The 70672-nt window shown below is 49.3% G+C and overlaps 2 protein-coding genes across 3 annotated transcripts in view; both read right to left on the minus strand.

Annotated features, from left to right (window-relative positions):
- Positions 1 to 10961, minus strand: part of Lrrc32 (leucine rich repeat containing 32) — an 11074-nt gene extending 113 nt beyond the window's left edge. The window contains exons 1-3 of one of the 2 annotated variants that reach the window (XM_090348461.1): positions 10835 to 10961; positions 6235 to 6325; positions 1 to 1802 (exon numbers count right to left, since the gene is read on the minus strand). The exon at positions 1 to 1802 is cut by the window's left edge and continues 113 nt beyond it. In XM_090348461.1, the coding sequence (XP_090204587.1) occupies positions 1 to 1802; positions 6235 to 6321 (1889 nt within the window). In that variant the 5' untranslated portion in view covers positions 6322 to 6325; positions 10835 to 10961. Of the gene's footprint in view, positions 1803 to 6234; positions 6326 to 10305; positions 10523 to 10834 lie in introns of those variants that run through there. The other variant, XM_090348462.1, reaches the window with a different exon arrangement.
- Positions 10962 to 19580: 8619 nt separating this feature from the next.
- LOC150053521 (guanylate cyclase D-like) lies at positions 19581 to 50965 on the minus strand. Its single transcript, XM_090349300.1, has 21 exons — positions 50959 to 50965; positions 49080 to 49838; positions 46290 to 46567; positions 44901 to 45255; positions 42543 to 42627; positions 41786 to 41882; positions 41550 to 41678; positions 40347 to 40427; positions 38772 to 38948; positions 38396 to 38552; positions 38017 to 38166; positions 36128 to 36276; positions 32601 to 32764; positions 31755 to 31947; positions 28164 to 28338; positions 26861 to 26959; positions 25975 to 26069; positions 25438 to 25523; positions 22623 to 22712; positions 20406 to 20518; positions 19581 to 19621 (listed from the first exon to the last, which is right to left on the minus strand). The coding sequence occupies exons 1-21, from the start codon at positions 50963 to 50965 to the stop codon at positions 19581 to 19583; spliced, it is 3480 nt and encodes a 1159-aa protein (XP_090205426.1).
- Between the last annotated feature and the right edge of the window lie 19707 nt (positions 50966 to 70672).

A 70672-nucleotide genomic window follows, 5' to 3' on the forward strand; every position in this document is an offset into this window, starting at 1 on the left:
AGGTTGATGCTCTTGAGTCCCCCCTGGTCACAGTCCTCAGGACGTACTCGGCTAAGGGCCACCTGGGCCTGGGAGCCGAAACGGCAGATCAAATCCTGGGTGGCATCCACATCCACACGGCCCTGGTGCAGCTGGGCCGCCAGCCAGCCATTGCCACAGCAGCTGAGCGGGTTTCCCTGCAGATAGAGACGGCGAAGGCTGGTCTCTAGACCGCCCATGGCACTGCCTGGCAGGAGGCTGAAGCTGTTGTTTCGCAGGTCCAGCACCTCTAGGGACACAGCCTGCGTCCAGGCAGGCAGTTGGCTAAGGCGGTTCTCAGCCAGATTGAGCCTCTTGAGGCAGCGGAAGCAGGGCAGGTCCACATGCAGGACAGTCAGCCCATTGCCCTGAAGCTCCAGCACCTCCAAGGAGGCCTCCAGGCCTGCCAAGGCACCAGCAGACACATGGAGGCCAGGATTGGCAGAGAGGTCCAGCTCTGTAAGTGGGGTATGGAGGAAGGCACCTGGGGGGAGAGTCTCTATCTCATTACCTGCCATGTTCAGAATACAGAGGGTGGGGATGCCAGAGAAGGTCACACAGCGGCGAGGGGGACTGGGCTCAGAGGGCCCCCCACAGGGGATGAGCTGGTTTCCCTGCAGGTTGAGCCTCTGCAGGCTGGCCAGGCTGGTAAAGGTATGTGGCATCAGGTCCCGCAAAGCATTGTCCTGTAGGAGCAGTGTCCGCAAAGACCCCAAGACTCTGGTGCCCAGCTCTAGTGCCACTAGGGCATTGTGACTTAAGTCCAGAAGTAGCAGGCAAGGCAGGGTGCCAGCACGCCGAGCCGCAAAAGCCTGCAGGCAGTTTCTACTAAGGTTTAGGAATCGTAAGGAGGTCAGATGCTCCAGAAAGCTGTCAGGAATGAGCTCGATCTCATTGTAGCTCAAATCCAGGTTCAAGAGTTGGGAGAGGGGAAGAGTGCTGGCGTTCCAGATGGGGTTGGAGAGGGGCATGGCTGCCCAGCCCTCAGAGGGTGCATGGAGACCCTCCTCGCCCTGGGGCTGCCCGGCCTGGAGCCGAATGAGGTTGTTGGACACGTTCAGGTAGACGAGTTTAGGGAGCGCGGTCAGATCAGGGAAGTGGAGCAATTTGTTCTCGCGCAAGTCAAGCCAGGTGAGCTGGAGCTCAGCCTGGGGCTGGGAGGCTGTCTGAAAGGCCTCGATGCTGTTCCGGCTAAGGTCCAGCACCCGCAGCTGCTGGAGGCTGAAGTCTGAGACACAGGTGAGGGAGTTCCTGGAGAGATTGAGGTGGGCCAGGTGGGGCAGGGCCTCGAAGGTGCCATCCTCGATGTCCATCAGCACGTTGCTGTGAAGGTCTAGCCGCTCCAGGCCAGGCATGCCCCGGAAGGTGTGGCGGGTGAGGCGGGTCAGGCTGTTTTCTGCCAAGGACAGTGTGTGCAGGCGAGGGGCCTCACCCAGCAGCTGCTCCACCAGGCCATTGTATAGGCTGTTGCCAGATAGGTCCAGGGAGACCATGTGTGGCAGGTAGCCCAGGCCAGCTGCACTGAGCGCGGTGCCCACTGCCAGGCGGTTGTGAGCCAGGTTGAGGTGCTCCAGATGAGGCAGAGCCTGCAAGACTTCGGGTTGGAAGAGGCTGATCTCGTTGGCACTCAGGTCTAGGCGACGCAGAGAGACATAGAAGCCCAGTGGGAAAGTCGGGATAGTCTGCAACTGGTTTCCCGATAGGTCGAGGGTCTTGATGTCCAAGGGTAGCGTTGAGGGGACCTGGAGCAGACCAAGGCCCTGGCACAAGGCCTCCTTATCCACCTGGGTGGAGGGCAAGAGAACGAACCGCATGAAGGAGGGCAACACTTCTTGAGAAAAGACTCCTAGCCTTCCACCAGGCTTAGGCAGACTCTTTTGTGGCATTCCAGTATATCTGACTTTTCCCCACCCCGTCTACTGCCTGACAAGCCCATCCTGCTTCCTGTGCCTGGCATCTAGTTAGTGCAGTGGTGGGTAGGATGTTGATGGGTGAATGGACAGAAGGATAAATGAAGTCAGAAAATCTCTGCCCTGATTCCCATTTTATAGGAAACTATGCCATGTTCTCCTCAGAATAATCCAATATAGTGAGTCCTTTCTAGGGCCTGTTGAATTAAATTCTAGCATTGACTGAGAGCCACATAAAGCAAAGATGTCCCCACAAAGGAAATGGGCAGTTTGTCCTCCTGTCACTAGTTTTTAGTTTGGTTTCCCACTCATGGGTCTTGCTCAACTCATAGCAGAGTAAGCTCTGGTATGAGTTCCCAGATTGACCTCCTTTCTGCAGTGGCTACTCAACCCGCACCCCCCACCCTGTCCCCACTTCCATCAGTGGCCTCCTTTCCCATGCTCTGGTCCAACACTGGACTCTGAGAGTAGGGATAGGAAAGAAAACAAGGTAAGGGACAGCCAGGGTCTCCAGTAACAACAGTCTTTGATGACATTTGCTGTGTGACCTCCGTCAAGTTTTCTTCCCACTCTGCGCGTTTATGTGAACTCATCATTCTCCAGCTCCCACTTGACATTTCACATTTTACTTAGTACTTTTAGGCTAATCCCAACTGGGATTCCATAAGACTGCATAGAAGTTTGGCTCAGAGAATATAAGGGAGGCTTCAGATCACCCAGCTGGTATGAAGGGAATGAAGATTTGAACTGAGGTCTTTGAACAACCAAAGACCCCATTATCAAGCCAATTCTTTGGTATCCAAGCTCTCAGAACCCCAGCATTTCCCACAAAGGTTCTGATTTCCCCCAGGTACCTGGCCCAGGGCCACTCCTGTCCCCAGCCTCTGTCCCCATTGAGTCTTCCTCATCCACCCACTGGCAATTGCTCCAAACTCTTTCTAGGCTGCCCTGGTTAGACCCAGGGTGGAATCTAGGACCCTGAACAAAGTATTCAAGTCTCTTGCCACCTGTCTCCTTGCCTCCTACCCAAACCTACACAGACACACATGCAGTGACACCAAATGGCCATTACACCTTCCCACTTATACCTCTGGCTCTCCTCTTTGGGTTGGTTATGCCAGTCTTGAGCCCCAATGTTGCCTCCACCAAGGAGCCTACCCTGACTATTTCTTCTCATAGCTTTGTGCCCATGAACTGTGACTATGTGTGTGGACCTGCAAGAGTGAGCTCAGAGCTGGATGCTGTGCCTCACACCTGTATCTTAACTACCTAGAAGCCAGAGATCTAAGGATCACAGCTTAAAGCTAGCCAAGGCATGCAGTCTGTAAGACTCTTCTCTAATGAACCAGTAAAAAACCAAAAGTGGAGTTGTGGCTCAAATGATAGAGCACTAGCCCTCGGTGAAAAACCAAAGCAAAATGTGAGGCCCTGAGTTTAAGCCCCAGTACTAAGAAAGAAAGAAAGAAAGAAAGAAAGAAAGAAAGAAAGAAAGAAAGAAAGAAAGAAAGAAAGAGGGGGGAGAAAGGGAGGCAGGGATGGAGGGCTGAGAGCAAGGAAAGACTGGGTTGATTGATGTGGATATCTTGGGCCTGGCCCACAGAAAGTAGTGATGAAAGCTGCAGACCCTGTGTTTATAAAGGACTGAAACTTTAAGCCAATCACCTTCTTAGGGGAGAGAAATGAGACTCTTGATATATATTCCGATTGGAGTCAGAGCCCTTTAGGACAACAGAAAGTGAACTCATGTCCCAGATCGGGAGACAGGACCTGCTGAGGCTGGCTATAATTTACATGGGTGGCAGAGAGCCTGTGGCTGAGCAGCAGGAGGCATAAAACCCTGGTGTCCACCTAGGCTATGCTTTCGTTTTCCCCCAGGACCCCTAGATGAGCCATTAAGTGAGGGGCGTCCAGTCGCCAGCATCTTGTATTCAATAAACAGGACAGCAGCAGTGCTGGCCTGTACTTCTGGAGAAACAGCTCACTGAGGCCCCAGCAGACCCAGGGAGTCCCCCACTGTTGGCTACCATGGGAAGCCTGCCATGGCGACTTGCCAGTCTTCACTACCTCTTGGCCTGCTGGGGCCCCAGGACAGCGTGTCTCCAGGAGCCTCAGCAATCTGGACCAGTCTGATTTCAGAAGAAATGGCAAGATGACCACAATGCACTGCCCAAAGTCAGTGTGAGAAGCTCAACATGTCAGGTTTCTTCTCTTTCTGGTGCAAGCCAAGCCCGACCTTACAGTCCTTGGTTGATTAGGCCATCAAGATGGTTCCACTAAATGGCAGGTGCCACTAACCAGGCATTTGCTGCATGAGACTCTGTGCTGTGCATTGTGTATCACCCCATATGCCAACTCATACCCAGGTCTCTCTGGATGGGCAAAGGCTCTCTGGGGAAAGGTACCCAAGAGGAACTAGGACACAATGCTAGCTTAGCCCAGAGCCTGAGACTTGTTGTCCTCCTAGCTGCCAGGCACCTGCTCTACAGGTCTGGAAACAGCTGCCTTGGGGTGCCCACTTCTCCTTCCCAGGCCAGAAAGGAGCCTGAAGACCACCATGGCTCCAAGAATTGCTCTGCTAACTGTACTTCACCCTCAGCTTCAAGCTCCCAGCACTAAGTGACTCTCCAGGGACATCCTAGAGGAAGGATTGTGGAGAACAGGATCCGGTCAGGTTTGGACCCTTCTTTATGCTGTCTGTAATGCCAGCCACTTCCATGTTTCTTCTTAGGAGAAGAAATTCCATTCACTACCTGGACATGGACTACAATAAGGATGAGAGGAGACACAAACAATGGACAGCATAGAAGAGCTGGGTTCAAAGCCTGCCTCTGTCATTTCAGCTTGTGGGGATCTAGGAGAGGGCACTTATCTTCTCTTTTGTTTTTCATGTTGGTTCAGAAAGAACTTTTTTCTTTTTTTTTTTCTTTTCTCTCTCTCTCCTTTTTTTTTTGGCATTGGTTATGGGGCTTGGACTCTGGGCCTGGGTGATGCCCCTAGGCTCTTCAGCTCAAGGCTACTGCCTTACCCCAGGGCCTGGACACTGTCCCTGAGCTCTGTAGCTCAAGGCTACTGCTCTATCCCTTGAGCCACAGTGCCACTTCTGGTCTTCTAGTGGTTAATTGGTGGTAAGAGTCTCACAGTCTTTAATGCCTAGGCTGGCTTTGAACCATGATCCTCAGATCTCAGACTCCTGAGTAACAAGGATTACAGGTGTGAGCCACCACACCTGGCCAGAAAGAGATTTTCTATCTGTTGTTTTCCCAAAGTCCAAATGGCTTCTCCTTGGCATGCTAGAGGCCAAAATCTTTCACTTCTGAGCCTCAGCCCGCAGGGGGGATCATGGGTATTCGGTGATGTCTGAGGCCTTCTCTGCCTATTATTTGAGTTCTCTGAATCTCAGGATTCTGAGGGGCAAGAATAGTGGTGGCAATGACAGGACAGACACAGTATGCCCTGGACTGGGCTATTGGAAAGTAGCAACTTATACTTCTGGTCTCCTGAAACAGCTACATGTTCTGTGTCCCAGGGAGGCTTCTAGTAAGCCAGTCCCTCCTCCAATCCAGTCCTGGCCTTGACCTCAGCTACTGCCCAGCCTTACAAGTGCACCAAGGTTGTCTTTTCGCTGTGGATCCCAGATATCATCTTCCTGGTATGGAGCAGGCAGGAAAAGGGAGCAAAAAAATAAAACTTAGCCCCTGCACTCAAGCACTTTTGGCCTGGCAGCTAAGATGGATGCAGCCCCAGCACCAAGCACCCCAGACACTCAGCACATTCAGTATGAAATGGAGGGAAGCCTGGAACTGGCGGGAGCTGGGAAGGAACCATTGGAGGTCAGCCTAGGAAGATCAAGAAAGGCCTCTCAGAGGAAGTGGCCTGTGAGCTGACAGAAGCAAGGGAAGGGCATTCCAGGACTGAGTCAAGAGCCCATCCAGGGAAACAAATTTGTCCACCAAAAGAACCAGTGCAGAGAAGCCCCTCCCAGGTGGCCCTTCCCACTCTCCCAACACAGACACATACACATTCTAGATCCCCCAGCTGGGCCAACTGCCCCATAGGGACAGCTTAGGGGACTGGAAGCCAACACTCAGAGCACAATGCTATTGGTCAGTTTACCTAGCTGCTCTGAGCCGAAGGTTCCTCCTCAGGGAAATGGGAATCCTGGCCTTTACCAGGTCTTTAAACAGTCTAGTAGCCGAGATGAATGCAAGACCAATCCCTTTCCTATCCCGATGGTTCTAACCTCTGGTGTGGGGTTGGACAAGGCGCAGGGTGGCCCTCTCCCTGCCTGGGCAGAGCAGCAGCTTACCATCTTACAGGGCCCTTTGTCTTGGAGCTGGGAGGTGGTCAGGCCTAGGGTCAGCGCGGCCAGGAGCAGCAGGATCCGGCGGCTCATGGCTCTGTGTAGGGTGGAGAGGAGAGGGGACAGTGTGAGGCCACAGTGACAGCCCTGCCTCTCCTGCCAGTCTGTGCTGCCCTTTCTCTGAGACCCAAGACCACAGCTGAGCTGGAATCAAGGTACAGTGAACATGGAGGCACAGGACGGGGCATGGGTCCAGAGCATGGCCTAGTGGTAGAATGTTTACCTAGCATACAGGAGGGGGCCATGGGGCTGTGCCAAGGGCATCTAAGAGCTGGGCGGGAGGCACATGCCTGCAGTCCCAGCACTTGGGAGGCTGAGATAGGAGGATCACAAGTTTGAAGCCTGTCATAGCCTAGGGGAAGCAAGAGTTTTAAAGCAATAGGAGACAGCCTAGAAGAGGAGAGGAACCCTTAAGCAAGAGGCGCGAACTCTACAGGCTGAAAGCAGAGAAAGAGGTGCCCCCGACTCCATTTCCACCAAGACTACAAGCAGGTCCCTCAACTCTAGCTCCTTAGGCCCCATACAGAATTCCTCATTTTCATCTGTAGTGGCTCACCCCTGTAATCCTAGCTACTGAGGAGGCAGAGACTGAAATGACTTGTGGTTCAAGACCAGCCAAGGCAAAGTTTAAAACACCCTATCTCAACCTGTAAGCTCAGTATGGTAGTATACATCTGTCATCTCAGCTACAGGGGAAGTATAAATAGGAGGAACACAGTACAGGTTGGCCAGGACAGAAATACAGAACACTATTTGAAATATAACAAAGGTAAAAAGGGATAGGGCATGGCTCAGGTGGTAGAGCACCAACCTAGCAAGAGCTAGACCATTCAAATCTCACTTTTGCCGAAATTGAAGAAAACAGGGAAAGAGAGGAAAGGGGGGAGGACTAAAATTCTTCATCTCTGCCTCTTTATTTTGGCCTTTTTCTTTGGATTCTGATTCTTAGTCTTTCCCATTGTTCAAGAACAGCCCAGGCCTCAACAGGAAGCCCGGCTGGGGCCAGATCTCCCCCGTGCTGCTAAGCAGGCTGCCAGTCCTGCCCTTCCACCTTGAGAGCCTGCTGGGGCCCCAGGGGTAACATACCGGCCCCAGAGTGGTGAGTAGAGGGGACCCCAAAGGCCTCAGCAGTGTGAGATGCCAGTGATCTCCCTGAGGGCCTGAGCCAAGCACTGGGGACACACAAACCAATCTTCATTAGTTCACTCAATACCCTTTTTACCAAACACCCCCACAATCTGGCTCTGTGCTAGGATGCAGAGCTATGCACAGAAATTGTCTCAGCCTGGGCAGATCAGGCTCTCCAAAAACACATCTGACAGCTGCTCCCCATGACCTTGGGCAAGTCATTTCTCCTCTCTAAGCTTGTTTCCCTTTCTGGGGTTAATGATAACCATGCAAATGTTGTTGCGGATGAGTGAGATAGAGTCCATGAAAATACCACTTATTCTACCCCAGTACTCTTCTCAGTACTTCCCAATGATTAACTCAGCCCTCACAATAACTCACGGACTCAGCTTCATTATGGGCATTCTCATTCTTAGACAAAAGAAAAAACTAAGGCTCAGAGAGGTTGAGCAATTCACTCAAAGCCACACGGTTAAGTGGCAAATTCAAGCAAGTGTGGCTCCCGGGTCTTAAGCTCTAGACTTAAAGGTGGGGTTCTCAGTAACTGACGGCTGAACTGTAACTGTCAAATAGGCTCTGGGAGAAAAAGCATCTGAGGGTTCTGGTTGTTAGATACATTGGTGATGGAGTTCAAAGGCAGTTAGATGGCTGCTCTGAAGTCCGTTCTTGCCAGAATGCACAGGGCCAGTGTGGACCTCCCAGCCCCGCTGCTTAGTCCCTTGGGCCTGGTTCTGGCCCTCAGCTCTCACCTGCACTGCGGGCTGGGCTTTCACAGGAAATTTTGCCCTGCTGTTTAAAAGGCAGATGGGCTACCACCAGTTCAACATTAGCATACAGAAAATATTAGCATACTAGTAAAAACCCCTGGGCTGTCCTCGGCCCTCCCCAGCCAGCTCTCACCCTCTCCTTTCCTGCACTAAGTCCTGACACTTCGGTTTCCTTCAGCTCTCTGAATAACTTCTACTGCTGAGCCTTCACTCCCTCCCCTACCCTCTGCTGCTGCTCTGAGGGCTATGCCAGAGCCATCACCTCCTCCAGGAAGCCTGCTCTGGTTCCCCAAGGCTGAGCTCTGTCTTCCAGTCCTCCAGGGCCTCACAGCCTCTGAGCTGCAAAAAGTCCAGCTCCACGCACTCTGTGCTTTGCTCCATATCCATTACAAGGGATGTTCCCCAAGAGCAGAGGGAACCCCTCTCCTCACCTCACCTCAGGGAACAGGACAAGCCAGAGGGACAAAGAGAATGTGAACTAGAAGTCTCTGTGGGACTGCACAAAAGGGACAGGAATCCCAGGGCATGGAGGCCAGGCTCCACCCAACCTCTGCTCAACCGACCCTGCTCTGTGGCCAAGCTCTCCCACCTCTCTGCCTCATGCAGGTGAGGGCAGGTCCCTGACTCTCTATCCTCCTCTGCCATTTTGCTTTGACAGCAACTAGCTGTGACTGCTCTCCCTGGAAAACAGACCCCAGGCCTGCGTCCTCCCTCCTTTGTCACCCCCACACCCAGGTGCCACCATGACCCTGGGCCTTAATTGTTACAACAGCCAACTCACTTATTGGTTTCCTTTTTTTTGCCCAACCCAGATACCCTGTCTTACTCATGGCAGCAATAGTAATAATTTCAGATCACCCATCAGCTCATGATTGTTTACTTGGAAAACCTCCCAAAGAACCAGGTTTACACAGTCTTCCCTCCATCTCCATCTTCCATCGCCCTTCACTTCCTCACCAAACTCCAGCTTGCCTGGACTCTTCACTCATGGTGAGTTCATTCCTGCCCCAGGGCCTTGCTCCTGCCTACAGGAGCATGAGGAATGCTCTTCTACCAGCTGCTCACAGGAGTATCTGTCCATTCCTGGTCAATGATTGCTTCTTCTGTGGAAAGGGTCTGTGAGGTACTTACTAAAGATCTCATGAACAGGGCTCACAATGGACTGAATGATGAGAGCCAGGAGAGGGAAGAAAGGGCCCAGCCTTAGTTCTGAGCCTGAAGACAGAGAAGCCTAAAGCCCTGTTTCCCCCTCTTCTGCCCCCAAGCGTCAGCACACCCAGAAGGGACAGTCCCCCATAGCCCAGGAGAACTCTTACAAGAAGGGATCCCTCAGCTGTGACACTCCTCCGCAAGGCCTAAGACTCAGTGTGTGGCGTGCCAGGGATGTTCTCGCACACAGGACAAGAAAACAGGGCATGAAGCCCAGGCTCCATCCATCTACTCACCAGCCCTGCTCGAAGGCCAAGCTCTCTTAAGTCTCTGCCTCAGTGCCCCACCTCCAGGGCAAGCAGCTGGGTTCCCATTCTTCTACCAGACATCTCAGCCTTAGTTCAGGTGGAGAATGGCCATGGAGGTGCCTGGGACACTTCTGTGTCCTTCTCACTTGCTGCTAAGACCCACAGAACTGAACATCCCAGGTGGAGTGTGCAGAGGTGGGAGGCCTCAGGCCTGCATGCAGATGAATGATGGTGGAAATACAACAGGACTCTGAGTGAGAAGAGAGGTATGGAAGTGTGTGTGTGTGGGGGGGGAACAGACAGAGACAGACAGACAAGACAGAAAGGGAGAAAGAAGGAGGAGGAAGGAAAAGAAGAACAAGAGAGAAGGGGTGGGAGAGGAGAGAAGGAAGAGGTTGGATAGGGGAGGACACTATATTCATAACAAGCCCACCCCTACTGTGTAAGGATGTTGGACAGTCTTCTAAGCACTTGATCTATATCATCTGATCATTCTCAATCAGCCAGCTAGACAATTACTATGATTCCCATTTTACAGAAGAGAAAGCAGAGGCTCAGACAAGTGAGGTAGAGATTTACTCCGGGGCTAGCCACTTCCCGAGGAGTCTGGGACTGACCCAGGACGACATCCCATGAGGAAAAGGAGACTCAGAAAGATGACTTACCCAAAGTCACCCAGGCAGTCCAGGGCACAGTCAAGATCAGAATCCGGTCCTTCTGCCACCGTTCCCACCAACACCGGGCCCAGACCTCCCGCCTAAGCCACCGTCCGGGCCCAGGGTGCTCCCGAGGCCCTCGGGGTCCTGGGAGAGCTGCGGACTTTCGCAGCGAGCAGTGAATCACTAAGGGCAAGACCCGACGTCGGTGCATCCCACGAGGGAATTAGACCTTAACCCAAAGGAATGTGGCTGGGATGGCGGAATTTCAGGCAGCTCGGGTGGGGGTGGGGGTCCCCTAAAGAAGGCCGGCCTCATGAGGCAGGGGGGTGAGCGTGGGTCCCCTCAGGTCGGGTAGGGTCCAGAGTTCAGATCCCCAGCTACCCTCGACCAGCCGCGCTTTCCTGCGCGCGCCCCGACCCCCTCTGGACTCTGCTCTCCCAGCTGTCAAATGGGCGCGCCCCTCTCAGCCCTTCTTGGGTGGGTGTGGGGGGGGCGTAGGCTTCCGCCGCCAGCCTCTCCCACCGACCGTGCCTACCTGGCTCAACGCGGCCGCCGCTCCTCTCCGGGGCAGCCGCGGTACATTTTGCGCAGACCTGGCCGGCGTTCGCCCGCGCCCGCGCCCACGCCCGCGCGCCGGGGTCACCGGCCGCCCCCGGCCGCCGTGCCGCCCCGCCAGCCGGCCGCGAGGGGGCGGCGCCGCGGTTTAAATACCTCTCCCGCCGTGCGCTGGCCACGCCCCTCCGCCGCGCTCCGGCCACGCCCCCTCCCCGCGCTGTCCTAGCGCCCGCCTTCTCCGCCCCCCCCCCCCCCCCCCCCGTCCGGGCCGGGGCCGGGCTGACGGGAACGCGAGCCCGCGGGGCCGGGATGGAGGTGACATCTTCCCGATGCGGAAATCGTGGTTGGCACAGTGCGAGGGGCGAAGGGGCTGACCGAGAGAGAGGGTCGGGACGGGGGGTGCGGCCGGGACAGCGGCACGTGCCGCCCGCCGCCTGCCCGCGAGGTCCGCGGAGGAAATCCTGGCGCCGCCGCACTCGGTGCCCAGGAGGGGGCTGGCCCGGGAGGTGACTGACGGCCTCCGCACGGGAAGGAAATGACCCTTCTTTGGCCCTGGGACGGCCGCGGGGGCCTGGGGAGCAGCAGGCCCACCCCTCCTCCAGGCTGTCAAAACCCCAGTTATCAGATGAAGAAGCTAAGGTTAGGAACAGTGATAAAAACCAGTTCGTCTAGCCTAATCAGGTGTCCCCGTATATGGGGAACCTGAGGTTTCAAAAGACTGGAAGGTATATTCGGAGGGGTATGGCTTAGAAAAACAAGCAAACGTCCCAGGCCTGTTGTAAGCCTAGCTACTCAGGAAGCTGAGGTCGGAGAATGGGAGTTCAAGGCCCGCCCTATAAGAAAGCCCGGGAGACTCTTATCTCCAATTAACCACCAGAAAATCAGAAGTGGAGCTGTGGCTCAAAGTGATAAAGCACAGACTGATCTGGGCACTATCACATGGGAACTTTTTAAAACTGTCCAAAAGGAAGGTGTCTTTTACTTAGGGGGTTGGAGCAGATCTTCCCAGACCTACCCCCTTTTCTGGATACCAGGCCCAACCAAATTGGTTGTTTCCTTTCCTACGGAGTATGACTTGGAAAATGGGGGTTTCTGGACCAGGGACCCTCCAGTCCTTTGTTTCAAGGGTAGGTTCCTCTTTGGCAGCATTCTGAGTGACCATCAGTAACCATGAGAGAGGAGACAGGTGTTCTATTTTACAAAGAGACAAGTGAGCATGGTGGAGGTGGGAGGGGGGGGGCTGTGGCAAACTGGGGTGGAGCCAGACTGGAAGCTGGGTTCCCTGATAAAGATTAGCAGTGGTCCTTTCTTTGTCCTATCCAGTCACTGTGAAAATATCAAACCAGAGACACATCTTGACACATCTTGACTGTAAGTGGTCCATGGATCTTGACCTCCTTTGGCCCGTTCTTCCAACAGGGAAGATTTCCTGAAGGAGAAGCTCCGAGCTGTCATGAGGAGATGGAAGGAGGTGGCAGATGAGACCTGGAAAAGAGATCAAGCTTTCCCTTCATCCCACCCCTGTGGATCTGTGTCCTCAAGGTTCTAGCTGACCCGTCTCAGCCTGTCTTAAGACTCTAGTGCTCTCTTCTGGTCAAGTTTCCTTCTTTGTAAAATGGGGGAAATAGTTGTGACTTCCTGTGGTTCCAGGCTGGGGCCTATGCCCAATGGTGTTAGTGGTAGTTTGATGATCTTTGGACACTTCTGCCATACCCCAAGAGCTTCCTTCACCAAACCTTTCTCTAAGAGCCAAATGTCTAAAAACATGTATCACAGCTGCCTTGTAGTGGGAGTAGAACATGAATAAATCAGATGCAGACAGCCCAGGTTCCCCTGCCTGACCAGTTCCAGTGTTGCCTTACCCTTCCCAGACCTGCAGCCAAGCAGAAACCACTGGCCTGTCACAGTGATGGAACAGCTGGCCACCCCCCCCCACCTCAGGCTGTGGTTATGGTTAGTTGGCTCATGGGGTTCCACCTTACTCAATGGCCAGATAGGGCTCCCCAGGAGTTGAAGACATACGGGCAGCCAAGCATGCCCACCCGCTACAGAGGCCTCTAGGGACTCAGGGCTAAAAGCTGGGAACTCCTCAGACCTCCTTCTTCATCTCCTTCCTTCTTCAGCAGTCACGCTGAGTGACTTCACGAAAGTGGCTTGATCTTTCTGACCTTCCTTCGCTTGTTGTTCTGCAGAGCGAGACTAATAGTTTCACTGACGCCCTGGCTTGCCAGGGTGATCACATGTAATGCTGTGTGTCAAGTACCTATTAAGGGACCTGGACAGTGTTATTGCTCAGTAAGCATGACACCTTTACCTAGTAGGTCCCCAGGAGATCTAACATCTACTCTTCTGGAACATTCAGAGCATACCACGAGGCTGCCAAGAATACAGAGGATGACTGATCCCGAGCCATTGAAGGCTGAGTCCACCAGCCTGAGCTTGAATCTGCAGGAGGAGGAGTGATGGGTTAAAACAGGGTTGAATTTACTTGGTAAAATCCACATGGAAGGAACCATCTTACCATTTCATTCCACTTGGGACAGCCTTCAGGTAGCAGCTTAGACTTCAGTGTTGGTATTTTTTTGTGGAGATTCTTCCATTTCCTTGTGCATCTATTAGTGAAGACAGAGGATACTTTTGTTGTTGTCAATCATGGGGCTTGAACTCTGGGCCTGGGCACTCTCCCTAAGCGCTTCAGCTCAAAGCTAGCACTCCACCATTTTGAGCCACAGTGCCCTTCTGGTTTTGAATTGGAGATAAGAGTCTCACAGATTTTAGCGCCCTGGCTGTCTTTTAACAGTGATCCTCAGATCTCAGCCTCCTAAATAGCTAGGATTACAGGCATGAGTCACTGGTGCCCAGCTACATTTTTTTTTTAAAGCTGGGTCCTCAGGATTCCTATCCTGGGACAATACTTCTCGGGAATGGAGTCAGGCTCAAAGCTCCCTAGGGAGATTCACTCCAGCAGATTAAAATCTCAGGGAGACTGTGTAGGTGCCAGTGACCCAGCGGGGCAATGGTTAATATATCTTGTGTGATCTTGGATAGGTTGTTAAACCTCACTGAGCCTTGCTGTCCACTGTAGAGCTAGAGTAAAAAGGACCATGGTGTCCTAAACTCTCAATGAAGGAGCTACTGCTTTTCACTGAATGCTTTCTGTGGCCCGCTCCTTCCTCCCATGCAGAATCAGAATCAAGACAAGCTATAGCCAGCCTTTCACTTTGATGTTTCTCTTCTCAATCTGATTGGGGAACAAAGACTCAAAGGCATTAAGTAACCAGCCCAGGTCGTATAGCTTTGGAGCCAGTCTCTTGCTTCCCCAGATAGATTGCGCAGTGCACAGATGTGGCTGCCCTCGCTCTTTGTGGGTCCCACTTAGGTTCTGGGAGTAGAAGAGTTCCCTATCAACCTGTATTGGCATCCTGCTTTGGGGGCAAAACCTTGGGTTCTTCAATTCTTTCCCTGCCTTCCCTTTCTTGACCCCTAGGGCAACCTGGTAAAGATTAAAGACCATGCCAGCTTAGAACCACCTCCTGACCGAGCCAGAGGACAGAGCTATCATTGTCATGAGGTGTTCAGCTATAGGGAGCTTGTAAGCCAGAGCCAACACTGAGGACCAGGAATGCAAACACAGAGCTTGAGGACTCTTGCTCTGAGAAGTGGCTGGTCCTCTCAGCCATTATGACAAAGGCTTATAGGACATCCTGCTCACAGCTGCCCAATGAGACAAGACATTGTTTTGCCTTTTATGGAGAAGGGACTGAGGTTTAGAGCTGTGTTACTGGAACACACCGTGGACAGGACAGGGAAGGTGCCATCAGAATCCTCAGGCTTCGAGGTCTTTGTATGCACCCTGTTTTCTTTACTCAGTGGGACGTGAGTCACCCTCTCCTTGTGGCAATCAGAGTCACAAGGCAGGGGTTGCAGGTGCTAGTTAGTCCCGGTTGCCTCAGAGGCTCCTGGCTCAGAGTCCTAGCAGTGAACACTGTGGCTGAGGGCTCTGGAGGCCCCTGGGGAATGTGGAGAGGCTAAGTGAGAAAATTCAAGACCCAGTGAAGCAGGCAAGACAGGATCAGAAGCGTCTGCACAGCTCGAGAATGTGCTGCGCCACAGAGCATGAAACCACAGCTTCTGCACCCAGAGGATGCTGGGAACTGAGGCTTTGTCCCATTTTAACCATTTGAATATCAAACCTGATAGGCTAGTTTCTTGATGGTGCCCATGGCGCCTTTGCTTTTTGTCCCTGAGGCTGCAAAGCACCACCTCCAAGAGCTGCAGTGTCTAGGGCCAGGTGGATGGCAGCATACAAGCCCCAAGGCCAGTAGTGATGGGACAGGATGCAACACAGGATTCCAGGCTGCCCTGCCAGCCCCTTGGGCACAGTTCTTCTGCAGCCTCTGCCTCCCCATTTGTAAGATGGACCCATTATTCTTTTCACTACAGGGACAGCCTGGAAAGAGTCAGTGTTGGGAAAAGCAGGATGGTTTAGGGTGGTGTGGATCAAGTTAGTGATGCCATCTTCTTTGTGCGAAAGCGTTTGTTCTGTGTGTGGCAGGTGCAGAGGGAGTACCAACGAGGGAGATCAAGCCAGTGAATCCCAGGAGGCCTGGCTTTGGGGGTCCTACATCAAGGACTCCCTGTAGGCTCATGGCACCCAAGGTGGGATGATTGATTTGAGGGCACTGTGGACTAGTGGAACTCCATGGTACCAGTTCCTCCCTGAGCTGGACTCCCAGCTCACTGGAGGCAGCCTGCCCTCTTCTTCAGAGTGTCAAGCCACAGGACCTGACAGAGCATCTAGAATCTGGCTCCTTTGGACCCAAGTAATCCCTATAGATAATAGTGATGTCTCAGAGAGTCCTGCCTTCTTCTGCTGCTTCCAGTCCAACAAGGAAGGTAGATCCCCTGCCCAGAGAGGATGAGCATGTTGTCTGAGGTCACATGGTAGCTGAGGGGCTGATCCTCTCTCCCAGTCTACTTTCTTTGTAGGCCTCTCATTTGGGACTCAAGTTCACAGAGCAATCTGTAGGAGGTGGAACGCAGGCCTTCACAAACTAGGAAGGGGCTGCTTTAAATGGGTTGGTTTATTTTTCGAGGGAAGCTAGAAGGTTGTGCTGGTCCTGGGGCTTAAACACAGGGCCTGAGTGCTATCCCTGAGCTTTTTTATTCAAGGCAAGTACTCTACCACCTGAGCCACAGCTCCACTTCTGGTATTTTTCAGTGGTTCATTAGATGTAAGAGTCTCAGGGACTTTCCTACTATGATCACCAGAGCTCAGCTTCTTCAGTTGCTAGGATTATAGGAATGAGCTACCAGTATCCCTTGGGCTCTCCTTTAGGGGGTCTGATTCGGTAGACTGGAAGTGACATCCAGCTTGTCCCAGAAGCACCTGGCTATGGCAGGGCCAGGGCAGGGGGCTCTGCAGGATTTGAAGTCATGCAGCACCAAGTCTAATTCACAACTGTATCACATGCAGAATACACAACAAACACACACTGAGCACACACAATGTACACATAACACACAGGTATGCAAATCATGTTCAGACATCAAAGATTTGGAATGCCCAGCCTCTTCAAACCCACTCTGCACACACCAGAACTGTGCCTGTTTGCGTGGACGTGCACGGAGGTGCATGCATGTAGTCAGGTGGGTTGTATGTGCATGTTCTCGTGGGAACTGGGTTGCTGTACCTCCATTGTGCATGACCCTGACATTCTCAGAGCAGACCACACATGAGTCAAGTCATTTTCCCTAGGGCTGAGTTCCTGGAATATAAAATGGAAAGCAGAAAAGGACATGGTTTGACCTAATGAGTCCAACAGTCTGGCAGAGCCCCCGGGGAACCCTCAACTAACTTGGCTGGTCTGCTTGGTTGAGCCCAGGCTCTGGATCTCATGTTCTCCCAGCAGGACACGGGATGAAAAAGCCAGTCTATCTGGCAGGTCTAGAAGTCTGGAAATGGTTCTTGTTTATGGCTTTTAGGACTGTGGCTTTCTGGCCTCAGTCAGCCTGTGTGGCTTCTGACTGCCTGTCTGTCCTCTCCCCTGATAATGAGCTGGTGACCCCTCTTGGATGGACTTTGTGCTCTCCTGGAAGCAGCTGGTCCAGGAACCCTCAAGGCAGCCCCTCCTCCTGCAGACTCTCCCAGCATCCAGAGGCCTGGGCCTCCAGGCCTCCAGGCTCCAATCTAGCCAGGCCTGTGCAGGAGCAGTCTAATTTTGCTGCCTCCTTTCTCTTCACTGCTGTCTCCAGTTGCCTCATTCCACCAAGCTCATTCATAACCCCCATAGCCAGCAACTCCCCATCCCTGGCTCCCAGGGCTGCTGGTCTATATACTTCCTAGCTGCCCACTGTGTCCTTCTGTAATGTGCCTATTTACTTTATAGCTGGTGCCAGCTCCCCTGGTGCTCTCCTGGCACTCTCCTCAGCAGTTTCCTGTTAGGTATGACCCCCACACATACTATTATCCATATGGCAGCCAGGTGAGTCTCTCTGAAACACAGACTAACCAGGTGGTTCTTCTGTTTCACAGCCTTTGATAGCCCTGGGGGTGGCGGGGGGGGGTAAGTGGCAGGACACATCATACTTTCCATGTTCTTGTCTCTCTCACTACTCAAGGGCCAATTCCATATCATGCACCACACACATCCTCTACCACCTCTCTCCCAACCTCCCCACCCTGTACCACTATCTCTACCAAAGGTCCCTCGTGCCTCTCCCCCTCCTTCCCTCCCTCCTTGCCAGACCAGGCCTTGAGGCTGTACCACTTTGAACCATAGCACCACAGCACCATTTCTGGCCTTGAGGCAATTAATTGGAGATAAGAATCTCACTGATTTTCCTGCCTGAGCTGGCTTTGTACCTCAATCTTCAGATCTCAGCCTCCTGAGTAGCTAGGATTACAGGCATGAGACCCAACACCCTACCCTCTTTCTTCTCTTTGTCTTCCTCTTCTTCCTTACCAGTACTCTCCCTCTTACTGGATTCAGTGAGAGCTGGGAGAGATAATGCTGGTTTTTCAGGCCAACCACACAAAACTCACACTTGCTCTGTACACAGCAAACTCTGGCATGCACCAGTGTCTGTAATCTGCCATTAAGACATCTCACTGTTGGTCTCAACTTTGCCTATATACTTAGGGTCCAGAGCTCATCTATATTCATGGCTGGTCCCCATTCTGTAGGGGTGATTGTGTGTCACCTTTTCCCTAGTGTATGACTGTGGCCTTTGGGGTGGCAGGAGGGTGGGCAGGTAGATAATTGGGAGGCTTGGGAAGCTGAAATCCAGTTCTGCCACTCACTAGCTTGCTAGGCTACCTTGGCCAGAGTCTTAATAGCTTCTTCGTCTAAAAAATAAGACATATACTACTTACCTAATGTGACTGTAGTCGGAATTAAATGACAAATCTAGCATCATATTCACTCTGTGTGTGTGCGCGTGCACGCACGCACGTGCGTGTACACATGCATGTGTTGGTACTGAGGCTTAAACTCAGGGCCTAGGCACTGTCCCTTAGTTTTTTCACTCAACGCTGACACTTTACCATGTGAACCACAGCTCCACTTCCAGATTTTTTCTGGCTAATTGGATATGAGAGTCTTATGGACTTTTCTGCCCAGGCTGGCTACAAATAGTGACCCTCAGATCTCTGCCTCCTGAGTAGCTGGGATTACAGGCATGAGCCACTGGTGCTTAACCAGTGAAATGAAGGCCCTCCAGTGACTGCCCACAGAGAGCCTTAAAGACAGCATGCCCGGTGCCCAGGGCCTGCAGCTGCCCTCTATTGCTCCCTGGGCACCATCTACCCTGCAGTGGCTTTTTAGGTAACCACCAAGGAAGCAGGATGGTGGGGCTGAGTGCTGGGATTGGGAACAGAGGGGCTGGACCACAAGAGGATAGTGCAAAGAGGGGATGGGGAAAGGAGGGGCAGCTGCCAGGGAGGGGGCTCTGGGTGGGAACACTACGGCTTAGAGGAGAGGTTGCATGTGGGCTCCTTCTTGGGCCCCAAGGCAAACTTCAGTAACTCCTCACTTTTCACTGGTGCTCTGGGAAGTCAGATCTGATTTCAGTGATGATGTAGGGGTAGACAGATGGGTCGAGCAGACACCTACCCACCCATCCCATCTCCACTGCCACCAGCTTCCCCAGAGCTGTGTGCATAAGACCAGCTGTGGACCGGGGTGGGGTGAAATGATAACCATCTAGAAGCATTTTCCACCTGATGGTAGTGACAGGAACATCTCCAGGGGTTATCACAACTGTTAGTAGGAGTACTCAGACAGAAATGGGGATCTGAGTCATGCAACAGGTCGGGATGGGGCAAAGGCACAGGGTTGAGAAGAGCTGGTAGGCTGGGGAGGGCAGCTGGTAGAGGCTCCTTGGCTGTCAGCAGTTGAGTTGGGCATAGCATACGCTATGTGGGAAAAGTGACCGTGAGGCCTGGGCTTCAAGTGCTCTGGGATGGGAATGGAGGCTGGGGCCCTGGCGAGGACCCAGCTACTCAGTCCTGGGCAAAATAGAGTCCATGGCTGGGTATATAGAACAGTGGTACGTATTTGCCTAGTGTATGCAAGGCCCTGTGTTCAATACCAAGCATAGCGAAGAAAGAAAAGAAGAGAGAAAGGAAGGTAAAAAGAAAGGAAGGAAGGGAAGATGGGAAGGCTGAGACCACCTTGAGGACTGGCTGGGACCCAGTAGTTGTAGAGTAGGACTGTCACTCTGCTCTAGCTTGCTCGGGAGATGACACAGAGACTCTGCTGCTGGTCTGGAACCCGGAAGGAAGATCCAGGTCATCAGAGAAAGGGGACTGGCAGTAAGAGCTGCACTGCTGTCTGTGGATGGAGCCAGTCATGCTTGCATGTCGGGGTGTGGCAGGTCACATGGGCCCAGGAGAGTATGCTCTGACAGTGTGCCTCCCCTGCATGTGAGTTAGGAACTGAAGAGCTGGAGGCTACACAAACTCTTTGTGTGGACTTGGCCCAGGTCTTTTGGATGTCAACAGGATACTGCATCTCACTGTCCCTCACTGATCCTTCTGTGGGCAGTGAGGCTCCCTAAGGAAGATGTCTCCAGAGCCTGAGCCTCCCCAGCAGGGAGCAGCATGTCTTCCCTCCCCAGGATACACAGCCATGATGGCAACTAGAGAGGACCCCAGGGAGCTGGCTTGACCCTGCTCTCCTTAGAACAACTTGACTGCCCCCTAGTGTACCTCTGAAAAGTCACTTGGACTCACAGAAACACTTCAAAGAGGGACCAGACCCTATCCAAACCTGTCCTCCCTGGATGGCAAAACCAGCGCAAGAAGGACTTATACAAAGAAGCCTAGAAAAAGAGGTAATCTCAGAACCTCTACTGGTCACCAAGTACTGCCAGCCTGGATCCTTGGGGCTATGAGCATGGCACAGGGATTGCACACAAAGATTCTGAGGATGTTTGTTCCCGTCACTTCCCTCCTTCTGAGGGTGTGTGTGGGGGGGATATATGCACGTCTTTGTTCTTACACATGGTGGCTCATGGGCCACCATGGAAGCCTGCTCCACCTCTCCTACCTCTTGTGTCTCTTCCCCACTGGCATTTGCTGGCTAGACACTGGGTCACCGAAGGGCTGAGACCCAGCTTTGCCCAAGGATACTCCAAGTGTGAAGAGAAGGCACCCCTCATTCTGTATACAGAGTGAAAGAGTTACCAGAAGGACTACACAGAGGACCTGACAGAGGAGCAAAAGCTTAGACAGAAGAGGTAACAAGAAGGGAAGCAGGATCTGAAATGACCACTGAGGCTGGCAGGGGCCAAGGGGGCTGGAGGAGAGGAGAGGGGAGGAGAGGGGAGGCAAAAGAAGGGGAGGGAAGAGGAGGGGAGGGGTGACAGCAGGAGGAGCCACAGGCCCACATGCGTGCCCAAGTCTGGACTGCAGGACCCCAACTAAGCATCAGAACAACAGAAGAGGGAAGCAACAGAAGAGGAATGGGTGAGGGGGTCTCTGGACTGGCATTCATTCATATATTTGTTCATTTGTTCAATAAAAATGAGCTCCCCACTGTAAGTGAGGCCCGAACTGTCATTGCTGGTTCATTCAGGGATTGATAGGGAAGGGATTTCAGGAAGAGGTGGCTTTTTAGGTGGAATTGAGTGTGTTGGAAAATGAGGCCATTGAGGTAGAGAAATAGAAGTACAGCCATGGCATTCTAAGGGGTCTGAGGCTTAGTACAGCAAGCCAAAAGGTCAGAACCTGGGGAATGGTAATATGCACGATCTTGTATGCCAGCTAAAGCTTTTGGGCTTTGCCAAAGAGTCCCTCCCAAGTGGCCCCTACCTGAAGAACCAGGAACAAAATGATTCCTATGGCAGCCTGTGACCCTCATCTGACATGAGACCCTGTCTCCAAGAAGGCTAGGAACAAAGTGGGACCCTGTGGGACCCTGTGGGACCCTGAAAAGACATGACTAGGGCTCCATCTCTGGGGTCTTACCTGGGCAGGTGTGTAGAAGCCCATATAGGTGCTGAGCTGGCTTTACTCCAGAGCTGCCAGACCCAGCACCTCCCAGCCTCACCCCTACTCTGCTGAAGAGTAAGGCTGCCTCTCTGGAGAGCTATTTCTCTGGGCTCTTATAGTGCAATGTCACCCCCTCAGCTCAAGAGGCAGATGTACTGGCTGGGACAATGCTCTTGTAAGGAAGGTGGCATGATGGAGAGGGTGATCACCAAGCTCCTGGCATGTGCCTGGCCCACCTCTAGCATGGATAAGAGGGGCAGGGTGGAAGATGGACCCCTCAGGTGTGTTGCAGGCTTCAGTGGGCACTGCCTGCCTCTCTCACCATGGCTGGTGGGTAGGCTAGGGAAGGCGACGCTTATATAAGGGGATGGATGCAAGTTGGAAAATTGTGCAGGGAGTCAGGCATGAGCATCTCCCCACTCCCTAGGGGTCCTTTGTGGGAGTTTGTTTAGGGCTTACCCTGCCCTCCCGGCCCCCTGTGTTCTTGCCCCTGTGTTCCTGAAATCCACAGGATCCCTCAAGATTTGGGGAGCAGGTTCAGATATAGAAGCCAGTTTCATGAATGGCTCATTGGGTTTTGTTTCATTTTCTTCTAGAAGATAGAAGTCTCCATTTCCTGAGAGTCAAGGAATTGTCAGTTTCTACCTTCCCACCCCACCTTGGAGATCCTGGGGGCCTAAGGCTGGACTCCCAGCCCAGTGCTCAACACAGATACAGCACGGTGGTGGACAGGAACAGAGTCAGGATGCTCTGGCTCTGCCTCAGGAGCTTCTGGAATCCTTGGTGTCCTTAGAGCTGCCCCATGGCATCCCAAGGGCTGCTGTGATGCCCGCATGTGGAACAGGTGAACCCAAGTCCTCACCTGCCTGATTGTGATCCATGTCCCCAGCCTGCTGCTGCCAGGGACAGCAGTGCCACTTGGGGGAAGGTGACCTTGACCCCTCCACTATGTCATAGGGACAGGGACTTGAGGATCGTGAGCTCCCTACTAATGAGCACTGAGTCAAAATGTTTCTGGAAGGAAGCACTGTACGAGTATGGGGAGTTCTTTGTATTTTTACCATTTTTGTATTGAGACACAATTACCACTTGGTTCCATACAGGAATGCACATGCCCAGGAATCACTCCTGGCACTTACTGAGCCACCGAGGCTGTCGGGTGGGGAGGAGGGCGAGCCCTCTGCCCGAAGCAGAACAGGATGGGGGCAGTTCTGGAGTTCCCATTGCTGTGGCACTGCTCCTCGGCTCCTATGCTCAGGGCGGGGGCCCTCACCTTCCCGGGCAGCCAGGCCCAGCTGAGGCCTGGCGGGCTTTGGCAAAGGCCACCCTGATTTCTTGGTTTATGAGGTCCTGCCAGGGGTCTCTGAGGATAAAAGGAAAAATAAGACTTACAAATGCTCGTGGCTTATACTTGTAATCCTAGATACTCAGGAGGCTGAGATCTGGGGATCATGGAAGCCAGCCTGGGCAGGAAATATCAACCACACACACAAAAGGAAAAAAAGAAAAAGAGGGAGGGAGGAAGGGAGGGAGGGAGGGAGGGAGGGAGCAAGGATCCCGAAGTGGAGCTGTGACTCAAGTGGTAGAGCACCAACCTGAAGCACAAAAGCTCAGGCCTTCAGTTTAAGCCCCAGGACCAGAAAAAAATTATAAATCACAGCCTCCTAAAGCAAGGGTCTGGGCATGCAGTACCCCCTTCAGAGGCCCTGCGTGTGTTTCTGTGTGTTGTGTGCATGTGTTTTCCCCTGAATGTTGTACACACATTCATGTAGTTCTGTGTATATTTGTGTGTGTGCATTGCTTATCTGAACTTGTATATATGTGCACATTTGTGTGTCTCATGTTTGTACAACTTTATGTATATGCATGTGCCTGTCCGCATATTCATGTGTCCATTGTGTGCATGTATTGATGTGTATGCTTTGCACACGTGTATGTTCAAGTTCCATACATGTGCAGGTATGTGTACTACATGCACACATATTTGTCCTTAGGTACATTCATGTGTGTAGTGTGTATATTGTATGCATATGTGCACATGTGCATGTTCCTTACATATGTACTGTGTGTATATTTTATGTCTATATGCACACATGTACATTTACATATATGTACATGCACAGAGCATGTTTGTGTGCTGTTCGTGCATTCATGTATGCATGTTCATGTGCTTGTATGTAGGTGTTTCTGTTGTATTGAGTGTGCACATGTTGCTATGTGTATATTCATGCATGCAGATGTTTATATGTATGTGTGTGTGTGTGTGTGTGTGTGTACATATGTGCACGTAGGATTTGGGTACAGATTTTCCTCTGCCTGCCAGGAGGGCAGGAACTGGAGGGTTCCCCAACTGGGTATTGCTCTCTGCAACTCCACTGCTCTCCTTCCTGAGCCAGAAGATGTGAACATTTCTGGCACGTTCTAAGGTTTCTGTCTAGGAGTGAAAGTCATCAGCTGGGAGAGGGTGGAATGATAAACAGCTGCCAGATCACAGGTTCCCAGTTTCAGGGTAGGGTGGCCAGTCTGGGGGATTCCGGAACCTGCACTTGTAGGTCCTGCATGGACAAAGCAGGAGAGAGCTGGTGTCCAGAGCCCACATCCCCTGGGCGCAGGCACCAATGGGTGGGTGTGTAAGTGCATCCATCATCCAAGATCTTACAGGTCTGAGAAAGGTCTGGACACATCAGCAAGAAGAAGCAGGTGGAGACTGATGTGAAGGAGACTCATATGCTGGGCATGGGCTAGAGGGAGCTGGCCGGGCTCCAGTCAGAGTGTGCCACCAGAACTCCTCTGCTCAGGTAGCACTGGAGCTGAGACTCCTCCCCCTCCACACACACACAACAGGAAGGGGCAGAGCAGCTTTCCTATCTGTAAGAGATGAAGATGGTTCTGGAAGAGTTATGGGGAGTCAGAAGTCTTATTGGAGGGAAAGCTCTGGGCAGGGAGACAAACCTGGGCTCTAGTTAGAGGTCTGCAGTGGTCACACCACAGAGCCTGAAAGGGTTCATTTCTGCACATCCTTCATGTTGGAACAAGCCTGTTGGCCTCTGTGGCTTTGGGGACCTTCTTAGCTCTACCCTTTTGGCCTCCTGTAGACCTCTCTCATAAATTAAGGAAGGGGGAGGGAGTGAGAAACACTCTATTAGAGTAAAATATTAGTTCTCCTTTGTGACCCTCAGTGAAGGCTACAGTGTCCTAAAAGACAATAGTAGAAGGCACATTTCTAGGCAAGAAAGCTCTTGAAGTTCTACTCAGTGATCTTTAAAAAAAGAAGGCGAGTACCATAGCTGGGCACGAATGACTCATGTCTGTCATCTTAGCTACTCAGGATGTTGATATCTGAAGGGTCATGGTTCAGAGCCAGCAGAAAAGTCTGAAAGACTCCACTTGCAATTAATCAGCAAAAATCTGGTCTGGACATGTGACTTAAGTGGCTAAGTACCAGTTAAGCAAGCAAACCAAATGAACACCAAGCCCCAATTCAAATTCTGTACCACCAATGTGTGTGTGTGTGTGTGTGTGTGTGTGTGTGTGTGTGTGTGTGTATATGTGTGTGTGTGATAGGGCTTGAACTTGGCCTGGGCACTGTCCCTGAGCTCTTCAGTTCAAGGCTACTGCACTACCCTTGAGTCAAGCTCCACTTCCCGTTTTCTAGAGGTTAATTGGAGATAAGTCTCAGGTCCTTTTGTGCCTGGGCTGGCTTTGAACCTTGATCCTCAGATCTCAGCCTCCTGAGCAGCTAGAATTACAGGCATGAGCCACAGTGCCTGGCATGTACCACCAATTTTTTTTTCAAGATCTAAAACTGTCATGTCTGTGGAAACTTAGAGGTGACAAAGATGCAGTAACAATATACACAATATGGTGTCCAGGACAATGAACTAAGTTCGAATCAGAAGATTAGAGGTCATGTCAGGCTGATAGGAGCTGGGCTGAGGTTCACTGTTATCACCCAGCAGCAGAAAGATGGTGACTGTTGGACACGGAAGGATTCTATATTACACATTAGGCAGGTAATACTTTTATAATTCGAAAATTGACAAATAGCAAACCAAACACAGAAGAGTGCAAGCATTGCCCTGACTCACCCAGGTGTGATGTGCAGAGGTGTGGGCAGGGGTCTGTGGAAATCAGCCTTTCCTACTAGCCAATAGGTCTCCTCCATGCCCTTTCCCTGCAATCAACAGGAAGGTACGTGTTGAATGGTTTCTGTCCACTGCAAATCTTCCCACCTAGAACTGGGAATCGAGCTGGGTGCCATGGCTCATGCTTGTAATAATAACTACTCAAGAGACTGAACTCTATATAGATTCCCTTCTTGAATGCTTATTTGTTAAGCATGTCATTTGAAATATGATGTAAAAATCAATGTTAATAAATTTTCTAATAAAAAGGAGACTGAACTCTAAGGATCGGGGTTCAAAGTGCACCTAGGCAGAAAAGTCTATGAAATTCCACCTCCAATTAACCAGCTAAAAGCCAGAAACGAAGCTGTGGCTTAAGGGATAGAGCACTAGTTTTAAACAAAAAAGAGGAAGTGAAAGTGCGAAGCCCTGAGTTCAAGTTTGAGTACGAAAATGGGGGTGCCCCCAAACTGGACCCTGGGAACTAGGAAATTCTTTCACCTTCAGCTCAGTCTGACCCCTGACATCAATTTTGTAGCCTTCGTTGAGGCTGAGCAGGGCCTGGACAGTGCTTCGGCTGACATGAATTCTGTATGCTGCAAAGAGAAAGGAAAGTCACCGCCTGGCTGTGGCATATCTGGTATTTAATAAATTCAGTGATGCACATAACAGTGCCACACACAATAACCTTCCTCTGCTATCTTGTGCTTCTTTCAATAGCTAGTCACTACAAGAGACCCCAAAGAAAACCAAATTGTATAGAGTAATGTTAAGGGAAAGTCAAGAGGTAATCCCTAGACACTATATTTTGCTTGTAGGGAACTCTATGAATACCTAGCAGAGAAAAGTATCCATTTTCCTTTTTCTTTTAAGAGCAGGACTCTCCTGGAGGGCTCACCCTGTCTGGTTGTTTAGTATGAGCACTAAACAACTTATACAACCAGAAACAGAAACCTTGAGTCTGCTCTACGCAAGAATTTAGAATAGCTCCTGCTCCCACAAAAATCTGAAGTGTTGGGAATGTTTGGGTGTCCTGCAGTGTGGGACTCTGGGTACAATCAAGAGAAAGTCCAATGTGGAAAGGGTGTCCGTATTCAATGGGGCCTGGAGGAAGAGCACCTTGCCCAATACTAGACAAGCCAATGCAGAGCCAGGGCCAGGACCCATTTTCCTCTCTCTTGACTCAGTCATTATTTTCTCTGCTAATTCTTTGGGATCCCAGAAACCCTGGGGGAAGCTCAAAAGACATACAGCATCTCTCTGCATGGCTGCCTAAAGCAGGCCACCATGAGGTGGTGAGGTGAGGACTAAGTACTGCTTCAAATAGCCCAGATGTGACTATGTGGCTTACTGAGTCCTTCCTGGGCAGGAGAGGAGAGTTACTCACGTAGCCCTGTAGACTCCATCCTGGAGGCAGTGTTGACTGTGTCACCAAAGAGGCAGTAGCGAGGCATGGTGAGACCCACAACACCCGCCATACAGGGTCCTGAAAACCAGATGTTCCTGATGAGCTCTAACAGGTCCCAGGCCAGGCAGAGGACCTCATGCCAGTCCTTCTCCCATGCCAGCCATTCCTCTCTGCATGTCCTGGCTGCAACCAAGGTGAGGATACAGCAGTGTGAAGTTTCCAACAGCACCCAGAAAAAAGTCAACACACATGCTTAGCTCTGAGCTGGAGTGGGAAAGGAGGATTCAGACAAATGAGAGCCTGTGCCTGCTCTTGAGGAAGCAATCAGCCTATGGGGGGGGAGGGGAAGGGTGGCTGTTCAATCAGTGCTGGGATAATGGAGATCCTTTGGCTCAGGAGAAGACCCCAAAGCCAGCAGGGGGACTTACAGGAGGAGACAATGGCCTGAGGTGTCTGGAAGGATGAGAGAATGAGTAGGCAGGGAACAGCCGGTTGCAGAGGCCTGGAAGCCTGAGGGAAATGTGGCTAGGTATAGATGGAGGAGGGGGAGAGTGGTGGGAAGAGAGTTAGAGAGATTAGTGAGGGTGAGGGTTCATGGGGAACAGCCATAATGGACTTGCTCCTACAGGATCCACAGAGCAGGGGGCGTGGAAGGCATGGAAAGGGTACACTGACATTCTGCAGTCTCTCCCACAGCCACATTGGACTCTTGGATGCTACTGGAAACTTGTGCTATTTCCTCCATCAGACTATCTGTTCCTCTACATGGAATTACATAGGAGCAGAAACTGTCCCCCTCAAAAAACCAAAAATCAGAAAACCAGCAAGGTGTGAATGTAAGCAGCGTGAAGACATGGGTATACAACATACATGGGTCTACACTCCCTTGAGATAATAGAAGGGGAGCTCAGCGCCAGGGGCTCATCCTCGTAGCTACTTGAGAGGCTGATATCTGAGGATTGTGGCTGCCAGTCTGGGCAGAAAAGTCCATGAGACTCTTAGCTCCAATTAATCACGAAAAAGCCAGAAGTGGAACTGCAGCTTGAGCAGTAGAGCTCAAGCATAAGCTCAAGTATACGTTCAAGTATAAGGTCAGAGACAGCACCTAGGCCCCTGAGTTCAAGCCTCAGGACTGGTGCAGGTACACGCATGCGTGTGGACACACACACACACACACACACACACACACACACACACACATTAGAAAGGAAATGAAACAAAGGTTTCACAGCCTAGGAAAACTAGCTTGTGCCTGAGTGTCACCATGAGGCCCCAGCCATACCTGAGTGCAGGCCAGCCCTGATGAGGACAGGCACATCTGGCGCGTGCCTCATCCGGAAGTCACCTGCAGAGCTGAGGATGTCCAGGGCCAGGTTGGCGACCTCACCTGCATGCCGGCTCCCGTTGCGCCGAGGCAGCCCCGATACTACCATGTAGGCATCACCAATGGTCTCCACCTGTAAACCCCAAGCCAACTGCTTCGCAAAGGAGCACGCCCTCGTACCTGCCCACCTCCAGCCACCTCTCGGCAACCCCAGCCCCATCCCAGGGGGTGCTGGCCTATGGGGCCAGTAGGTCCTCCTATACTGACTGGAGCTGCACACTTCAGTCAAGTGGCCTCTGTCTGATCATAGGTGACCAGGCCTTTTGTGTCCCCAGTCCAGGCTACAAGCTCCCAGGAAGCCACCTGCAAGACACCACAGCTGCATGCCAGGGGCCTTGTCTGAGGAACACAGATATAGTCCAGACATCACCGCTGCAGCAATGTTCCAAACCCTGCTGCATTCCCTGAGAAAGTAGGGTCTTGAGCACACAGAGCTCTGCCTGGCACAGCAGCTCGCCTGTGCAGCCCCAGCTTCCCTGTGGGTGCATGGAGAGGAAGATGGAGGAGAGCCAGGGAGAAGCTGGAGACACAGAAGCCATTGCAGCCATAAGCTCTCACAATCTCTAAATTAGAAGGGACTCTAACCCCCACCTTATTCTGGTCTGAGCTTGGTGGGGTGGGTACTGCCTCCTGAGCCCCCCAGCCAGCCTCAAGGGCTCCCAGGTCACCCTTCCTACTGTCCTCACTATGGAGCAGAGAAAATCATTTATCCTTGGAGGGGCATTTAAAAGAGTTAAATCATCAAGCCAAGCCAGCCTGTGGGGACACTGAGGGCCTGAGAGGTCACCCCTCTCTGGTATTGCAGCAGTAACAGACACTCTTCTGTGTTGGTATCTACATAGTCAGCATCATGTACCCTTTGTTTTGTTTTTATTTTTTGGGGGGGAGGGGGACAGTCCTGGGGCTTGAACTCAAGCCTAGATGCTGTACCTGAGCTTTTTTGCTCAAGACTAGTGCTCTACCACTTGAGCTGCAGCGCCACAAATGGTTTTTAGGTGGTTAATTGGAGATAAGAGTCTCATGGATTTCCTTGCCCCGGCTACCATCAAACCACAATCCTTAGGTCTCAGCCTCCTAAGTAGCTAGGATTCCAGGTATGACCCAGTAGCACCCAGGATCCCCTAACTTTCTTGATCAGCAGAGCCAAACTACACCCTGGGCCCTTGCATACATGCCTTACAAAGAGCTTCATCAGAGAGGTGGCATGCCCAGGGTCACATGGTGCCATGACGGGCTCAGGCCTCCAATTCAAGCCAAGTGGCTGCCTGTGAGCCTGAGCGCTGCCTGTAGAAGTGCATGCTCAGCGATGAGGCCTCCACAAGGGACCCCAGACCTCAGCAGAACCAGGAAATTTGGCCTGGCTGCCTCCCAACCCAGACTGGATTAAAGAGCAGTAACCAGACTCTGTGGGGGATGGAGGGGAAACCAAGGCAGACGGTGTGAGTGATGAGACACATCACACATCACAGGGATGGGGCCTCCTGTGCCTACATCTGGAGGGGTGGGGGGTGCAAGCCTTGCTCAATTTCATTTCCCTCTGCCAGAGAGAGGCAGGGCTCTTGGCCAGAGTTCAGAGCAGAGTGGGGCGTGTGATTCAGAGCTGGGGGACACATGTGTGAGAGAAGATTAGCAGAGGAGGAAGGGATGGGCCAGGGATGACTCAGGACATATCAACACCATGGAGTTCAGCAAGGAGGCTGAGGAATCTCTGCCTGGGCCTGGGGCTGGGTGGAGAGGGTACAGGAGCCGCCATGAAGGCTAAGGGAAGGAAAGGGGGAGTGGGAGAACCGCCAGTCTGTGAGATGACTCTTGGAACCTGGGCCAAGGGTGGGAGAGGAGTCTTGGGCAGGAACTAGGAGGGAGGCTGCAGCCTTGGCTATCTGTGATTTGGGTCTCTGAGGGTCCCTGTGGGTGCTGTCATGAAGAGAGCACTGGTAGAATCCTTTAGACATTGTGGTTTCTTGTTTTGGCTGTGCTGTCTCCCAGCTGTGTGACCTTAGGTGGTTCACTTCCCTCTCTGAGCCTTGGGGTCTTCCTCAGACAGTCAACATCTATTCCCTGAGGCTGTACTATGTGTGGTACATGGTCGGGGCTGGCACAGATGGGCCCAGGATAGAACTGTAAGTGCTGACCAGGACAGGAAGATGGGCGGGAGGGAGGGTGATGATCCAGGAGGAGGGAATGGAATGTGCACAGTGGAGTGGGGACTCTAGAGGTCTGCAGAGGCTGGAAGGTGGGCCACTGTGAACCCAGGCTTTATTCTGAGGCCATGTGCATGTCATACGGATGGTGAACTTGCCTCAAGCAAAGCCTTGAGACACAACACCCAAGTTCCAATCTCCACTTCATGTTTTCCTAGGAATATGTCACCATTGGTCATTTTGCCTTCTTGCCTCACTTTTCCTATCTGTACATGAGGGATGCTGGTTCCCTCATGACTTCATTCCATGCTGATTAAAATGGGACCATAAACATAAAGTGCTTAATACCGACATCTGGTGCACAGACAGCACTCAGCAAGTAATAGAGAGGGGAGAGGCAGGGGTGCCACTTCTCTTCAACACCAAAGAGAAGCACCTCCTATCCCCTGTAGGCCCCTTTCTGCAGGGGCTCTGCCCTCCCCTAGTCCAGGTGGCTTTCATCGACTCTTACATGCTGGACTGAAAACACCTTTAAGGTGGGGACCTGAGCCAGAAACAGGGGGCTTGCCAATAAAAGTATTGAGGAGATGGAAAGATGGACACATTGGACTGGGAGTATGGCTTAATGGCAGAATCCTCAGCTAGTATGCACCAAGCCCTAGGTTTGATTCCTTAGTACTACATACACAGAAAAAGCCAGAAATGGTGCTGTGGCTCAGATGGTAGAGAGCTAGCCTTGAGAAAGCCCAAGGACAGTGCCCAGGCCCTGAGTTCAAGCCCCAGGACTGGCAAAAAGAAAAAGAAAAGCACACACACAATAGTCACACTGTCCACTTGTCTCTATATCCACAAGCTAGCAAGACCAGATCATTTCTTTCCTCACTTTTTGGACTTTGATGGGTCTTTTGCTCTGACCGTAGAGTATGTCAGCTATAGCTACGAGCCTATCCCAAAGTTAGACCTCAAGAGGACATTGAGTCACTGTCTTCTCCCTCCAAATCCCAGCCATATCTTGTAAACACTCCAAGACTAGCTTAGGAGATAAGCTATGTATGGACCAGAACTGAGTTGTTCTAGCCAAAGCTCCTAAGATATGAAAAACTTAGCTCAGATCACAGAGCCACCCACCTCAAACACAGCTGCTCCCAGAAATGAGGGAGACAAGAAGAAATCTCCACCTGACTCTTAGGGTTGTGAAAAATGCCTAGCATTTCACATCCCTGGACTTAGGACTCATTTGTTACATAGCAATACCTGATACAAATGTAAGGATGGAAATAAATTTGCAACTTGCAATAGTAAAGAGAAGGACCCAACCACCCCCACTCCCCCGCCCCGCTATCCTCACCTTATACACATCATGGCTGCCCAGAATAGCGTCAAACAATGTGTAGAGGTCATTGAGTAAGCCCACCACCTCGATGGGCTCACTCAGGGCTGAGATGGTGGTGAACCCCACAATATCACTGAAGTAGATGGTAACCTGGTCAAAGTACTCCGGCTCCACAGTGGCCCCCATTTTCAGAGCTTCAGCAACAGACCTGGAAGGATGGGGGAGAAAGCAGGGCGATCCTTTATTACAGCTGGGAGGTCAGGAGGGAGATGGGGGAGGAGGTCCTGAGTGGAGCCCCGAGGGATCTGTGTCAGATCCACTGAAGGCACTAACGTTGCCCTTGTCAGGACTGGGGACATGTGTTGTGACACAGAAGTGTGGTGCCCTTGCCTTGCTCCCAAGGGAGAATGGAAACTCAACCCTGGTATACTCAGCACAGCACATTGACATGGCACGGGGCTATATGTTGGATAGGGTTGGGTGCTATGGCTCACGCCTATAATCCTAGCTACTCAGGAGGCTGAGATCTGTGGATCATGGTTGGAAGTCATCCCAGATAGATTCAAGACTTGAATTCCCAATTAACCAGCAAAAAGTAGATCTGTGGCTCCAGTGGTGAATAAAAGAGGTACTGGCCAAGAAGAAAGGAAAGGGAAAGGAGGGGAAGAAAACAAAGGCAAAAGGGACTGGAGGCATGCCTCACACGGTACAGTGCCTGCCTAGCAAGTATGAGGCCCTGAGTCAATCCCCCAACCAAAAGAATGAGAAGAGAGGATGTTGAGTACATGAACCGCAGTGATTGGAAGGAGTCTAGATTCTCTGCTGAGTTCCAGGCCCCTGCTGGGACCCCCAGGCACTCACGGAGGGAGCATCTGTGTTAGCAGCCTGTCTGTCTTCCGCCTCTCCAGTTCCAGCTCCTCTGTCCGCTCCTGCACCAGGTCCTCCAGGTTCTGGGAGTACTTCTCCAGCATCCGCAGCATGGAATCAGCAACACTGCTCTTTTTGCCTTGGTTGATGCTTTTGAACTAGGGATGAATTTATATATATATATATATATATATATATGTATATATATATATTCATCCAGGAAGGTCAGCTTGGAATTCTGGGACCACAGTATCCCTAGACCAGCAGAGTCCCTGCCTAAAGGAGATGGATTGCAGTGGAAGATATGTAAGAAAGGAAAGGTGCAGAGAGCTGCACGGAAAACAGGATTCATTCTGTGTGAGGTAGGCAAGTGGGAAAAGGAGCCTTTGCAAAAGAGCCTAAGTCCAGCAAACCAGAGCATTACCATTAGCAAACAATCCCATTGCATAGAGCTTCTCCAGCAACCATCACAAGCACTCCATGCTCTTCTCCAAGGTAGGTTGGTAGATAAACAGACAGGTAAACAGACAGATGGATGGGTGGGTGGATAGGAGAGATGGATGATTAGTGGGTGGACAAATAGAAAGTGTATATATAATATGTAATGTTATATTAATATGCTTGTGTATATACATATAAATATACTATAATAAATTTATATTTGTATGTTGTATTTATGTAAAATTTATTTATTTTAATTATTTTATATATACATAGAAAGTAAACAGATAGTATTTACATATTCTATATAATATGTATTGCTATTTCTACCTCTCTAAATAGTCTGTTCAAATCAAAAGAGACAGTGTTGGGCACTGGTACTTATGCCTATAATCCTAGCTATTCTGAAGGCTAAGATCTGAGGATCATAGTTCAAAGCCAACCAGGGCATAAAAGTCCTTGAAACTCCTCTCCCTAATTAACCAGTGAAAAGCTGAACCTAGAGCTGTGTTTCAAATGGCAGAGTACCAGTCTTGGGAGAAAAAGGTAAAGGAGTGTACCCTGGCCTTGGGTTCAATCCCCAGTATGTCCACATTACACGCACACACACCACACACACACACACACACACACACACACACACACACACACACACACACACACACAAAACCAAAGGAAAGATTGTTTTTTTTTTTTTTTTTTAGTTAAGCCAAGAGTGGGGTTTGCTAGAAATTGGTTACTGTTTGGGAGATGAGCTTCCTAGCAACAAAACAAACAGGGAAGTACAGATTACACAATCTGCTGAGTCTATAAGGCACTGGAGCTTTAAACTAACTGCTAAGGCCAATCAAAGACAAGTTCCTCTCTAGACCTTCCTGTGAGGACTCGGTGCTCATAAGCTGTGCCTTCAAGGACAACGTCACAGGAAATGAGGCCTAAGGAGACTTACTAGAATCTTCCGAAAGGATAGCCATAGAAGAAGTAGAGCAGTGATGGTCAACATGAGGGGTCTATTCTTATCTAATCCCAGCAGCTGGTGTGTGTGTGTGTGTGTGTGTGTGTGTGTGTGTGTGCGTGCGCGTGTGTGTGTGCATATCCAAAATTTATTAACACTACTTTTCTCAAAAAGTCTACAAGGGTCAGAGGGTCAGTGGCTCCGAGGATCATAGCTCAAAACCAACCCTAGGCAGAAAGGTCAGTGAGAATCTTAAAGCCAAAATAACTAGCAATGCTAGGTGCTGGTGGTTCACATCTATAATAAGCTCCCCTGTAGGCTAAGATCCAGAGGGTAACAGTTCAATGGCAATCCTAAAGAGAAAAGTCTGTGAGACGCCATCTCCAAAATAACCAGCAAAAAGTAAGCTGGAGGCAGGGCTCAGGTGACAGAGTAGCAGCTATGAGCAAGCAAGCTGAGCAAGAACATAAGTTCAAGCTCCAGTACTAGAACAAAAAGCCCAAAGAAAAAACTCTGCAAGGCAAGAGAGGCAGCAGACCCAAAGTATGTCTACCTGATATTGTTCATCAAAACCAGAGGCCCAAGATATAAAAGTCAACCGGGGTGGTTAGGAGAGGTGCTGAGATACCAATCTGGATATTTTTATGCCAAGGATCTGTTTTATAACTGAAGAAATAAATTACTTGTCAGTCTACAGTTGTGGACTGCTTTTCAAACTGATGACTTATATTTTAATTTTGTCTTTGTTTCTTTTTTTTTTCCAATCCTGGGGCTTGAATTTAGGGCCTGGGCACTGTCCCTGTGCTTCTTTTATTCAAGGCTAGCACTCTACCACTTAAGCCATAGCACCACTTCCAGCTTTTTCTGTGTATGTGATATTGAGGAATCAAACTCAGGGCTTCATGCGTGCTAGGCAATCACTCTACAGGCTACCTTCCCAGCCTCACATTTTAAATTTATCTTCAACAATGCTTTTCCCGCTGTTCCCCTCAGATTGCTTTGAAATGCAATTATAAAATTGGCAAATATTTTCTACCTTTCCAATATTCATTTTCTTGTCAAATTGCTTTGGCTTGTACTCCTAGAACAGTGTAACATGAACACAAACCCAGGCCTTTAACTTCAAAGGTAGTTCTCTTTCATATATATATATATATATATATATATATATATATACATCTATACACACACATATATGTATACATATATACATATATGTGTATATATATATATATATATATTGCCAGTCCCTGGGCTTGAAGTAAGGCCTGAGTACTGACTTTGGGCTTTCTCAAGGCTAGAGCTCTACCACTTGAGCCACAGCACTGCTTCTAGATTTTTCTATGTATGTGGTACCAAGGAATCGAACCCAGGTCTTCATGCATGGTAGGCAAGCATTCTGCCACTAGGCCAAACTTGCAGCCCTTCTCCTATATTCCTTCTCAGAAAACTACTTTTTTTTGGTGGTGGTACTGGGGTTTGAACTCAGAGCCTCCCACTTGTTAGAAAGGCACTCTATCGCTTGTGCCATGCCTCAGACTCCTTTTTGCATTTGCCATTTTTGAGATAGGGTCTGTCTTTATGCCTAGTCCAGCCTGGACCTCACCTTGGCAAACTGCCACTGTGGTGGTTGGGGAGTGGAGTGTGAAAGGGAGAGTTGACGATGTGGGCAGGTCCGAGGGGAGTTGGCTTGACTCCCCTGGGCTCCTGTGGGCTTGCCCTTGCCTTGCCCTACCTGCTGCAATCCCAAGACATACTGAGGGACCCCAGGGCTCCTCTCATCTGCTCCTCCTCCCTGACTTGGGAAGCAGTGCTCTTTCCATGGTCACTAACAGACTTTTGGATCAGGTACCAGGTGACCTGGTCAAGGGTGGGATTTCCTGTGCAAGCAGACAGACAGACAGACCAACCAACCAGGGCTGTCCTCACTGTCCACTTGCATGGGCAAGTTCCCTCCACCAAAATAAGTTAACCAAGAGCACTTGGCCAAGGCAGGACATTCAGGACTGTTTTCCAAGAGCAGGCCTCAAGGTAGCTCTCGTGGCTGTGTACCTAGCTGGATGGCATTTCCAGGATCCAGGCACAGGCTGAAGGTCCACAGCTAGGTTCCTCTGGGAGTGCTGACCTGGCTGTAGATCTGGTCCAGACTTGGTCTGTCATCTGGAGCCTCCTCCCAGCACTCCTTCATCAGCCGGATGTACTCAGGGGGTCCGTGGTCTGGGAACACTAGTGGCCGGTACAGAGGAGGGGGGGACACCACCTTCCGGATGATTTCTGCAACAAACCCCAAAGGCTCAGGGGAGGGAGTTAAGGGTGGCCTCAAGTGGTGGGGATCAGGCCCTGAGGTGTTCTAGGTCCCATAGCTGCCTGACGCACATGCCTCCCTGCCTTCCCAGCTCTGCCCTACCACATGGCCCTGGAATGGGTCTCACGCAAGGAGCTCCGAGTGCTGGGTTTGAATTCTGGATCTGTCAACACCTTGCTTGGAGATGATAAAGAAGACAGTGACCCCTCAATTGTCTCATCTGTAAATGAACTCAACAACCTTCCTTCACGAGAGGGGTGCTGGGAGGAGGGGACGATGTAAGGCAGGTTGCCCCCACTATTGGCGTTCTATTGCCAGAAATACCCACTGGTGGGCTTGAAGCCCTGACACCTTGGCTCTCTCCACCATCCCTGCCACCCAGTGTGGAGCCAATCACCCAAGACTACTCCTTCCATCTCCCCCATGGTCACTCTCAATCCCACCATAGCTGTCCTCTCCATCCCTTCTCTATGAGTTAAAGGCCACCCCATATGGTCACAGCCAGGCCCTCTGGTATTCCCATCCGGCTCTATCACTAGCCATCACCAATGGATGGAAGTAAGACCTGCCTCTAGAAGCTGTTGGGAGATCTGAAAGAGTGCACAGAGCCTCAAGTTAACAGGGAAGGAGAAAGACTAGGCACCAAGCTCAGGCTCTGGAGTCAGGGGACCAGCATAGGGTTTCTAAGCTTCATTACCATTGTGGCGATTTATTTTCCCTCTGTGAGCCTCAGTTTCTGCACCTGTAAAGTGTGCAGCTAACACTACCTGCCTATGGAGTTACGTGGTAGAGCAGGTTTACCTACTCTCATGGTAGGGCCAGTGAGGAGAAGCATCCTGGATTTCAGTGACCCTTTCATTCCTTCCTTGGCCTTCTTATTGGGGTAGCACAGGAGGATCAGTCCATGTTAAAGATAGGGCAATTGAGCTGGGCGCCAGTGGCTCACATCTGTAATCCTAGCTACTCAGGAGGCTGAGATTTGAGAGGATCACAGTTTGAAGCCAGCCTGGGCAGGAAAGTCAGTGAGACGTTTATGTACAACAAACTACTGAAAAAAGCCATAATTGGAGCTGTGTTTCAAGCAGTAGCATGCTAGCCTTGAGCAAAAGAAGCTCAGGGACAGCACCCAGAGCCTGAGTTCAAATCCCTAGACCAGCACCAAAAAGAGAGAGGGAGATTGAAACTCTGTAGATCTGTAAACTAGAGCCACCAAGATTGGGCTTCAGTCTCACCTAGCTTGCCCAGGGTGTCCTCAGCCTCCAGGCATCAGACCCCCAGGCCATAGGCCCGAGGCTCAGAGAAGCTGAATGTACTCATAAAGAAGAGCATATAGATAGACTCTCTAACATTACCCACAGGGCTACAGCCCCCTCAAAACTAGACAGATGGTTTGGGATGAATAAAGTACAAATCCATTTCCAAGTGTCGTTGAGATTTTTTGTCATCCATGGACATGAGAAGCTGTGCACACAGGAACTCCACAAGGCAGGTATGGTGGTTCCTATTTTACAGACAAGGCTTACAGCTAAAAGGGCTCTACTCTAAATCTTGAGGCAAACTGAAGCTGGCCTTCGGCTGATGTCGCACAATCTAAGCTCTGGATCTTGTGGTTCTTTGTAAGCCCCAGTTTAATGGTCATTACAGAGGTCCCTGGCTACTTGTGGACTCCAGCCAGGGATTGACCAGGCAAGGAGACAAGGACACTGTACCTTCTGCTGAGAGCCCCGAGGAATGGTAGGGCGGAGCTCGAGTCAGCACCTCCTGTAGGATAATGCCCAGGCTGAACACATCACCTTGGAGGGTGCCTCGCCCGGGCCCTCCAGGGCCCCGCAGCAGCTCAGGAGCCGTCCACAGCAGCTCTGTAATCACAGGGCAAAGCCACACTTCATCACACTGCACCTGACAGAACCAAGGTGCATCTTGTCCCCTGCCCTGAGGCTCTTCCTAAGCAGAAAAACCATCAGCTCCAGCTCACAGCACAGGAAGTGTCGTGCTGAAGACTTTCCCCTCATCCCCTGCTTCACAAACACCAGGTGAAAACAGAGGCATCCGAACCTCCTGGCAGCCTCTTGAGCACCCCAAGCTGACCTTCTGGAGCTGGCTGGGCTTGGGGCGACCGCTGAGCCTCTAGGAGTGCCGTGTAACCATGATCAGTGACCTTGAGCACAAAACGTCCATCCACCACACAGTTCCGAGACTTGAGACGGCCATGGGGGAAATGTCGATGGTGTAGATACCTCATGCCCTGGGGAGGCGGGGCGGGGGGGAATCAGATGTAAGGGGGGGCGCTTTTAGATCTGTGATCTGTGATCTGTGAGAAGGAGCACAGGATTCTCACAGGCCTCAAAGGGGTCCCTGCCTCCCCTCCTCTCTTGCTGTTCATATTTCAGAATGTGAGATAGCTGAGCATCTGTCAGCCCGTTGCCCTGCCCACCACCCCTCAACTCCATGGGAGGCTCCTCACTCGGATCAAATCCAGCAACAGAGACGCCTTGAAGGTCCAGTCCAGCCGCAAGGCCTCGTTCTGTAGCAGGTCCTCCAGGCTGCCCCGGGTGCAGTGCTCTAGTACCAGAGCATTGAGCCCAGGGGCCATAAAGAAACCCAGGCAGGTGGCAACATTCTCATGCCTCATCTCCCGCATCTGCTGGGGCAATGGACACCTTAGCAGTACCCAGGCCCCCTTTCCCAAGGGTGGTCTTGCTAATCTACGTTGAGGTCCTCAAGACTTGGCAATCATCCCAGAAGAGCATCAGAAATAAGCAGATAGGTAGATAAGTGGTGTGTGGGAGAGCAGAAGGGTAAACAGCCACACAGGTGGATACATGGATATACAGATGAGGGATAGGTGAATAGATAGATGAATAAGTGGTAGGTGGGTCAATGGAAGGTTGAATGGATGAACTGATGGATATATGGACAGGAGAATGAGTGTATACATGGATGGATGGATGGATGGATGGATGGATGGATGGATGGATGGATGGATGGTTGGATGGGTGGTAGATTGGCAAGTTGATGGACAAAGGAATGAGTAAGAAGCCAGATGGATGGGTGGTGGGTAGATAGATGGCAGGTGGATAAATGGATAGATGAATGAGTGGTGAGCAGATGGATGGATGTTTGAGTGGGAAGATAGATGCAAGAGCGAGTAAACCAAGGATGGATAGTGAATGAGCTGTACTCACAGCTGTGCCAGGCAAGCACTCTACCACTAGGCCAAACTCCAGGCCCCTGGACCTAGCTCTTTTAAGAAATAATGCCCATGTTAGTTGTAAGATGCCCTTGGAAATGCTCAGCTTTAGCTCTAGTCATACCATCTCTTTATTTCAGACAGTAGTGATACTAAACATTACAATAAAAAGTAACCAACAGTAAGCAAATAAGATTCACCATTTGTTGAAGGCATTCTATGAGCCTGTGCTCCCTGCACCCACAGCTTTGTCAGGCTGCACACTATTGGCTCCACTTCACACACAGGTGTTCTGTGCAAAAAGGATTCCCTGTGGGATCATCCTGTCCTCTGTCCTTCATCCCATAGTACTGCCCAGGTGGTGGCAGTATCAGGTGAAGGAGTGTGTGTGTGTGTGTGTGTGTGTGTGTGTGCGCGTGCGCGCACGCGTGCGTGCGTGTGCCCCCATGCACACATGCATGTATGCGGTTATCAATGACAAGTGACCCAAAGTTCCCCTAGCAAAAGAACTACTCTCCTATAAAACTCAGAACACTGTCTGACATATAAAGGATACCCATTAATAACAGCAGATAGACACATGGAGAGGCAGATGTTGGGCAGGAGCTGGCTGAAGGGCTATGTGATGCTACTGCTAGGCCCAGATCATGCTGGGGTGATGACCTGGCTTTAGGGAAGCTGGTTGTGAAATGACAGAGCTGCTGGCAGTGATCATAGGAAAATAGCTCCCACTCTAAGGCCACAGCTTCCTCATGAATAGGATGCAATCCTGCCCGGAAGGTTGTTGTTTTTTTTTTTTTTTCCCAGCAGCACCCTATCCCAGCCCCTCCATATCTTCCCCAGCCCTACCTTTTTCAAGAGGCTGAGGCAACTCGGGCGCAGCTCAGGGCTTGTACCCATTTCAAACTTCTTCAACCACACCCAGTCTCCCTATTAGAGAAAGAATAAGAGTTTTCCTTGTGCCAATCCCCAGCTGTGTGGCCTTGGGGAAATTCTTCCACTTTTCCGAGGCTCCATGTTTGTGTTCCTTCTGTATGTTCCGAGCCTGGACACAGCCAGCTCAGTGGTTGGTGGACCCAAGTTCAAATCCTACCTTTACCTTCTTTAACCCTATAACCTGGGACAATGACTTCTGATGTCCGAATCTGGAGATAAAGGTCTGCACTGTAAGTAAGACAGTGTCCTCCCACAAGAAAAGGGCTAAAGGTATGGTCATTAAGAAGCATAGTTCTCCTAGTGTGAGGTTAGCTTTACCCTTGCAAGCTTCAGGATACCCACAAGTCTATGGGGGGTGGGGGTAGGCTCTTTGGCCAGAGAACTCTAGAAGGGGAGTAAGAGAAGGGAATCCTGGGCTAACTGCAGGCTCAACCCTCTCCTCCCATCTTTCTGGTGGTTTGGAGCCTTGGCCTCACCTGCAGCCTGGGGGCTAATTCCCCAAAGCAAAAAGAACATGCTTTGTGCATCATTGAAGCTTCTTTTCAGCAGAGGGAGAAAATTAAGAAATCCCTCTGGGACAGACCAGGTGTGTGTGGTGGAGGGTGGGGGGAGAAGTACCAAGAGTCTCTTGTTGCTTCTCATAGAAACAATTAGCTCAGTGCATCACCCATGGGAGTCACAGCACATGAGCCTTGAAGCATCCGGGAAATCTTGAACTTGAACTTGCCTCAGACAGCACTTGAGAAAGTACTTTGTCTTCCACAAAATTAGAGTTGTGCTAGGCTCACTTCCATCTTTGCAAGAGGCCAGCTTCTGTCTGGAGGCTGTCCCTCCCACTGGGGTCTTAGGGACCAGAAATCCCTTGGGCTTGAGCTAGCAGAGGAAGGTGAGACAGGCAATGGCCACACCCAAGTGACAAGAATTGGTTGTTTCCTGAGCTCAAACTGTGAACATCTCCCAATGGGCCTGGGAGCTCTGATTCCCACTACCAACCCTTCCATGACTTACACAGGGCCCAGGAAAGCCCCCTGCTCCTGGCAGACTGTTTCCCCTCTCTGAGAGAGGAAAGTGACTGCTGTTCCTCAGGCACAGGCTGAGGGCGACAGAGGCCTTCACCTGGTACAGGGCCACACTGGTGGACTCCGGGGGCACTGGCAGACTCCTTGCTGACCTCTGGGCCGTGGACATTGGGCTTCCACCATCTGCCACACTTTGGGATTCACTTCCGCTGTCCACATGCAGCCTCTGGGGGGGGGGAGGGGCGCGGTCAGAGTCTGGGTCAAGAATCTAGACCTGGCCTAGAACAAGACCTAAACCATCACCACCCACCCAGCCCTGCCCTGCCTACCCACCCTTCGGCTCGGGGGCTGGTGGAGAAAGGTGAGCTCCTGGGCTGTTAGCAGGATCTGTTGGGGGCCCGGAACCAACTGCAGCTGCTGGATGCCCAATCTGGAGGTGAGAGAGAGGACAGTGGGAGAGGAGTTGCAACGGTCTCCCCCAGCCCGGCCCAGTCCCTGGAGCAGCCTCTGACTCACAGCCCTCTCCTACTCACTTTCTCTCTCATTGCTGACTCTCGCAGTCTCAGCTGGGCTGAGAAGGCACTGAGCACTGTCTCCATGAGTTCCTCAGCCTAGGGCTCAGATCTGCAGCCTCCCTGGACTAGCACACTCTATCTCCAGCCATATTGTTCCCAAGGCCTCATGGGATAACCAGAGCCTGAGGTAAGCAATGCCCCCTTTCTGGATGTAGCTGAGGCTTGGGGAGCATCTGGATTCACAAGCACAGAGGAATCCAGATCCCAGGGAGAACTGTTCTGGAAGCTGCAGGACCTGTGTGGATGGTGTTGACCAATCCTCATTGTACAGGTCAGGGGACTGAAGCTCAAAGATAGAGCCTCTTCCTGGATCTCCTGCTTCACTTGGGTCCCCCACAGACCTTCACAGGAGGCACCTGGGGCCTCAGTACACTCTGACCACCACCAGGATGGAAAGACGTATAGGGGCCTTGAGGGTCCAGGGGGTAGATTCTGGGATAGCCCCTGCAGATTGCTGGGGGAGACCCTGTGAAGAAGACTGAGAAGGCCAGAGCAGGCTCGGCAGGTAGTCTCACCTGATGAAGTAGGCAAGGGCCCCGCCAGCCAGCACCAGGACACAGGCCAGCACCCCAGTGAGGAGGCTGCCCAGGGGCTGCGTATCTGTAGGAAGCAGGGATACTGGGAGGCAGAGCAGATAGCGGCAGTGCTGAACCACACCCCTACACATGTACCCAAAGCCCCTGTGATTTGGTCTCGCAATCAATTAAATTCATCTGAGTTTAGATTCTGAGTTTGAATCTACATGGCACCATCATTGGATCCCTGAAGGAATCAAATTGCCAGGGTAGACTCCTGCCCAATATCTTGCCACCCCTAGATAATCCTGAGAGCCTTGTCCCCCTGCCTGTATCCTTCATTAGAGGGGCCTGTGACCACCCTGAGATGGAGCCGCCTGTGTCTCCTCAGTGCTCAACATGATGTTAGTCAAGTGTTTGCTGACTGGTCTACTGAATGGATTATGTAATGCCTGGCAGAGGGTGACATCTGTGAGACACACCAAATGAAGGCAGGGTTGGTAAGGGTTCCCTATGGGATCCATGCACAGCTCCTGGCTGTTACCATGAAGCTCTGATTGCACTGTGTGGTGTGGTCTCTTGCTGTCCTTTGCTGTGCTACAGACTGAAGGCCCAGAGAGTGGGGTCTAAATTTGTCTTCAAGAGTATAATTTCCAGGGCCAGGAGTTTGACCTAATGGCAGAGTGCTTGCCTAGCATACACGAATTCCCAGGTTCGATTCCACAGTAATGCAAACATAGAAAAAGCCAGAAGAGATGGCTGTGGCTCAAGTGGTAGAGCTCTAGCCTCAAGATAGCCCAAGGACAGTGCTCAGGTTCTGAGCTCAAGCCCAGGACTGGGAAAAGAAAAAGAAAAAAGAAAGAAAAGAAAAGAAGTTTAAAAAGTATAATTTTCAAGCACCAGTGGCTCACAGCTGTAATCTAGCTTCTTAGGAGGCTAAGACCAGGAAGATTACAGTTTCAAGCCATCCCAGAAGAGTTCAATAGAATCCATCAGTAGATAGATTCTATTAACCAGCCCCAACCTGGGAGGCACAACTCTAGTGGTTCAGTGTCAGCCATAAGCAAGGAACTGCAGTGAGCTCAACCCTAGTATTGGCACAAGTGAACACACACACACTATCCCATGAGGATAAAGATGCTATTATTCCATTCTCTTCTCTACCCTGGGACTCAATAAATGCCACGGCAGAAAAAAACAAACAAACGAACAAACAAACAACAACAAAAACCCAGGAAAAAAAGCAGAAGCTTCACAGCACTGCTGAGAGGGCAGGAAGCAGATAGCCCTGGCCCTGCTCAGCACAGCACATACACTAGAAACTGTGTGATGAGGGCCTCCGTGACCACAAGGAAGGGGCTCCAACTTACTCAAAAAGCAAAGCAACGTTGGAGAGGGTGGAGGGAGGGGAAGAGCAGCCCAGGGACAGAAAATGCAGTCAAGGGCAAGGTGACACGTGGCATGTGTTCAGAGAGATGCAGGAATAACAATGGCCTTAGAACTGCGGAGTGAGCTGGCTGAGAGACCAGGGCAGGAGGTTCAGCAGGGCAGGTATGATATACACAAGCCTGGTTAAAGCTGAGCTGCCCCCTAGAGGCAGAAGGGTGACTAGATGTACATTAGGGAAGATGGGGGCACCTGTCATATACATCTGTGTGCACTTTCCTATATATCTAGGCACCTGTAGAATAGCGTGGATTCGTCACCGATGACTCCTGGGGATGGATAAATTACAGGAGTCATTCTGATCTCATGCTCCCCAGTGGTCATGAGGAAAGATAAAAGCTTGTGCTTGACCCTTTTGCTCAGCAAGAGCTCAGCCACTGGCTCCCTCTGTGACTTTGGGCAAGTCACTAACCCTTTCTGTGGTTTTGCTCTGGTGTCCACGGTGGACAAGGCTATAGTGTATTTTAGAAGGCCTGAAAGATAAAAATGTCTCTGTTAATGTGTGAACCTGGCTCCTCTGGAGCATCCCATCTGTTGGTTCCATCTTCTCATAGTCAGAACCCTTTTTTGCCCCTGTTCCCAATACCCATGAAAAGAACTGTAATGAGGAGGTAGCTGCGGATGACTGGGTAGATGGGTGGGTGAATGGATGGACAGAAGGTAGATAGGAGGAGAATAGATTGACAGTGGATGAGTAAAAGGGCAGGTTGGTGAGTACATTGTGGTAGAGGGATGAAATGATGGATGGATGGATGGATGGATGGATGGATGGATGGATGGATGATGAATGGATGAATGATAGCTGGGTGGATTGACAGATAGGTGGTAATGGGTAGATGCGTAGATGGATAGGTAGATACATGAATAACAGGATAGCAGAGGATAGATGAGATGGGATGAATGATGGGTTACCTCTCATGCACAGTGTGTTGGGATCAAACCAGCAGCTGGAATCCTGGGCTGGAGGGACCCCTCCTGGGAAATGTATGGTCTTGCTCAGGGGCTGCACTTGCCATGTGCCTGTGTCCAGAATGTGGGTGGGGACCAGCTGGTTCCCTTGGCCATCTGTGTCCAAGATTACATAGTGGGCTAGCCTCCTGCCCTTTTCATCTGTCCGGATCCTCTGGCCAAAGCCATCCACTTCGAGAGCCCCTATGTGGTCACCTAAGAAAGCCCCTGAGAGCTTGACTCCATGGCTCTCAGAGTGGTTCAGGGCATGAGCCAACAGGACAACAGCATCATAGATGGTTCCAAAGAGTGGGGACACCTGTGGAAGAGACTCCCTTAACTCAAGGCACAACATCCCAGACATCTCAAGGTCCTGGTCCCCATGCCCATAGCAGTTGTTGAGATTATCATTCTCTCCCTGAACACAGCCCTCTTTCTGGTCCTAACATTGCCCCAGGCTCCATTCAGCAGCTTCACAATCTTTATAGCCACCTCCACTGTGACCTCCACCAACTCCAATGTCCTGAAGACACCTTCTAAAGCCCTTGATCTAACAAGTTCTACCTCACTGCTCTTCATTAAGAAACATCCTGATCACTCAGGGCGTGGGTCAAGAGCCAACTCAACACTGCCTGGCCCATTCTATCTCACATGGCTCCCTGCCCCATCCTGGCCTCTTGTTACTTGATCCTCTTCTATTTTCTTGGCAGATAGTAGCGCTGCCACTATTTGAACTTGGCAGATTTGAAGGTCAGATCGGATTTGTTTATCACAGGGCCCTTGACCCCTGAAGCAGTGGCACGTGAGAAACTCAATCCACATTTTTCTCCGATAAATGGCTGATGACTTTGTCAGCATCTATACTCTAGTTTCCACCTTCAGCCGCTGCTGTCTTACTATCACTAAGAAAACAGACATTCCCATAGAAACTAGAGTTAAATTCAGTCCTGTACCAAGATGGCAGCCACAATGAACACTCTCTGGAGTCACAACCATAACCAGAAAATCTCCTTCTCCAACCCACCCCAACACTTTCTCCTGATCTTCACAACTTGCTAGAGCGATGCTAACCGCAAGAGGAGGGATGCTGCAACAGAAAGAGAAGTAGGACCAGCAGTGAGGGAAGGAACTGGAATGCTATTGCATGGATGGATAGATGCGAATGAGGCACAAGAAAACAGACCAGAAGGTGAAAAAATGAGACAGACAGATAGACATAACTGCTAGGCATCAAACACTGTACCCATAGTTGATTGGGCACTAGCCAGGGAAGGCCTGAAGCAGCTGAGACACACAAAAGCACTGCTACACAGCCCTCACCCTCCATGGCATATAAGACTCTGACACACCTACCTGGTTAGACTCCAGGTGGGAAGCTGCGTCCACCCCTGTCTCATCTTCAGGGCTGGACTCCAGGCTGATGGTGAGCACTGCGTCATAAGCCTCCCGCAGTGGCTGGCTGTCACTCAGGGCAGGGTAGGAGTGGTTTCGGTAGGGTAGAGCAAAGTGCAGCGTGTCATAGGGCAGGAAGGCCAGCCTCCCATCCACTAAGCCCTGTGCCCATGCATGGCTCAGCAGGGCTCTCTGCTCTGAGCCCCCCAGCAGCGCTGAATGCATGCAAAGCACCACAACTGGAGGTGGACAAGATGGGTTACCTTTGCAGGCCCAGCACCCTAAGGCCTTCCCTGAAACCCAGATCCCTGTGGCCCTGAAGAACTGCTCTGAACTCTGAGGCCATCCCCATGCCCACACCCCTGCCCCACCTCCTCCAGCCACTGGATAATGGTAGAATTGATTCTGAATCTGTATGCTGTGACAGTTACTACCCAGGCCACTGAATCCTGGTTTTAATCTAGTGACCCCACCCCACCCCAACCAAGATGGGCTTGGCCTACCTGGCATTTCCCTCCCTATATGACCGTCCAAAACTGTTGCTCAACAATGGCTACAACCATTGCTAATAGACATTAACAGTTTTCCAGTAACCATCCAGTGCTACAGCAGCAGTGAAAAATGCATTTGTAAGCTAGGCGCCAGTGACTCATGCCAATAATCCTAGCTACTCAACAGGCTGAGATCTGAGGATCTTGGTTTGAAGCAGGCCTGGGCAGGAAAATCCAAGAGACTCTTATCTCCAATAAACTACTCAGAAAAATCCAAAAGTGGAACTGTGGCTCAAGTGGTAGAATGCTAGCCTTGAGTAAAAAGGTGCTCAAGGGAAGCACTTCTGCCTTAAGTTCAAGCCCCAGAACTGGCAAAGAAAGAAAAAGAGAAAGAAATGTATGTGTCACGATCTCTCCTTTTCAGTTAGAGAAACTAAGGCACTGAGAGGTTGGAGGAGTTGCCCCAGAATATATAACCACTAAGATGGTAGAGCCAAGGTTTGAGCTCATGGCTGAATCTCAGCTTACAATCCTTTAAGTGTGTGTGTGTGTGTGTGTGTGTGTGTGTGTGTGTGTGCGCGCGCGCACGCAACCATGCATGCTGGTACTAAGACTTGAACTTGGGGAGCTTTCCCTTAGTGCTCTATTACTTGAGCCACAACTCCACTTATGGCTTCTTGGTGGTTTTAATTAGAGATAAGAGTCTTGTGGATTTCTTGCCTATTGGGCTGGTTTCAAACCATGAACCTCAGATCCCCAAATCTACTGTCTATCTCTGTGGCTCTTTCTATTCTTCACATTTTATCTAAAGGCACTCATATACATAATCCCTTGTGTTTTTGCTTTTTCTTGGTCCTTCCTTTGTTGAAATGATCAGTACTTTATTCCATTTACACTTGCATTCCACAGATCACATTCTGCTTATTCATTCATCATCACCTTATAACCTGAACTGTGGCCTTGGGTGGCTGGCTGCCTCAAGGTCTAAGCAGATAGAAACAGCCTGTTATGGTTTGGGAAAGAAGTGTCACATTCCCCCCCCCCCGCCCCGCAAAAAAAATCATTGTGAGCAATCAGACTATGAGGATTCTTTCTCCATCAGTGGACTAGCTTGCCAATGGAGGATTCCAAATTTGATGGCCTTATTGGAAGGTAGCAGACAGCAGCACATAGGCAACAGAAGGCAAGGTGGGCACCAGTTCACCTCCTCCCTCCAGAACCCCACATGCCCAGGAGAAGAGGGTCTGGTTTGGAGAAGGGAGTAGGGATGCCTTCCAAGGTATCTTGTCTTGCCCCTGGCCTCTCCTGCCCCCTTGGCTAAATGGTGAAGTACGTGGCCTTGTGCCTCATCTCAGGCACAAGGCAATGGATCCTGCTGACTTCAGATCGAAACCTCTGAAACTTTCAGTCAAAATTAAATCTTCTTCCTGTCAAGTTATTTTCCTCAACTACTTGTGACAAAAAGTATAACTAAGCTGGACGCCAAGGGGCTCATATCTGTGTTACAAACAATTCAGGAGTCTGCGATCTGAGGATCACAATTTGAAGCCAACCAGGATGGACAAAACGAGAGACCCTTATCTCCAATTAACCAGCAAAAAAAAAAAAAGCCAGTAGTGAGAATGGCTCAAGTGTGTAGAGTTCCAGCCTTGATCAAAAAAATCAAGACTATGAGGACCTGAGTTCAAGTCTCATTATTGGGGGGGGGGGGAATTCTGACTAATGCACAGACCTTGGTAATAAAGCAGCCAGTTGCCCCTCCCTCCAGGCACTAGGATAGAGGAACCTGGCTCAAGGTGAAGTCCACAGCAGAGTCCCTTGGTACCATTCCTCTCCCCTACTCCCTTTTCTGACGATTTGATTGAATAGGGTGGAAAACAGAGCCACCATGACTGATTAGGGAACTCCTTGCTGGACCTTGCTGGACCCAGAGAGGTCAGAACCTGGAGTCCCAGCCTCAGCTTGAACCCCTGAGTGGTAACTATGATTTATGGACCAGTGGCCACCAGCCACTTTTCCAGGCTCTGAAAAGTGAGAGAATCCCACCAGGGGTTGAAAGAGAGTCAAGATAGTGTCTTATGTGTTCTGCCAGGTTTCTTTTCCTTAAAGGTTAAAAGCCCTGTTCTGTGTCTGGCCACAAGGGGGCAGGGATCCACACAACTGGCAAGGCTCACCCAGCCTGTGAGGCACAGGAAGCTTCCAGCCACGGCCATCTGATTTCTAAGCTGCCCACAGGAGTAAAGAGCTCAATTATACTTACTTTTCAGGCCATCCACACTTCGGAGCTGCTTTAAGACGTCCATGACTCCTTGCTCTCCAGGTCCCAGAGATGTCACAAGCCCCACAGGCAGCCCATGTGTTCTGAAAGTTGTGGCCAGCTGCCGAGCTGTAGCCACCCAGATGTCATGCTGGGAAGACACAATGGCCACGCGAGCCCAGCCGAAGTGTCTCATGACAGACAGCAGCACATGGGCAACAGAAGGCAAGGTGGGCACCAGTTCACCTCCTCCCTCTGGAACCCCACATGCCCAGGAGAAGAGGGTCTTGCCCCAGCCTTGCGCCAGTAGGGCTGCTGCTGGACAATAACCAGGATTGACAGGACCCACAAAAGCAGCCACAGTATCTTTGTGGGCCAAGAATGTGGCCAGGGCATGAGGGGTGTTGCAGCCTGTGGGGAGGACCACAGAAGCCAGCTGCAAGCCAGGCAACAGTGAGGAGTCCAGGTTGACTTGGTCCACAGCTAGCTGGGCAGCCACACTGGGAAGGGCTTGGGCAAAGATGGGATCACAGTCCCAGGGACCCAGCACTCCCAGAGTGAAGGTCCTAGCACCCCAGGCTAGCCAGGGCAGGGAGCTGGTTCCCAGAAGGGCACCCCAAAATGCTAGAGAGAAGAATGATAGGGAAGAGGCTGTCCTCAGATAACTATGAGTGAACCCCCATAGGCTCTGGCACGGCAGGCCAGTCTTCTGGTGGGGCAAAATCCAGTTCCATCCTTTGGAGTACAAGCTCCCCTGCAGCCCTGGAAAAGAGGGGTGTGGACAAGGATTGTTTATCATCTTACACGACTGTGAGGCAGACACTCCTTCACAGAACCTCAGTTTCTCATTGGTAAAATGGGGAACTTGGACCCATGATCTCGAAGGACTCCCCAGCCAGTTTGGAAGGGCTTCATATCCTCCCAAGACTGGTGCAGTGCCTCATAGCACTCATGCCATGGGTGTTCTGAACCCTTCTTGTTCTGCTGCTGCTATGCCCAAAGTGGTCTCCTAGCAGCTGGGTCTCCGAGCAGGTCCATCCTGCCTTGGAGCTGAATCCCTCAGAGAGAGCCATGGGCTCAGAGCCTATTGCTTCTGGATGGCGAGGTAAGTAGCTGTAGCTGTAGTGACAGTAGCTACCTCTCCTCCCAGACTCCAGAGCCCCGGTCACCACTCTTCACCATACAGCCAGAGGTCCAAATGAGAGACCCTCATTTTCTAGAGGAGGAAATGCAGCCAAGGTCTCACCAAAGAGAGATCTGAATCAGAACCACATCATGGCTTCTAACCTGCCAGCCAAATAAAAAAAAAATCCTGTTTGGAGAGCTAGAGCAATAGAGCTGACAAAGTTGTTTAAGTCATAAACATATAGACTGAGTCCTCTGTGTCCAGAGGATGAAATGAAGGCACAGGAAGGAGGATGGGTTTCACTGAGTCCCACAAAACAGCAGTAGGATCCTCTGGTGTGAGGTCTGGATGCCATACTCAGGGACTGAAGAATTCTATAGTCAGTGGCTCACTGCAGGGATTCAGCAGTTTAGCTCTGGGACAAGGCAAGAACTGACCTAGACCCCATCTCTGTCCCTGATTTGGCATAGGAACCCTGCCCTTTTCTGTGCCTCTGTTTTCCCTGCTCCGCGGGAAGGGTTTGGTTTGGATGTGTACACTCTGATGTTCTGTGTGCTGATTAAAATCAAGAGACAGGTGAGCCCTCCTGCTCCTTCCCCCTGTAGTGTGACAGCTTCAAAGACTTCCACCTCAGCCATCACTGGTTAAGGTGCTAGACCCGAGACCTAGGTCCGAAGTCAGCCACGGGGTTGCCTGCTTCCTGAGCCCACCCTGGTCTGTCTTACCTGCCTCCGGCGGCCTCTGTCTCAGACTCACCTATCATATCGAGCTTTCAGATCTGACTCACTGTTCCTTTGCTGATCCTAAACTTCTTGCGTCCGGGTTCTGAGAAGCCAAGCTCTCTGAGCCTGTTCTGACCTGAGGGCTTTCATTCTCAACACAGCTAAAGTCACAGGAAACTCCTCTGCTGCCTGTCAGCTTGCTAACACTCCTGCCCAGGGAGGGCCTCATATACGGTTCATTCCCTCTCTATTCCCCCAGGAGCCTGAAGAAGCCACTCGGAAAATTAGATCTGTTCAAACCCTAGGCCTCCAGAGTGCCCGTGCCGAAAGGAAGAGAGAAAGGAGAGGAGAGGAGAAAGAAGGTGGACAGGAGGTAAAGGAGGGAGGCAGAGAGAGGAGAGAAGAGAAGAATGGGAGGGAGAGAAGAGGAGAGAGGGAAGAAGAGGAGAGGAGGGGAAAGGAAGGAAGAGAAGATGTTTTCAGCACTTTGGACAGCTCCATTGTAGGCTGGGGTTCTCCAGAGGCAGGAAGAATGAACCAGCCAGACAAATCTTTGCAGTCTTGTGCTGGGCACTATCCATTTAACTCCCTGAGAAAGGTGTTATTATTCTCAATTTCTAGATTTTAAAAAAGTACTGCTCAAAGAGGTTAGGTAATTTGACCACAGCTCAGAGCTAGTAAGTGACAGGGCAGGCTGAGGGCCTGGCTTCTGCTCCTCCTACCACAGGAGTCCTGGAGGGTCAGAGAGGAGCTCTTCTTCTGGGATGGCTGTCCATGTGGAGACAGAGACCGTGGCCCAGCAGACTTCCAGACTTCTCTCTTCAACTGTTCTATGTGGAAAAGTGAATATGAGGGCCGGGAGTTTGGCCTAGTGGTAGAGTGCTTGCCTAGCATGCACGAAGACCCAGGTTCAATTCCTCGGTACCACGTACATAGAAAAAAGCCAGAAGTGGTGCTGAGGCTCAAGTGGTAGAGCTCTAGCCTTGAGAAAGTCCAAGGACAGTGCTCAGACCCTGAGCTTAAGCCCAGGACTGGCCAAAAAATAGTGGCTATGAATGTGTTCTAAAGGTACTGACTGTCTCAGTGGGTGCTTTCTTAACCTGTACAATTTTGTCAAGTAGATATCCTGTTTTGTTTACTTGTGTTGCATTATTCATTCAACTGATACTGAGCACTCACTTCCTGCTATAGTAGAGAGGAAGCCAGAGCTGCCCTCATTCCTTCCTCTCCCCCCAACTTCATTGCTGCCATCTCCCCTCAGATACCTCCAAGTCTCAGACACTGCTCTAAGATACATGAGCTCCATCAACTTATGAGAAGATTCTCCTCACTCACATGTAAGAAGGGGTATGTGACTCAACAGTAGATGGGGAAGAACATTATTAAGCATACCACAAATGGCTCACATCTGTAATCCTAGCTACTCAGGAGGCTGAGATCTGAGGAATCAAGGTTTGAAGCCAGCCTAAGCAAAAAAAGTACATGAGACTCTATCTCCAAAATTACTAGCACAATGATGAGCTAGAGGTATGGCTCAAGGGGTAGAGAGCCAGCCATGAACAAGAGTGTTAGGCCCTGAGTTCAAGCCTGAGTAAAGAAAGAGAAAGAGGGGGGGAGGAGGGAAGATAATAATGCCTATGTTTAGCATAAATGTTTTTAACTTGCCACCCAATCTTTATAATGTCAATAAATGAGAAACACGCTGAAGCCAGGCACCAGTGGCTCATGCCTGTAATCCTAGCTATTCAAGAGGCTGAGACCTGAGGATCATGGTTAAAAGCCAGCCCAGGCACAAAAGTCTATGAGACAGTTATCTCCAATTAACCATTAGAAAACTGGAAGGGGTGCTGTGGTTCAAGGAGTAGAGTGCTAGCCTTGGGCTGAAGAGCTCAGACATAGTGCCTACGCCAAGAGTTTAAGCCCCATGACCAACAAAAAGCAAGCAAGCAAGCAAGCAAGCAAGCAAGCAAGCATGCAAGAAAGAAAGAAAGAAAGAAAGAAAGAAAGAAAGAAAGAAAGAAAGAAAGAAAGAAAGAGAGAAAGAAAGAAAGAAAGAAAGAAAGGAAGAAAGAAAGAAAGAAAAAAGGAAAGGAAAGAAAAGAAAGACATTAAATTGAAATGTCATAAGTGAATAAGTTTTGTGTAATTTTTGTTAGCCTCCCTTTCTCTGGGACAGTTTTCTCAGGAAAGCATTTGCCTATTTGCTCTCAGATCCATTCTCTTAAGTTTAACTGGTTTCCTGGAGGGAGGAGGGAGAGAAGAAGGGACAGAGGAGGGAAGCATGGAGGGAGGGAGGAAAGGTGGAAACGTCAGTGTTCTACCACTTGAGTCACATCCCCACCTCCTACTTCTTGCTAGTTAATTAGAGAGCAGCGCCTCTCAGGATTTTTCTCCTCAGGCTCTCAGGATTATAGGTACAAACCACGGTGCCCAGCTCTCCTTTGTGGCGTGTGTCATGACATCTGAAATTCTGGCTGTCTCCTTAATCCCAAATCCAATTAGCAAAATAACCTAAATGTAATTGCCTGGCGTGATGTTCTGTAGACATCAAGTTGCTCCCTTCGAGCCCTATTATGACAGAGAACTAAAGAGGTGGCATCACTCTGAGGATGAGACATTAAAAGCACACTGTTGTCCCACATGCCATTTTCAATTATCCTTGCTGATGTGTCTCCAGGGCAGTTTCTCTGAGCCCAGTTATATAGTGGGGAGATGGGGCAGTGCAGGACTGGGACCCATTCCCCAGAAAGGTAGTTAGGTGAGCCCCTGATTTCCTAGGTGCTGGCAGAGATGAGGTCAGCAGGTTGCCACCAGCCTGTGACAGCCAAGTGCTATGGTGAATGTGGCCAGCAGGTGGCACCACCCCGCCAGCTCCTTTCCATCTGGGGCTCCCTCAAGGTTGATAAAGGCCACTTCATCTGTCCCCCTGGGAGCACAGGGGGCTTTGGCTGAAGAAGGAGTTTTACAGGACCACTGGATCACCTTTCTGATATGTTCCCCCGCACTGCACCCCTCCACTGCAGAGCCACTTATAGTCCCCCTGTCCCAGTTAGAGGGGTGCTCACCTGTTCATGCATCTGTACTATGAAACCAGCCTCCCCCAGTGACCTTGGCATGCTGATCCCTGTTCCACACTAATGGCCTTCATCTGTCCTGGATCACTGAAGAGTAGCAACAAATAGAAGGCACAAATAAATGATGCCATAGGACCTTGGCAAGCATGTGTACCCAGTATGCCTTAGGGCTATTCCAAGGTGTACTGGATGTATAATGACTCAATAATAGTCCCAACTCCTGAGAGAGAGCAAAGGCCTGCCCTGTCTTGTTCACAATGACATTTCCATGACTCTGCCTGGCACAAACTAGATATAATAAGTATCTGCTGAGTTGTCATGCTCATTTTGCTAATAAGTAAACCAATGTACAGAGAAGTTATTATCTGCCAGAATCACACAGCCCTCAGGAGGCAGAGCTAGGACTTAGAAAAGAGCACTCTAGTTCCAAAGTCCATCCTTCTCATCCTAGTAGTGCTGCTTTTACAAAATCCAGGGTCACCCATCCCCCCCATCTCTTTCTTCTCCTAGTCCTCTTAAATTCCTTACAAGAGTAATAACAATGACTTGGCCTAAGTGACATCTTGGTGGCACCATGAACTGTTCTTGTCACATGTAAGCTTCTTCATAATGTCACGGTGTAAGGTTCAGAAAAGCAGCAGCAGCCATTCTTGCTAAATTCAGTGTTGTGCCCAAAGCCACATCTGGCACATACTATGAACACAATAAATATAGGCCAAACAGGTTAACTTTTCAGATGAGGAGCTGAGGTTCGGAGAGCTTCAGATACTTGCCGAGACACAGAGCCCTGATCTGAAATCAGTTTTGCAAATACTGTGTCCCAATATTTTTGTGTCCACAAATATTTTTGTGTCTCTACTGTATCAAACTGCTGAGCTTCTCTTGGTATCAGTTTCCTCATCAGTTAAGTAAAGATCCTAAGGCACTTAAGGCTTCTGGAGGACAAAAGCCAGGATGGATGCGAAGGTTCTCTGCAGGCAGGAAAGAGTTACACAGGCTGGGGCCTCCCTTACTTCTGGCTGGATGTCTCTGAGGCCTTCACAGGGCCTGTGTGGAGCTGGAGCTACAATGCTGCAATGAGAAGCCTGGTGAAACTGGGGCATGAGTGTAACTGGGATTGACAGAGAGATGGATGATGCATGGATGCACGCATGGATGGATGAATGGATGGATAATGCATGAGGGGATAGGAAGACTTGTAGGTAAAGGATAGATAAATGGTAGCTGGATGATAGATGGATTTGTGGATGAATGGATGGATGGATGGATGGATGGGTGGATAGATGGATGGATAAATTATGGGTGGGTATGTGGATGAAATTGATGGATGATTAAATGAATGATGGATGATAGGAATGGTAGCTGGATACCAGATAGGTGAATAAATTTGTTGTTTCATGGAGATGAATTCACGGATGGATGGATAGATGGATGAGTGAGGGGGTGTGTAGGAGGACATGTAGATGAAATGGATGGATGGTAAATGAATGGATGGAAAGAGAGAGGGATAGAGAATTGTGTATATGGATAGATGGATGGGTAGATGGATGATAACTAGATGCATAGATAAATACATAGATTTGTGGATGGATGGATAGATATTGACAATGATTAAATAGATAGTAGCATACTGTTGGTGGGAGTGTAAACTCATTCAACCACTATGAAAAGCAGTATGGTGATTCCTCAAAAGATTTAATATAGAGCTCCCCTAAGACCCAGCAATTCCACTTCTTGGTATTTACCCAAATGTCCAGAAATAGGGACACATTAAAGCCACTAGTACAACAATGTTCATTGCAGCCCTATTTACCATAGCAAAAATATGGGACCAACCCAGATGCCCCTCAGTAGATGAGTGGATCAAGAAGATGCAGTACTTATACACAATGGAATTCTGTGCTGCCATCAGAAAGAATGGCATGGCCCCATTTGTGAGGAAATGGAAAGACTTGGAAAAAAATCATATAAAGTGAAGTAAGCCAGACCCAAAGGAACATAGGCTCCATGGTTTCCCTCATTTGTAATAATTAGTACACATCTAGGATTCTCCTAACAGAGGATTACAATAGCTCAAAACCTAGGTACATAAGATCATATAGGATGAGACTAAATGAAAGGATCTCTAGGATATGGAGACTATCTTGTGTGATTGTTGTTCTTAATGTACTATGTTATTTCTCTTCTCTTTTGTTGCCCTTTGGCTAATCTCATATTGTTACTATATCTGACTTGGTTACCTGGTACATTGTTTATACATTTATTTTTTATTTGAAATAAGGAAGGGAAGAGGGAAAAACAAGATGATTGGGAGGGGTGAGGGAGAGAAGTGGAGACAAAAACATGAGAAGGGGTATCAATGTGTGAGAAGTAATGCACCTACTATCTGGTGAATGTAACTGTAACCCCTTTATAGCCTGACAATAAAAATTTTAAAAATTATTTTAAAAGATAGTAGCTAGGTAAGTTGTGGATAAGAAAATAAAAGAAGAAAAAGAATAAATATCCTTTAGAAACCATGGGTTGGAGGATTCCTATGGCTTAAGTGTTAGAGCACCTGCCTAGCAAGGAGGCTCTGAGTTCAAACTTCAATACTGCCTAAAAGAAAAAGAAAAAGAAAGCAAGACATTAGCTGGGCATGATGATTCACTCCTGTAATCCTAGCTACTCAGGAGGCTGAGATCTGAGGTTCAAAGCCAACCTGAGCACTAAAGTCCAAGAGACTTTTATCTCTAATTAACCACTAGAAAATCAAAAGTGGTGCTGTGGCTCCAGGGGTAGGGTGGTAGCCTTGAGCTGAAGAGCTCAGGGACAGTGCCCAGGCCCAGAGTTCAAGCCCCAGGACTGACAAGAAAAAAAGGAAGGAAGGAAAGAAGGAAGGAAGGAGGGAGGGAGGGAAGGAAGGAACACACGTACACACACACACACACACACACACACACACACACACACACACACACACACACACGCCTCACATTGGTATTCTAGCTCATATCCAGCAGAGGGCACCAAAGCTCCAATCACTGGCCTCTACTTCAGTTTCTTGGCCTCCTGCAGGGCCCACCTGTAGTCAGAGCTGGGCTTCCCAGTAGCTTGTTGGCAGCTCTGGCCAGTGAAAGGGTCAAGACACAGAGGACACAGGAGGGAGATATAAAAAACACAGGCTTAGCAGCAGAGTCGCACTTGCACTGTATTGGGGACCTCAGCCCATCCCAGCTCAGTACCCTTGTATAACTGGGGACATACGTGTGTGCTTGTCGGCAAATTAAGTGAGCTATACTGCAGGAGCTGCATAGTGTGTGAAAGTCCTCTGCAGGTGGCTTACCCCAGGCCGCCCAGAAACATCCTCCCACTGAGGAGCCCAAGGATGCTTCTCTGAGAGTGGCTTCTATTCCAGTGTACCTGGTTCTGGTTTCCTGGGGAGTGAACACAGCTCTCGTTGCTGCTCTGCCACCCAGCCTGATAACTTCACACCTACCAGGAGCCTGGGGTACAAGTTGCTAATGTGAGAAATTCACTTTTTAACATGGAACTTGACTGGCAGCTCCCCAGTGACTGAGTGTGAATTTGCCATCTTAATGTGGCGTTAAGAGGCTTTGTTATCCCTCTGGCATTGCTGTCTCTCCTGATCCCTTGGGCCCGAGGGAAGACTTATTACAGGGATAGGGACTGGCTTGAACTGAACTGGGCTACAGAGGAAGAACTTGTCTTTAAAGCAACAATAAAAAGCCAATCTACCCACCCACCCCTCACACCCACAAAAGTAAATAAATACATAATCTACCAGCAACCCCGAGGTAAGTGACTCTTCTCAATTGATGGGTGATCCAGCCCTAAACCCATAACAGCTCCAGCACTTCAGTGGTGATCTGGCCCCTGTTTTACTAAGGGTAGAGACAGAGGTTCATATGCATTAAGAGCTCTCCGTTTACCCATTTTGTTTTATGGTGCCAGTCCTGGGGCTTGAACTCAAGAACTTGGGCATATCCCAGAGCTCTACTGCTCAAGGCTTGAACCACTGCACCAGGTCTAGCTTTTTCAGTAGTTAACTGATGATAAGAAGCTTATAGACCTTCCTGCCTGGGTTGGCATTGACTGGTGATCCTCAGATCTCAGCATCCTGGGGATGGCAGGCGTGAGTCACCAGCATCTGGTTTCAGTTTATCCTTTTATTATCACCAGGCAGAGTCCAAGGTGGGTGTGCAGGACCTCACCCTCTCCTGCTGGGGACACAGTGGGAGACCTACTTCAGCAGCCCCAGTGCAGCTTGCACCCTCTGCTCTGCCTGTAGGAGGGACTACCTCCTCCCCGGTGTGGTAAGCAACTTGGTCTGGTCTCCAGTAGGACTTTTGCATTCAGCCCTGATAGACTTCCCACACACATCGTATTCATGAGTTCAGTTTGTTGAGACCACCTCTGTGCACTCTCTGGGCGCATTCTCTCTGCCAGCTCTGGTTTTGACGCCTGGTAGTTAGAGTATGACTTGTAATGTGGTAGGAAAGGTAGTGGTAGAACCTGGTGGTGGTGAGGTACCGTGAAAGATGAGAGCAACTGGCTTTGAAAGGGGTTCCCAGGCCTGGCGAGTCTGGGTCAAATAAGACTGAGCTGTTGCTTCCCCTCCATCCCCAGATGAAAGATGGAGCTAGACAATAGCACTGGGCCAGGTGGCAAATAGCAGAGAGGAGCAAAAGTACTTTAGACTCCAGGGAGCATGCACAACCTGTAGCATTGTCTAATTATTCTCCATGGCCCCAGTGCCTCAAGGCCAGCCTGGCACAGCATTTGAAGGATTTGCCATGGACTGAGAGTGAAATGCAGAGCTAACACTGTTATTAGGCTCCATGTCTTTCCTTTTCTTTCTTTCTTTCATTTGGCAGTCCTGGGGCTTGAACTCAGGGCCTGTGCACTGTCTTTTTCAAGGTTAGCGCTCTATCCTTTGAGCCACAGAACCATTTCTGGCTTTTTCTGTGTCTAGAGTATCAAGGAATCAAACCCAGAGCTTCGTGTATGCTAGGTGAGCACTCTACCGCCAGGTCAGGCTCCTGGCCCGCTCAGAGCCTTTCCTGGATCCAGACCAGGCTGCCTTTGGTCCACGTCCTCGAGGGAGGACAGCTTCCGCACTGCTAGTTCTTCAACTCGGGTTGTTGTAGGTAGAGACAATGTGGACAGGTAGGACTAAGACTGAGATGACAGTTCTGCTCTGGCTGGCCTGTGAGTTCAGTCCTAACTCTCCTCACCTACGAAGTACAACAATTGTGCCTGCCTCCCAGGGTGGCTCTAAGGTGGGAGGGAGCAGGCATACCTGGCACCGGGGTGCCCTGTAAATGTCACATGTCAAAGCTGGAGTCACCAAGTTTGGGGCCTGCTAGGCACTGGTGACTCATGCCTGTAATCCTACCTACTTCAGAGGTTGAGATCTAAGGAAAGAAGTTTGAAGCCAACCCAAGCAGGAAAGTCTGTGAGACTCTTATCTTCAATTAACTGGCAAAAACCAAAAGCAGAGCTGTGTCTCAAGTGATATAATGCCAGTCTTGAGGGGGGGAAAAAAGCCAAGAGAGAACAAAAGGCCCTAAGTTTAAGCTCCAGTATAAGAAAGAGAGAGAGGGGGAGGGAGGGAAGAAGAGAGGGAGGGAGGGAAGGAAAGAAGGAAGGAAGGAAGGAAGGAAGGAAGGAAGGAAGGAAGGAAGGAAGGAAGGAGAGAGAGGAAAAGAGAAAGAAAGAAGAGGGAAAGTAAGGAAGAAGGAGGAAAAAGAAGAGAGAGAAAGGAAGGGTGGAAGGAAGGAGAAAGAAAGAAGAAAGAGTAAGAAGAAAGGAAGAAAGGAAAAAAGAGAGAAAGGAAGGATGGATGGAAGGAAGGAGAAAGAAAGAAAGAAAGAAAGAAAGAAAGAAAGAAAGAAAGAAAGCCAGACTACAAAGCATAAATCTGGCTGGGGATTACGCTAGTTCCTAACCCATAGATGGCTCAGAATTCCTTCCCTACTGAACCTTGATCCACAGCCATTGGGAACCATTCCAAGGGCCAGGCTAGAGGTAGAAGCTTACACTTAAGGCTGGAGTAGACACCAAACACAGAAAGCAATCTTTAGGCCAAGCTGAGCTCCAGCAGCAGCTCCAGAGGGGAGTGAAGTACCAAGCCAGTGCTCAGCTGCATGTGCGTGGCACGTGCATGTGCCCAAATGTGGGGTGGGGCTGCTTGTGGAGCTGGCATCCACTCTCAGGGTGTGGACTGTGGCAGGATTTCTACCATCTGAGAACTACATCTGGCTTTCTGAGCCTTCTTTGAGACAGAAGCAGCCAGCTGGGCTCAGATGCCTCTTGGAGCCAGCTCCCAGCCCAGCCATGCTATCATCACAGGGAGGAGCCTGGCTGCATGGGGGCCTCGTGGCATCAGCTTCAGCTGTCAGTCCTCAGCCAGCACTCTGAGAAAGAAGGCTCTGGATGGGGAGAGGGAAGAAGGCAGGAAAGTGGAAGCACTGAGGTCAGAAAAGACTGGGGCAGCAACGGCTCAGGAGGGAGTTGGGGATGGTGATCAGGTTGTCATGAGGAAAGCAGAAAAACAGACTTCAGAACCAATGTTACCACAGACAGGGAAGCGGTGGGGAGCCAGAGAGAAGCCAGAGACAGACAGATAGAGCCTGTAGACTCACAAGCAGGATAGACCAAGACAAGCATTAGATGTGGGAAGAGGGGAATAAAGTCATAGAAAGAGAAATGAGAGGGAAAGGGACTTGAAGAAAAAAATGAGACAAAGAAGAGAGAGTATGAGATAGATAAGGAGCAAGTAAAAGGACAATTGCCAGGGACAGGAAGTTGGAAAGGGCCCAACTTCTAAGGAAGGAGCCTTAGAATCCACCACAAATGAGAATCTACTATAGATGAGAAAATTGAGACCCAATAAATCAGTGTCAGAATCCGACTGAGAATACAGGCAGAAAAGGTAGTGAAAGGAAGAGACAGAGAGAAAAATGAAAGTATACAGAAGGCGCCAACATGGAGCGAGAAGGAAAGACAGAACAGGAGACAGCTGCAGGGGACTTGTCACTCAGAGCAATGAACACATAGCCCTTTCCTAATGCTCTGCCAGTGGCCAGCAAACACTAAGGCCTCCTGTCTCACCCAGGTCCTGGATGGACACAGTACAGAAAGAAGAGCAGCACATGTGGCTGGGGCTAAGGACCACCTTGACAGGGTGCTGAGTAAACAGATACTGCTATGGGGAATGGCACATTCCTTCAGACCTAAAACAGAAAATCAGAAGGAGGTGGACCCCTGGCGATCCTAAGAAATATCGATCTTAGCTGGGGATTCTGAGCCATGTGGTGTTTCTCAGCCTGGGACTATGCAGTGTAGGGGACCAAGCTTCTTGAAGTGAGTGTGAATCAAAGACACAGCTTCCAGGCACACTCAGCCACGCTTAGGAAAGGAGACTTACAAAGAACTAAAATGGCCCATGCATTAGGACCTCAGATCAGAGCTTTGTATTCCTTGAGTTCCAGGATTTTAATGAGGAGTGTTCATATGTTTTCATTTAGCTGACAATATTTCTTAAGAGCTCTGTTCAGTTAGGAAAGCAAATGGCTTCCCTTTTAGTGGCAATTCAAAACTAAAAGACATTTTCAAATTTGGATGGACTTTCTGGATTCGGAATTCTCAATTTCTGAAGTCAACATTGTGTGGCAGCTGCCCTGAAGACAGGAGGAGTCCTTGTTTAAGGACAACCCAGGCAAAAGATAGCAAGACTTCACTTACTGCAAAGCCAAAACACAAAAGGACTAGGGGCATGAGTCCTTCCACCACTCACTTATGATAGAGTGCTTGCCTAGTATGCATGAAGTCCTAGGTTCAAATCCCAGTGCAGCACAACCAAGAGAAGGAAAGGCAGAAAGAAAGGGAAAAGGGAGAGGAGAAGGGGGAGGGAAAGAAAGGGGAGGGGAAATGGGAGAAGATGAGGAAAGGGGAAGGGGGAGGGGGAAAGAGGAAAAGGAGGGAAAGGGAGGGAAAGGATGGGGGAGGGGTTAGGAGGGAGGGGCAATGAAGAGAAGCAGAGGGGTTAGGGAGAAAAGGGGAAGTGAAAAGGAGGAGAAGGGGAAAGGGAAAGGGAAGGAGAGGTGGAGGGGAAGGAGAAAAGCCAGGGAGGGAAAGGGATGAGGAGGGGGAGGGGGAGGGGAATGTGAACTCCTAGAGAGATATGACCTCCAGCTCTCTCTCCCCTGAGACATTCTGGGAGGAATCCCCCATAAGCAATGAACCCTTATGGCCCCTTGTAGCATAGTAATGGCTGACTCCAGACCTGGGCAGGGAAAGTACAAAGGATCCTGGAGATGCCTGCTGGACCAGAAAGCTGAAAGAATGAGACACATCACAAAGGCCCAGAAGGGACCTTGAGCTCCTACAGGGCACATCTGGATCACTGTGCTTCAAAACAATAATAGCAACAGATTATGACTCCTTGGATAAAATAAGAGGCCTCAAGTCCAAACAGTTAGTGAGGGAAAGACAGAAAAAGAGAGAACTAAATGAAGCACAGGCTATTTATATAGTCACAAAACACTGATTACAAATGGAAAAGCAACCATTTTCTACAGGGTTTTTCCATGGAGACACAGGGCAAGCAGCCAAGAGATGAGAGCACCCATCATGGTGGCTGGACAAGCTGAAATCATGTGCTACTGAACTGGAGGCCAGGAGGCCAGAGCAAACTGAAGAGTGTTACACAGAAAACTGTCCTGTAATCTTCACAAGCATCAAATTCATCAAAGACAAGGAAGATCTGACTGTAGCTCTGCTTCTGTCTGTAAGGGACCGAGAGATATGACAAGGAGACACTTTGAACTGGATCTTTTGGCTACAAAAGACATTATTGGGATAATTGCAGACATGAGGTTTAAGGAGTAGATGAGTAGCACACCCACATTTGTCTCCTGATTTTGATGGGTGCATAGAACATCCTTGTTTATAGAAAACAATAGACCTTATTATTTAGGAAAAGCAAATGAATGTGTGTTTTGCTGGCAGGTTTCTAAATATTTGAAATTGTTCATCCTTTTTTTTGTTGTTGTTCATACAGTACAACTCTCAATAAGTTTGTTACGTAAGGCTGGATGCTGGTGCTTTATGTCTATAATCTCAGCCACATAGGAGGTTGAGTGAGATCTGAGGATCACAGTTTGAAGCCAAAATGGGCAGATAAAAGACATTGCTGAACTCTGTACAGTGCCTGCTTCAGACTTGGAGGTGACAAAGACACATACTGCCCTTCTGTGGTTTTATGTCATTCACAACCAAACCTAACCCTGATGTTCAGCAACTAGCAGCCCTAGTTTATCTCATAGATGGAAAAAAAAAAAAGACTCAGCAAAGTTCAGTATCCATGATCTAAAAGAGAAAATAATCTCTTAGAAAACTTGGAAGAAGCCAGGTGCTAGTGGCTCAGGTCTATACTTGTAGTTATTCAAGAAGCTGAGGATTGGGCCGGGAGTTTGGCCTAGTGGTTAAAGTGCTTGCCTAGCATTCATGAAGACCCGGGTTCAATTCCTCGGTATCACATACATAGAAAAAAGCCGGAAGTGGTGCTGAGGCTCAAGTGGTAGAGCTCTAGCCTTGAGAAAGTCCAAGGACAGTGCTCAGGCCCTGAGCTGAAGCCCAGGACTGGCAAAAAAAAAAACAAACAAACAAAAAAGAAGCTGAGGATTGTTGTTCAAAGACAGCCCTGGCAGAAAAGTCTGTGAGATTCTTACCTCCAATTAACCACAAAAGGCTAGAAGTAGAGCTATGGCTCAAGTGGTAGAACACTAGCCTTGTGCACAAAAGCTAAGGAACGGCGCCCAGGCCAAGTGTTCAAGTCCTAGGACAAGAAAGAAAGATGACAGAAAGAAGGAAATAAAAAGAGAGAGGAAGGAAGGAAGAAGGGAGGGAGGGATGGAGGGAGGGAAAGAAAGAAAGAAAGAAGGAAGGAAAAGAAGAAAAGAAAACTTGAAAGAGACAAAAACTCCTTTGATCTCACAAGGGATACCTACAAAAACTCTACAAACAAAATATACATTCAAAACACATATATACAGACAAAATACATATTCCATAGTGAATGTGTTTTTAAAAATTAAACATTTTAAAACCCCAAACAAGATAAGGATTCCTGTTATCAAGACTCCTACGACCTTCACTCTAATACAGTAAAATAAAGAGGAGAAGCGAAAAGTATAAAGGAAAAAATAAAACTCCTGGGCCTGGAGTTTAGCCTAGTGGTAGAGTGCTTGCCTAGCATGCACGAGGACCCGAGTTCAATTCCTTGGTACCACATACACAGAAAAAAGGCAGAAATGGTGCTGAGGCTCAAGTGGTAGAGCTCTAGCCTTGAGAAAGTCCAATGACAGTGCTCAGGCCCTGAGTTCATGGCCCAGGACTGGCAAAATACAAAAAAACAAAAAAACCCTCCTTTTTGCAGAAGATAATATTACCTACATGGACTCTATAATCTATAAAAAATTAAAATAATAGTTTAGAAAGATATATAAATATAAGGTAAATGAATCAAATAGAAAATATATAAAGTTCAAATGCAATTTTTTTGTGCTTATATTGCTTTATTTGTCCCCAGAGCCCTTATCATTACCTGTGAAATTTATTTTCAAGTATCAAATGCAATTTTTAAAAGATGAATTTATAATAGACACAAAAACTTAAGAGTCCTTTTATGAAAGCAGATTTTAGACCTTATTGAAAAAGATAAATGAAGACCCTTGGGAAAAAATGAGAAATGGGGAAAAAAAGATGAGAAGGGGTATCAATGCATGAGAAGTATTGCACCTACTAGCTGGCGAATGTAACTGTAACCCCTTTATACATTAGAATAAAAAAAAATGAGAAGCCAGGTAAGGTGGTGCATGCCTATTATTCCATCCACTCAGGAAGTAGAGGCAGGAGAAACAGTTCAAGGCCAGCTAGTGAGCCCTTATCTTAAAAGGAAAGAAATAAAAATACAAATTAAAAAAAAAACTGTCAGGGGATGTAACGCAAGTGATAGAGCCCTTACCTAGAAACCAGCAGGTTCAATTCTCAATACTAAAAAGAAGGGGAGAGGGGAATGGACTGGGGAGATCATTTAGATTCAGTAATTTCAAAAAACCAACGTCAATAAAAAAAATCAATGTCAAATAATAGAGTGCTATAGACTGGATATCCTTCTATTTAAAAGTATAGACTATCTCCAGGGATTTTGCCTGCTAGCTCTATGTAGATTTTATTTAATAGTTAGGTAAGATACTACTAAAAAGAGTGAGGAGAGGAACAGCTGTCTCTACAAGTCATTGAGCTATTATAAACCATACAGAAATTAAGAAAGTGAGGGGGCCAATGACAAACAGAGGAAGGCTACAGAAATCAGACCCTGCATGATGGAAACTTGATCATGACAGCTGCTTTGCCCATGAACTACTGGTCGTCCTTATGGGAAAAAAAAAAAAAATGACATGTGGGCCTCACCTTTCACCATACACAAAACCAGTTCCAGGCAGATTCAGGTCTTAACAGAGAACGGTCAACTTGCTAATTTTAGAAGAGAATATATGTATATTCTTTCATGAGTTTAAGGTAGGGAAGAAATTCAATAGACTATTAAAAGCTGCACACATAAAAAGAAAGTATAATAAATTGACCTACTGTGAAGTTTAGAGTTTCTATTAAAAGATGGAACAAGCCTCAGACCTAGAAAAAGAAAAGAAATAATCAACTTTCAAGTCTAACCTTTTCAATATTTGTTAAAAAAAATGTGTGTATATATGTGTATATATTATATATTTTTTCAGTGGCAGTATGCTTCAAAGGGTAAAGCACCAGATTTGAGCAAAGCAAGCCAAGCCAGAGTACATGGTCCTGAGAGTTCAAGCTCAGTATAGGTGCGTGTGCGTGCACGCATGCCCACATGCACACACACACACACACACACACACACACACGAGGTAAAATAATATAATTTCCCTGCCCCTTCATCTCTCCAGGCTCAGACCCAAGCTTATGTCCTGAGAGCATTTCATTGTTTTTTGTTTTGTTTTGGCAAGTTGTGGGCCTTGAATTCTGGGCTTAGACGCTGTCCCTGAGTTCTTCAGCAAGGCCACAGCCCCACTTCCCATTTTCTAGTGATTAATTGGAGATAAGAGTCTCGTGTTCTTTAGTGCCTGAGCTGACTTTGAACTGTGATCCTCGGATCTCAGCCCCCTGAGTAGCTAGGATTACAGGCATAAGCCACCTCACCCTGCTTTCACTCCTTTCTTTTCCCATCACTTTCCCCACAGCTTATTCACTTCTATGATCTCCCACCCTCAACTACACAATCGGGTCATGTCTTAGGTCTGCTAATGAAGGAACCCAAAGACAACTATGGAGGAGGCCAAAGCTGAGAGCAGTGCGGAAAGGAATCAATGCCTACACCAGGAAAGAGATCTTAGGGTAGAAAGAACACAGCGATTCCTGATTTCGTTCAATGCAGCGAGGCTGGACCTGAAGACTGATTTCCTGATAGGAGATGTAAGAGAAAGAGGAAACTAGCAAGGATTTATAATTTGGGCCACACCTTTACTGCAATGAAAGAGAATGGGAAGTACATAGAACAAAGTAAAACCAGATTTTCATTAATTCCCAGTCCAAATTTTACGTTTACATTTGAGTGGAAAATTTCAAAATGCTAATTTCAAATTCTTTCTCTGTATAAAATTATATGATTGCTATAACAACCTAGTAAGATATTCACATTGATTTCCTATTTGTCAAAAAAGAAAACAAAAGTTAGTAGAGATGTAGCTCAAATGGTAGAGACCAGCTTTGAATGGAAAAATGCTAAAAAAGAACATGAGTCCTGAGTTAGGGCCTCACTACCAGCACACTCACACACACATACACACACACACACACACACACACACACACACACACACACATATATACACACAGGATTTAAGCTTATATTTCATAAAAATATGAGATTATATGTCTACAGGATTGGATTCTCCATCAAAGGACATAATAAAAAGTTAGCCAAACATATTCATAAATGTGAATTCATTTTAGCATTATGTATGCACATAGGTGTGTGTAATAGATTCTACTTGGCGACTGCTTAGCTGTGCAAAAACAATTGACAATTCTATTTTTCTAACTAAATTTAATTTCTGGAAAACTTAATCACTTGCCTATGTGGTATTCCCTACGACAGACATTTCATCATCTCCTCTGAGCCCTGATACCAGCCCTTATTCTTTTTTTTTTTTTGTACCAATCCTGGGGCTTGAACTCAGGGCCTGAGCACTGTCCTTGGCTTTCTCAAGACTAGAGCTCTACCACTTGAGCCACAGCATCACTTCTGGTTTTTTCTATGTATGTGGTACTGAGGAATCAAACCTGGGACTTTGTGCATGCTAGGCAAGCACTTTGCCAGTAGGCTAAACTCCCAGTTCCCCTAGTTAACTGGAGGTAAGAGGCTCACAGACATTTCTTCCTAGACTGGAACTAATCTGAGATCCTCAGATCTCAGCCTTCTGAGTAGCTAGAATTAACCAGTGCCCTGGTTAAGACAAAGAAGAGCCGGTGGGTGCCAAGTACACTCCTGTGTGTCCAAGAGAGTATTGAGAGACGTACTGAGAGAGATTGGCAGGCACACATTTAAGGCTACAATCACATGATAAGGAAGCACACCCCCCTGTCTCTCTCTAAAGAGCAGAAGCAGCTAGGTAGCTACAAGAAGTGAGAAAAGGAGTCTGTTCTAAAACCTGCAGAGGTGGCATTGCCCTATCAACACCTTGATTTCAGCTCTTGACACTGATTTCAGACTTGTGGCTTCCGGAACTGTGGAGTGAATACTTTTCTGTTGTGTGGAGTTGTGGAATGTGTGGCAATGTGTTACTGCAGGTACAGGACACTGAGTCCACTGCATATCAGATGCCCTGCAGTAGTCCCACTTGTGGGGTCGGGGGAAGGGATTGTCTCAACAAGGTCACTGTCACTTCCCACACCCCAGGGGCTCAGAACCTCCCTCTCTTGCCCTCGCTTCACCAGGGATGTGGGCACTCTGTGAGGACCTCTTGGCCCATTGGCCCATCCACCTGAGCGCCTCACTGCAGCCTCTGCCCCTCCAGCCAGGATCTCAGCAGGAGCAAGGCATCTAAGTGCCCTGATCGCCATTGCAGGCTCTGCCCAGAGAAGGGACATGCACTCTGCTCCTGGAGCCCCTATACCACCCCTCTGCCTCCTGTGGCTGGTCTCCATGTGCTGCTTTCTTGAGCAAAGCTTGGGGAAGTGGATGATGGCCGGCCCCCTTTTAGCCCCCACAGCATCTCACCTTTCTTTGTTCTGTTAGGCAAAATGTAAGAGGCAACTTAAAAGCTGTTTTTGCTGGGTCCATGAATTAACTATAAGCAGGCCAAAAGCTAGGCACCCGAACTCCATTTTGCATCTGTGCCCTTTGATGTGAGCCATTCCTCTCCTGTCACTCCAGGAAGGACAGGATAAACCAATAAATACCTTGTGACACAAGGCAAACTGCCCCTCACCACAGGCCATGCCAGCTTCTCATTATCTTGTGACCAAAGGTGAAATGGAAGCAAAGGAAGAGAAGAGCCAAAAGCTACAGATGGATGGCAGTGAGTGACATGCTCCAACTCCCCTCCAGAACCCCCACCCCAGGGACAGTGGTGAAGCAGGCCATAATCACTATGCAGACCTTCTCACCGCCACCCCAATTCTCCCTATGTAACCTAGGGCCAAAAAGTCCGTATCCCCCAAAGATGGCTGAAGATGTACAGAATGGCTGTCTTCCATGACTGCTGGTAATAAATCCTTTCCTGGTCTTTACCATGTCTCTTTATTTGACACATGGTGGTGAGTGACCAGACCTAACATAAGATTCTTAAGCACTGTCCTTGGGCTTTCTTAAGGCTAGAGCTCTACCACTTGAGCCTCAGCACCACTTCTGGCTTTTTTCTATGTATGTGGTATTGAGGAATTGAACCCAGGTCCTCAAGCATGCTAGGCAAGCACTCTACCACTAGGCCAAAACCCTGGCCCTTTCTTTTTAAATTTTAATTTTTAGCAGTACTAGGGTTTAAACCCATGCCCTTATACTACTTGCTAGGGAAGTACTCTGTTGCTTGAACACATTCCCAACCCTTTTTGCTGGTATTGGGATTTAAACTTAGTACCTTTCACTCATTTGGCACTATACCACTTTAGTCACACTTCCAGCACTTTTTTGCTGGTTATTTTGGAGATAGAGTTGTACAGACTTTTCTTCCTAGGCAGAATTTAAGCTGAGAACTTTCTGATTATAACTTCTGAGTAACTAGGATTACAGGAATGAGCCTGGGTCTAGCTTTATTTTTTTTATTTTTTTTTTTGGGGGGGGCGGGTCGGTCATGAGGCTTAAACTCCAGGCCTGGGCACTATCCCCCTGAGCTCTTCAGCTCAAGGCTACCACCCTACCCATGGAGCCACAGTGCCACTTTTGTTTTTTTAGTGGTTTATTGGAGATAAGAGTCTTACGGACTTTAGTGCCTAAGATGGCTTTGAACCTTGATCCTCAGATCTCAGCCTCCTGAGTAGCTAGGATTACAGGCATGAGCCACTGCCCCTGGCAGCTTAATTACTTTTTAAAGACAATAATTTTGTTTATCCTGGGCTGGACCTTGAACCTACTATTTACACTTCTTGTATAGCTAGGATGATTTCATGCTACTGCATCCAGCTTTTCCTAGTTCCGATAAGGTCTTACAAACTTTTGCTTAGGCTGGTCTCAAACTAAACCTTAATCCTCTTGATTTCTGCCTCCCAATAGGCTAGGACTACAGACACAGCCATTGTATCTGTTCTTCTAAATGGGTTGTTCACCAGTTCTTCTAAACGAGTTGCTCAATCTCAAGCCACAAAGGCTTCTGCTTGTGCTCTGCTGTGATATGAAGGTAAGATACCCAATAGCCTGGCAAAAGCAAAAGCATGGGGCTAAAAGAACTGTGAAGAGAAAACAAATGTCCAATGGGTGTCTTCTGGGTACACACACACATACACACACACACACACACACACACACACACACACAGCTGACCAGAAATACTACAGAAAAGTTACTTTGAGTTATATGAATTTCCATTCATGGTCCTTTTTTCATGCACATTGCCTCAAATAGCTAACATTAACAGGTATTATTTTTGCAGTTGAGGGGAAAAAATGTGATATTTTTAAAGGAATGATTTGGAGCAGGAATGGAGCCATGCTGCATAAGCCTGATGCGTTCACTATGGGCTGCACACTCGCTGGTGTGGGTTCCCTGGCAGCCAGGAAGCGTGAGAAACGCAGCCACAGTACTCATGAGTGAACAGACCAACTGCTCAGAAAGACAGCTATTCTTAGGCCTAAAAGCAGACAGGAATTTCTGCCAAGGAACAGTGAGGCACATATTATTAATCTACTTTTTGAAAAGGCGAGTGGAGCTGAGTGATGAAAGAACTTGACAGCTATGAGAAGGACTAGGATAGGAGCCCATCAGGGAAAAAAAAAAAAAGTGTGGCTAGGCACCCGTAGCTCATGTCTGTAATCCTAGCTACTCAGGAGGCAGATATCTGAGGATCGCAGTTCAAAGCCAGCCCAGGCAGGAAAGTCCATGAGACTTTTTTTTAATTGTAATTAATAGAAG

The sequence above is a fragment of the Megascapheus bottae genome, chromosome 16, assembly GCF_031878675.1.
Source record: "Megascapheus bottae isolate mThoBot1 chromosome 16, mThoBot2.hap1, whole genome shotgun sequence".
Taxonomy (NCBI): domain Eukaryota; kingdom Metazoa; phylum Chordata; class Mammalia; order Rodentia; family Geomyidae; genus Megascapheus; species Megascapheus bottae.

Excerpts from the sequence above, each read along its gene's own strand:
- LOC150053521 (XM_090349300.1), bottom strand. Across the intron at positions 26,960-28,163 it reads CAGGGCTGGCCTGCACTCAG|GACCCTGTATGGCGGGTGTT; the intron begins GTATGGCTGGGG and ends TCTGGTTTTCAG. Across the intron at positions 26,070-26,860 it reads GATGGAGTCTACAGGGCTAC|CATACAGAATTCATGTCAGC; the intron begins GTGAGTAACTCT and ends TTCTCTTTGCAG.